Source organism: Vigna unguiculata, chromosome 11 (genome assembly GCF_037176805.1).
Source record: "Vigna unguiculata cultivar grain cowpea cultivar isolate G323 ecotype 2 chromosome 11, ASM3717680v1, whole genome shotgun sequence".
NCBI lineage: Eukaryota > Viridiplantae > Streptophyta > Magnoliopsida > Fabales > Fabaceae > Vigna > Vigna unguiculata.
In genome coordinates this window covers 1,157,277-1,218,224 of record NC_140802.1, presented here as the reverse complement: position 1 = coordinate 1,218,224, position 60,948 = coordinate 1,157,277, and the positions used below count along the sequence as shown (strand labels likewise).

Genomic DNA, 60,948 nt, shown 5'->3' with positions numbered 1-60,948 from the left:
TCGAGGTCTTCCATTATGCCTATTTTTCTTAGCTCTTACATTCTCCTCCTATTCAATGCTCATCAAATTTCCCTATTTAATTTCACGTCTCTTGCCAAGTCTTGGACAATTACTTGAGTTATCAACATTAAACTCCTTACTTACTACCTCATACTCCTATCTTAGTAATCCCACTAGTATTAGTCTAACAACTAGATCGACCTTGGACCTAGCAACTAGATCAGTCTTTTGGCATACCAGATTGACCTTTTGCAGTTAAAGACCAGATTGACATGTGGACAATTAAATACCAGATTGGCCTGTGGACAGATAAAGATCATATCGACCTTTGGACAGTTAAAGACCAGATCAGTCCTAACATTACAATCATATTTTATTTATAAAACACTCCGTTACAAGTCAACTTCCATTACTATCGATCTATGAGTATGGCATGATTATTGCATGATGATGAAGTATAGAATTTGGCTTTAAAGAAAATAGTTGCGGCCAATCTTAAATGGGTTACTCTTCAAGATAGAAAATACTTTGTTTGATCTTGAAGAAAGATAATGACGCAAACTATGTTACGGATAAAAAAATTACCTTTGAGAAATACATATTTCTTAAAGAAAGTTTGAACTTTAAAGTTTTTTGTTGTTGAGCAAGATGATACATCTCACATGGGTTAGAAAATGCCATCACAATTAATCTAATTCACAGATCCCATTTTCTTGTCATGGAAAGGAAAACATGATTCTTGTAACAATAGTCTACTGTGAACATAGAATTTATTATCTAAATATTATCTTATTTTGACCCATTATTAGATCAATTTTTACCATCCAGAATTCACCATCTATCGTAAAAGAAATTTTCATAACAGCTAAAGTTGCTAATCGAAGTTGATGTTTACTCGTATAAATCATTGATCAATTTATAAATAGGCAGGAATGTTTTTGCGGTTCAACATACTAATAAACATAAATATACTGATTTTGTAGCATAAAGAGCGTCTGACTCATAAATTGAATGCATTAACTACTAACGCAGGAGCTAAAACAGTTTATAATATGAAAACTTGGAATGTGAAGAAAAAGACCAAAATTAACTAGCCAAAGATGGTTCAAACCTTAACTGAGGACTTTGGTTCATAGTTGAAAACTTGGATAACACATATAGAATGCATGAATCTGAAGAGACATGATGCATCTATGGATTTATATATCGTAAATTGATTTGTTATTACTGAGGAGGTTGTGTTGGGACTCAAAGAGCAAATGAGCAGGGCGAGGATTGACCACTCTGCAATTGGTCCGAACTTCCCCAGGCCGACCAGACTGCAAGTCGCCCATTTTAAGCATTCCTTCCACAAAGGCTTTGAAAAATTGATCTTGATTTCTGCTGAAGAATCTCACAAACTCCCTTGTCTGTGGGAATGTGAAAAGTGTTTGATCAGAGTTGAGAAACCCCCTCCCAGAAACCAAGTCCTTGAAATACTGGTTATCAAACACAAGAGGCGTGGAGTCAAGGTTCCCTGTCACATTCTGATCAACATCCAGAGGACACAGCCTCTCAAGCTCTTCCCTGTACCCATAGTCAATGGCAGGATCTGGCCTTCCACTTCCAGATTGATTGTATAGCCTAAACATGATGGAGAAGCACCGACCTTGCCCAACGGAGTGAGACCCTGATAATGCAACAAGGTCTTTCACACTCAGGTTGTACTTCTGGAACAGATCTATAAGAGCAGAGGCGTTGGCTCTTGGGCTCGGCATGATTTCGTTTGAGTCTTCTTGACTCGCACTCAGGCTGTCCAATCTTCCCAACCTCACCTCCCAATCGGGTCCACCTGTCTGCAATCACAAGTAGAAATAAGGTTGGTTCGGTAGATTTGCAAAGACTAAGAGATAAAACCAGAGTCACGGCTTCTTCATCATCACACATCTGCATGCACCTGTTTCACTCATTAATTCTTTACTTAATCCTTCTTCAATGACATTAAATGACACAGGAACAGAAACGGAAGAATACTGGAAATATCTGATTTGAAATCTTCTAGTAATTAATTCTCAGATACAGTTTGAAAATACATTTAACTTTTTTTCCATTTAGATAAGAAACTGTAGCATGTATTAAACTTAATTTCAACGTCATAACATCAGTCTAAGATTAATAATTAATAATTAATAATTAAAAGAGAAGACAGAAAAATAAATGCGATAATGACAGACCTAAGATAAACAAAAGATCATCATGGAAATCTGTATAATTAGGTTAACTTTTCATCGATGGAAAGTAGGAAGAAGAGTGCATAAAAACGTGATAGGCAGAGGAAGTTGTATGTAAAAGAGAGATGGAAGGGTTTTGAGAAGAGAGAAAGGTGGGAACGAACCAGAGCGACAGCATCTCTGGATGCCATGATAATGATGTCAGCACAGGAGACAACAGCAGGGCATGCGTTCTCTAGGGCTTCCTTAACTTGATCGACAACTTCAAATGACCTGAGGGAGTTTATGTTGGAGAGAGCAAGTTTCTCCCCAACCATGGTGGGTGTATCATCAAGCAACATGGAGGCGTCACACCCCTGAACCAACAACCATCATGCACCACCAAAAATCACAAATCAAACAAACACTCACAAAATGACAATTCACAGAAGAAGAAAAAACACACGTACTTACATTCACAAAACAGTCATGGAACTGGAAGCGCATAACAGAGGCAACACTTCTGGGTTCCACCGCAAGGGCCCTTTTCATCACATCTCGGACTATCACTTCTGCGTTTGGACATGTTTCTGAGTAAAACCCAGGTCGGAGATCCGATGATGCCACCATCTGCACAAGGAACATCACAACAACCACGCCCACCACCATCATTCTCATCCCCATGCTCATCTATGTCTCAAAGATTCCAAAGATGGCCCCTTTTTGATTTTCAACTTTCTATTCACACTGTATACCAGACACGGACACAGACACTGATCGAATGATGCCTATATATGGTTTGTGTCAGCTCAGCTGCTACTCACTCACTTTTTTCAAAGATAAAGTAAATCTTTTTTAACCGCTAAATTATCTATTTTAAGTGCTGCTTAATCTTTAGCTTTAATGTATGTAAATACAAAATATAATTTTAAAAACTCATTTCAAACCACATTTTTTCATTTTTAAGCCATAGTAATAATGTTCACCAGTTCATTTCTATTTTTTTCTTTATTTTGTACTGGTCCATTCTGAATATCGGAGGGACTTTATTGGAATAAATTAAATATTTTTAGCAACTTGAAATGCGTTTCCTTGGACACCACTAAACCTTTCTTTCATTGGATGGAAATAAGGTGGCAATACTGAGACACCCCATCCTTTCCTGATCAAATATACCAAAACTATCAACTTTATATTCGCATTATTGTTCGTTTTTTCCAATCAAATATATTCTTCATTTTATTTCTTATCAATTTTTATTTATTTTTTCTTATTTCCTCTTTTTTCTCCTTTGTTTCTACAAATGGAGAAACTAGGAAGACAAATGTTTTTAAATAATGACAAAAATATCCTAGTAAAGGCTAAAAGTGTATAAAAATAAAGGTAAGTACTAAAAACAAAATTAAAACTATTCCTAATTATAGCTTTTTTTCTTACAAATTGAAAAATGTTATTTTTATTCTCTTTACAAATCTCCTTAGAGATAACGTAAGGCAAACGCACAATATCTTAAATTTTAAAAAGTATGGGCCGGGCCACGAATTTCAGCCCGTCAGCTCATGACAGCCCGGCCCGTCAAGCCCGCTGGCCCGACGGGCCAGTCCGCGGGCCAAAACGGGCCAGCCCGCGAGCCGTAAGACAAAAACAGGCGGAAGAAGTAAATTAATATTTTATTTTCTTTGGGTATTTTTAATTTTTATTTTCATGTTGGTGTTTGAAATGCAAAGATAAAACGGTAAAGGCATTGGGTTCTGCACACACACACACTCTCACTTGACAATTCACAATTTCAAATGTTTCCTTTTGTGTTGACTTTTCACTGTTGTAACTTGTATCTTTGGTTGTGTTACATAACAGACCACCCTGACTATTATTATAGTCACTGCGCAGGTTATTATTGTATTAATGCATATGTAGTACTATTACATTTATATACAAATTAATGTAGTCAACTAAATTTGAAATGAAAAGATTTAAAATCTGATTTTGGGCCACAAAATGAACATATCAGGAAAAGGATGGCGGGCCAGCCCGCCGACCCGCCACCCCACAGACCGGACCCAAAAAAATAACTCGTTTTGCCTTGTCGGGCCAGCCCGGCCTGGTCCATTTAAAACGGGCCAAAAACGGGCCGAGCCAACCGGGCTGCCCGTTTTGACACCCCTAGTCTAGATAATGATTATATTGAGAGTCAAACTAAAAGTGTGTTTGAAGGATTGAGGTGATTGAAGGAATGAGTGATGACCTTGCTTATTGTGAGGGAGCATGTTGCAAGTTGCATATGACATGGGGTGGCATGGGAACACATTGCTCCTGTTGGTTGGTGGATCACTGCTAACATGAGACAAAAATTAATTCTTTCAAATTCTCTTTGGAATCCATAAAACTATGATTTTTTTTTTTTTTCATCTATAATATGTCCAATTGCAATCTAAGATTTTGTCTTACCAGTTTAGAGCCACAATGTAAATTAATAATAATGTCATAAAAATAAGTAAGTGCCATCTATACGAATGATCATTTAAATTAATAATGTCATAAAAACAAGTAAGTGTCATCTATACAAATGTCTTCGAAATCTGTAGTTTAAGATTCTTTCTTACATATTAAGAAAATTGATAAATATACTACTATGTTACAAACAAAATATATGAAATGATTCTCTGTTACAAACAAAAGATACGAAAGGACTCAGTGTTACAGACAAAATAAATGCTGCTACTGCAAGATTCTTCTTTTATATCTTCTATAAAGAAGGGTGGAGATAAAGAAAGAGCATAGAGTAATATATCAAAGTGTTGCGTGCTGTTTATTCATTTAATAAAATATTTAAATAGATAAACAAGCTCCATTATTCTCATATTTGGAATTCTCACAAGATTAGAGTGTACTAGAAGTGACAATACAGGTTAAGTAGGATACGGTAATATTTGTTCATAACATTAATATATCTTGACTCTCAAATATATAAAAGAAAAAAAAATGAATATAATTTTTTTAAATTAATTACGTTAAATATTTTTGGCATGTTAAACATATTTTTCAATTAATATTGAAGTAAGATTATGTAAAATATTGTAAATAACTCAAATACTAGTATGAAATGTGTTTGACCATAAAAAAATTTAATATAATTAGATTAAAATTACTATATTAATTATTTTTTAAATTTGAGGACTAAAATGTATTAAAATTTTACACACAGACGAATTTCAATTTTGTATCAAAGTTAAAAAAATAAAAATATATTTACCCTTAGATACTTTTATACCCGTGATTTTTTTTTTATACCATAGGTACCCTGGATACCCAAATCTTTAAAATATAAAATTAAATAAAAATTTATTTTTAAAGTACAATTAGAATGAAATTACTTGCTAAATGTTAATGCAATGGAGATTGCAATGGAGATTTAAATGAGTTGTACCAAAATATAAATTAAAAAATAATAATATTTTTGAAAATAATTTCAATTTCATAGGACTAAACAAAAATACAAAATATATGAAATAAAATTTTAAACAATTCTTCAATAATTATCATTTTTTCATTTAAAAAAATACTAAATTAAAACTTCCGAATAATTTTATTTCAAAAAAAAATAAAAAAAGTAATTATGAGCATGTAGTGCATATCTAGGGTTGGATACAATAATAGTCATACTGTCCAATTAACAAACGTGAAACTAAATATACATTAAGGATATCCATTTAGTAGTTTTTATAATTTTTTTTCACAATTTGTCTGCAGGTGAAAATTTTGTTGTCATCCATAATTCTTATCAATTAAAAAAAAAATTTATATAATTTACCAACACGTATATAAAAACATCTGTCTTCAACAAGCATCAATTTCCAAAACACACAAAATAAAAATATTACTCATTACTATTATCAAATATACATTAGAAAAATAACAAAAGATGATAAGTCAAAAATAAATATTATTCGTTTATTTACCAAAATATCACCGTGTGTATTATTTTTATGTAAGAGGTAAATTTCAGTACTGCATATGACATTATTGTTTAATATTATTCTTAGTGTTTCAATTGTATCCTATAAAAGAAATTTATTTAATAAATTTGATAAATCTCCAAATTGCTAATTCAATGGTAAATTAAACAAAAGGATCCACGTAACAAAAATTGCATACAGAACCTGTTACGCACACGGTACACAATTTCAAGCTGGTGGTTCAAGTCCCCGACAGGATCGATCTAAGCACCAAGGAATTGCACTGCTTCACAGTGCTTCAGAAAATTATTCTTTGACGAACCAATCAATTCATGCACTGAAATTCAAGAATAATGTAAAATCTGCCAAAACAAATTATATTTGTAAAACTCTTATTTGGAAAACAAATAGCCCTCACTGTTATATTTTTCTTCAATATTTCACAATTTTTTTTACTGTGTTTCACTCTGCAACATTTGTGAATAACCGAATAACCGTTTTTCATTTCTCTGCAATGTTTTATATCGATACAGAAAACTTTAAAATAATATTTTGTAAATTATTTAAAAAAATTTAACATTCATAATTTTGATTAAGTACCGAAAATAATAAAGTATAAAATATAGCTATACACATATGTATCTTATTTTATGTTGCACCAATTATTTAAGATCCGAAAGAACATAAGTTATAAGTTATATAGGATATATTGGAGAGTGAGTTAACATTTAGACGATTCTGTCTTTTACAATATTATTGGGATAAATTAAGGAAATTTTTAATGTATGAGTTGATTGTCAAAAAGACATTACACACTTTTAATACACTAGAACATACTTATTTTATCTATTTATCTCAACACATTTTTCATGATCTAATTATAATAATAAAATATTTTGGTCTCCAAAAAGACATCGAGAGGCCCCACCTCAATGTTAAAATTTTGTTTATCACTTTTCAAGTAAAATTTTTCAATTTTTTTTATTATTAGTTTAAAAATATTATTTTGATCCTTATTTCTTTTATTTTAATTTAATTTGATTTTTTTTATTAAAGCTTAATTTTTATTAAGATAATTTGATTAGTTCATCTCCATTAAATTTGTATGAATGATATTATCGCTAATGTCAGAAATAAATTTGTAGTATTTTTATTTTTATTTAATTTATTTTTTATTTTGGTTCTCTTAAAGTTTTTTTTTCTATATATCAAAGTTGTATTGTGTGAAAACTTAGAAAATCACACTAAAGAGTGACTGTGTTTAAAATAATGAGGCTTTGGAAAGGGACCCGAGGCAAAAAAGTTTAAAAAATTTCAAAAATGCCATTGCGTCCTTATAGGCTTTGGTTCCGCAATAACCGAGGCCTATAAGGCGAGTTAAAAACGCGATTCTGCACTAGTGAATACTTGAGTCATAACTCTAATTGGCATTAGATTCCTCAATTAAAAACTAATTTGAAAAACCTAGCAACTTTGCAAAGGACATGCCAATTATAGTCATGAAAGCAGGTAATAAATTCCTCAAGAAAAACCAAATCTGTGTTGTTTTCTGGTGTGAGGTTAAGCCTTAGAATTCAAGACTGAGCGTTGAAAAATGCGAGAGGATCAACGCTGAGCGCCAGCCCGGTGGTGCCTAGCATTGAAAAATGCGAGAAGAATGGCGCTGAGCGCCAGCCGAGCGGTGCCCTAGCGTTGGGACCTTTGCAAGTCTGGAACGAAAATTAAATCTCAAGGCTTAGCGCTGGATCTGAGACTAAGCGGTGAATTTGCGAGACGAATGGCGCTTAGCGTTAGAGCTGGATGCTAAGCGCTGAACTACCCTGTTTCATGTTTTTGCTGCTTTGACATGTTTCATGCACTAAATGATTAAATATGACTTTTATGATTGTATTGATATATCTTGGATAAGATTTGATTAATGAGAGTCTTTTTTATGTGAATTATGGAAGAGTTTCGTGGAGAAATTCTAAGTGTGGATAAGGCAGTGTATACAAGGACATAAGGACTTAATTTTGGTTGGTATCCTGTCGCTCCAATAACCATTAAGGCTCATGTAGAGTATAATGAGTTATGTCATGAGGAGTAGCAGAAGGTGTTAGCCACTAGACTCGATCAAGTCTCTGGCACGAAGGAGACTTACCTGGTGTGATGATTGGGTGATAAAACCCCTTGAGGCCAAACTCTGTAGAGTTTGAGAATCATACATCGGTGCAAACCACCAAGAGGTCCGATGTTAATTGCATATATCCAGATAATTGAGTCTAGAGTCGACTGGCGTGTGAGTGTTGGAATGTTCTTGTGTGAATTTGTGATGATTGATTATTATTATGCTCTTACTCTAATGTAACCTTCTTTAAAATCATTATTAGCTTACCATATGTGTTCTATGTTTGTCTATCCTTATTTTATTCTTTGCAATGATCACTTAAATGTGTAGATAAATGTGTTTTGTAGTAAGTGGTTAGAACCTATCTCTTTTCCTATCCTAGTAATCTTGTACATATAGTATTTCCTTACTCAATTTTTGGATGATTGTATAAGACTTTACTTAATGTCTATGCTATCTGCCTTGAATTATCACTATATAATTCTTTATTTAGTAGTTTAAAAGTTATTAAATGAGATATTACATATTGTATCATGTAAAAATGTTAATTCATATGACATTATTAATATCATATGACAATATAAATATGAAGTATTATTATTATATATTAATTAAGTCTTTATATTTATTTTTTGTTAATGGAATCATTTAAAAATAATAATGCGAATTAACAAAAATACTAACATAACATTAAATATAAAAGTATAAAAAGACGGTAACGTCAGTCGTTTAAATGTAACGAAAAAATATAATTAAATCATTTTAACAAAAAATACTTAATTTAACAGAAAAAAATAAAAAACCAAATTAAAAAAACAATAAAAATAGAAACTATTATTATTATTATGATAGAAAATATTGATGTTTTAAAAAAATTAAGTCATTATTAAATACTATATTTAAAAATAATTATTTTGATTACTATTCATTGTGTAATGAATAAAATACTGAAAAATAAAAGTTTTTAGAAGTTGTCGCGGAAAATTATACCGATATAAGATATAAAATTTTAAGAAACAAAAATGAATAGAACAATAACACGAAAATTAACAGTTATGTTTTATATAATTATACTTAAAAGTAATTTTATAAGAAAATAATTGTGAAGAATAAGATAAGATATAAATTTTATTACATATTATAGATTACAGATATGTAATAATTGTGTGTAAATGAAAGGTAAAAATGGTCCAGAGGCTTGACTGTCCGAGACTTGCAGGGAGATGTCTCCATCATATTTGGTAAGCAGCTATTCTACAGAATGCAATTCATTGAACTTGACCGCCAAAGGAATAACGAATATTAAAATTAAAATAAATAATAATTTTACATTTAATTCAATTCCTCTCTTCTGCTTCATCTGTTTCATTCCATTTCATGTAAGTTTCATTTTCATCTCTGTTGCTGCTCTTGAATTCATGTAAGTTCACACCACCCCACTACACTTTTTTGTATGCTCTCTTCCTCCCGATTTCCCTTCAATCCATTCATGCACATGTCTTAGTTTTTGCAAATTACCTCTAATTTTCTTCAATTGAATCTAAATAATGCTTAATTGGGCCTGGGGTTCTTATGTTCTGGAATAACCAACCTTTTTCTTGCTTTTAATTGACCCTAGTATGTCTTTCCTCCCTGGAGCACTCTCCCTTCATATTTTTTTGTAAGGTTTCAGTTGGAATAAGGAGGGCATGTTTTTATGGCACTTCTCTGCTGTAATTGGTTGCACAGGAACACCATATTTCGAACGCTCTATCTCTGCCTTTACATCCATTGCGGAATAGGATAGCTTCGCCTTTCTTTCTAGTGCTCTAGTCATGATTTGTTTCAATGGAGTTTATATTACTCATAGTAGCTATGCATAGGATTACACTTCTCTCTTCTGTTTTTCATCCACTTGGCATGTTTGCAATACTTTTTGTATATACAAATACCTGGTTCATTGCTGCATTTATGCTCCATGTTCTTGTAAACAGACTAGCTCTGAGCTTTGTGAAATAAAAGGGTCCCGCTTTTTGCATTTGATCAGTTCTGCAATACATATTTGACTATTAAAAAAGATTTTCTTCTTTTATTGTCCTTCTAGAATCTGTGAACAACAAGTGAATTTGGATTTTTTATTGAATTTTTCTATGTTGGTGTCTGCCTTCAAAATGCACCGATGATTCAAAATACACCGATGGTAACCTATGGTCACCGATTTTGCTGAAGTTTTAAAATATATTAAAAAGTTTTAAAGTATCAACAAAGTATATTTTTAACGTTACAACACCAAATATCAGAGTAGAAAATCTGGACTTTGTTGCAAGTTTGTCCTTAATTTTTCATCAATTATTTCCTAATTTTTTGATTGATTTAATATTGTAAGACATATTTTCAGAATCAGATTTTAATAAAATCTGAATTATGATCAGATTATAGATGATAGACTATTTATTGCTTCCTGGCATTTCTCCTCGATTGGGGCAGATTTCGTATCCTTGTTGGCACTAATTCTGTCTCTAAATCTGTGGCTGTACATTGTTTAGTTTTTAATGTTTCGGAGGATATTTTATTCTCCGCTTGTTGTACTTTGTTTTCTCTCATAAAATAGTGCTTTCTGTATTAAAAGGAGTTGAAACATTTTATAGATAGTATTCTGTCATGAATCAACTATCTCAAAAGCTTAAGCTATATGTTACACTGCATCTATGAAATTCTCCCTCATGCAAGGGCCCTTTCGGGATTAAACTGGATAATGCGCAGGCCCATCTAATGCTGAAATTTAAATTTTCATTAGAATAATAAGGGTGGCAAAGATCAAATTTTCGATCACTTGGTCATGATGGTTCAATTACATTGTCAGCAACCAACTGTCCCAGCAGCTTAAGTTATTAGGTTAAGACATGACTGGTTTGTTATTACATCTCCAACTAACGTTGCTTTTTGCTGATTTTCCCATTTTATCTGTGGTTAAAAACATGCACCAAGGGGAATTGAGTGGCAGAAATAGTGAGCAGAACCTACTTGAACATAGTTCGAAACTGAATTCTACAGTTGACTCATTCAATTTAATCCATGAGTCCAATGAGTTCAGCGTGAGTTAAACATTGAGTTCTTCAAATAAACAAGCTGAACTTGAGTTTTGTACGTTTGACTGGAATGTTTATGAACCAACTTGTCTTATATATGTGTGTGTATATAAGTGTGTGTATGTGTGTGTATTAAATAATATATTTTATACTATCAAATTTATATAACAATTTTTTAATTAGTTTCATATTAATTTTATTTTGTATAATTAAATAAAAAATATGTCAAATTATTATAAGTTTAGATTGACTTGAGTTGATTTCAAGTTGAATCTAAAGGTTCATATTGAACTTGAGTTAAACTTCAAGCTGATTCCATTCGTATGGAACTAAGTCAAGTTTGGTTAAGTCTTACTTCACACTCATTTTCAGCACTGAATATCCTGATATTAATTTTCAGTTGATGGTAGTTTTTTTTTGTTTTTCTTCACTCAAGTGTTATTGTTGTTTTGATCTGTTCCATTCTATCTTATGCTTAACTTTTTCCATCTTTCAAATGTAGTTATGTGAAAGGGAAGAATTGGCTGAGGTGGTTCATTCACTATGGAATCCTGCAATTGTATTGACCCACAGATGCCAGTTGATGACTTATTGGTGAAATACCAATATATGTCTGATTTCTTCATTGCCCTTGCTTATTTCTCAATCCCTTTGGAGCTTATCTACTTTGTTAAGAAATCAGCAGTATTTCCATATAGATGGGTCCTTGTTCAGTTTGGTGCTTTCATAGTTCTATGTGGAGCAACACATCTAATTAATTTATGGACCTTTAGAATTCATTCAAGAACTGTGGCCATTGTAATGACCACTGCTAAGGTTTTAACTGCTGTGGTATCATGTGCAACTGCCCTCATGCTTGTACATATTATTCCTGATTTATTAAGTGTTAAAACGAGGGAGTTATTTTTGAAGAACAAGGCTGCAGAGCTTGATAGAGAAATGGGCCTGATTCGCACACAAGAAGAAACTGGTCGACATGTTAGGATGCTGACTCATGAGATTAGAAGCACTCTTGATCGACACACAATACTGAAAACGACTCTTGTTGAGCTGGGTAGAACTTTGGCACTTGAAGAATGTGCCTTATGGATGCCAACACGAACTGGGTTGGAGCTTCAGCTCTCTTACACATTGCGACAGCAGAACCCAGTTGGATACACAGTACCCATTCATCTTCCTGTGATCAATCAAGTGTTTAGTAGCAACAGGGCAGTAAAAATTTCGCATAATTGTCCAGTTGCTAGATTACGACCTTATGCTGGAAAATACATGCCTGGGGCAGTTGTAGCTGTTCGAGTTCCTCTCCTACATCTTTCTAATTTCCAAATATATGATTGGCCTGAGGTTTCATCTAGAAATTATGCTTTGATGGTTTTGATGCTTCCATCAGATAGTGCTAGACAATGGCATGTGCATGAGTTAGAATTGGTTGAGGTAGTTGCTGACCAGGTTAGCTATTTCCCCTTTTATTCAATTACGTTTCTAACACGGTTTATTTCCATCTTACATGCCTTTACATTTTAATTTCAACCGATTATTTTACACTGATATATTTTTCATTCATTACTTTGTAGCTAAGTTACTAAATTTTGGAATTGTGATAAAGTGATTTTTTTATATTTGTATGTTATTATTTCTAATAGATGAGCTTAAGTTATTTGATAGACTGTTTCATGTATAAATTTTCTTTAGTCCAATTTGTTATGTTCCGGTATTTTTATAAATGATAAAACTCTTTCTTTCTTTCAAACATAAAGTAATTTTAGATAAATTTATTAAAACTGACTTTTACTCTTTCGGTTCACAGTAAACAGCAAATAGTTGTGATTTATTTTTCCTAAATTTACATGAATGTGTGCCTGCTTTGCACAATAACTAGTTATGGTAAAGAAACAATCCGAAGATTAAGTGATGTACTATGGTTTCATGAAACATTTGCATTAAAAATATATGATGTGGGAACCGTCGGTTTCTTTTTCTGCATTAGTCTTTCGTTTGATTATACCTTCAATTGCCTATGATAATTGTCTACTACATTAGGTAGCTGTCGCTCTTTCACATGCTGCAATCCTGGAAGAGTCAATGAGGGCAAGGGATCAACTCATGGAGCAGAATGTTGCACTAGATCTGGCAAGAAGAGAAGCAGAAACTGCAATTCGTGCTCGGAATGACTTTTTAGCTGTTATGAACCACGAGATGAGAACTCCCATGCATGCAGTTATTGCACTCTCTTCATTACTACAGGAAACAGATTTGACAGCTGAGCAACGTCTGATGGTGGAGACAATATTGAAAAGCAGTAATTTGTTGGCTACCCTCATCAATGATGTTTTGGATCTTTCACGTCTTGAAGATGGCAGTCTTCAACTTGAAGAAGCAACATTTAACCTTCATTCTTTGTTCAGAGAGGTGAATTCTTCATGTTAAATTCTGAAATTCCATTTAATTTGCTGACTTCATGTTAAAAGCTGATGGTGTCGGAGCTGTTATTCTGCTTGCAGGTCCTTAACTTGATTAAGCCTGTTGCATCTGTTAAAAAGTTATCACTCACTTCACATTTAGCTTCAGATTTGCCAATGTATGCCATTGGGGATGAAAAACGTCTCATGCAAACTATTCTGAATGTTGTTGGTAATGCTGTTAAGTTCTCAAAAGAGGGCTGCATTTCCATCACCGCTTTCATTGCAAAGCCTGAATCGTTTAGGGACCCTAGAATTCCTGACTTTCTTCCAGTGCCAAGTGATAGCCACTTTTATTTGCGAGTACAGGTTTGTTTCTTCAAGCTTAGTTAATAATATTCTACCTTGGGGTATTGTGTCCTCTGTTATCCGACTCAAAATATGGAGTATAATTGTTACATAAATTATAGGTAAAAGATTCAGGATCAGGAATCAATCCACAGGACATCCCAAAGTTATTCACCAAGTTTGCACAAAACCAATCATTAGCAACAAGAAATCCTGCTGGAAGTGGACTTGGTCTGGCAATTTGTAGGAGGTACTATGTTCTTGTCTGTTTACCTCCTTAAACGAGGATGTGAGAAGCACTTGTTTTATTTACTATTCCTTAGAATATTGTCAAATTGGAATTAGGTTCATTTTAGAATTACTGAGTTTTTTCGGTTGATTATATTCTGTAACTTGATTATGAACAGGTTTGTAAATCTTATGGAAGGGCATATTTGGATTGATAGCGAAGGTATTGGTAAAGGATGTACAGCCACGTTTATTGTAAGACTTGGAATACCAGACCGATCAAATGAACTTAAGCTACCTTTTGTACCTAAAGTTCCGGGAAATCATGTTCATGGACGTACAAACTTTGCTGGGCTCAAGGTTCTTCTCATGGATGACAATGGGTCAGTCACAACTTTATTCTCGTACCTTTAGTTCTGAAATTTGTTTCTATCTCATTTACTTACTACTGAGGTTTTTTTTTTTTTTTTTTTATTTTTAAATAAAAAGGTTGGTGCTATTACAGCACTATGTTGTTTACCATCCCAACTTATTGCCGTCAGAAACATCAATCATTTGCAGCCACCCCTGAATATCATAAAAGAGAAACTAAACAAAGAAAGTGAGGGCAAGGTCAAAACCCACTATGAAACAAAACAAGGTAGAGCAAATTTATGTCTAGAAAACTTTGGATTAAGAAATTCAGGAACATTATCCCACCATGAGTGCCTAAGGTGCAGTACCATAATCAACAAGCTTATCAATATACGGATTACACTCCCTATATGCATAACAGCAGTTATTCTACAGAAGAGTTCGTACTTCCCGGGCAGCAAGAACCTGCTCTATTCACATCACATCTGTATATATAATATTCATTAGTCTATCGTATCCAATATTGCCATTCTTACAACAGATCAAGTTTCTCTTGGTACGAATAGCCTTGAAGATAATAAAATCCCTATTTGAATGACAACTTTTGTTTGCACACTTCAATTCCCTTTAAGCACATCCAATGCCGAACCAGAAAATCAGTATTTATTGAGCAATTAGTACAATTGCTGAGCCATGCTCATATTCCAACCGCAAACGAGCAATTAATGAAAATGTTCTCAGCAGACTCTGCAGCAGCTCCGCAATTGAAATTGGTAACCACTTGTCAAACCAAAAATTTATTTTTCTCCCATTACCAATTTTCCTGGTAAAGTTGTCCAGATCCAAACCTATATGACTTTTAATTCTAGACCATAATTATGACTGTATCTAAGAGCTAGAAAAGTAGTTGCCTTGCCGAACCCTACTTTCAAAAATCCAGGTCCATTCAGGGTCAGATGCAAGTAAATCCCGCCTTGCCTTAAGTATTGCGGCTTGATTCGATTTGGATAAGGATCATCCCCCAAACTCCCATCCTTTATAACAAACATAACTGCTGCCAAGCTATTGTGACATTTTTTTCTTATTCACATTGCTAGGCAATTTAAAATTCCTTGTCTACTACTCCAATTGTTTAATCAAACAGCTAGGCTATAAGTGCACCTTAAAACTTTGCCAAAGTATGCTATTGATAACTGAAGTGACAAGCACCACTCTCCCATATAAGATAAAAGAGATCCTTTCCATGTCTACAGCCTCGCTATTACCTTATCAGAAAAACATAGCAAATGCAGCTTAGAAGGTTTATCAATAAAAACAGGAACACCCAGATATGTAAAATGAAGTGACCTTCGAGAATCCAAGGGTATATGTGGCACTTCTTTTCCTTTGACAGACCAATCCATCACATAGAACTTCGATTTTCAGTTATAAACTTAATATCCAGCAGTTTCCTCACAAGCTGCAAATGTTTGATCTCTTTTCACTACAGAAAGTATTTACATCATCAGCATATAAAGCATGTGTTGGGAAAGATATACCATGCAAATTTTGTTGAACAAGATTAGAAAGAGGTATGCTAAAAACTTCCTCAGAAAGGCAAAATAAAATGGGACACAATGGATCACCTTGTCTGACCATTTAGAACAAGAAAAAAACCCAACAGCTTTACCATTTAGTGATACTGATAGATTGGTAGAGTTCAAGACAAGTGTGTTCCAGGAGCAAAATTTATTGTTAAAAAAGTGCTTTAAGACCTGAAATAGGAATTCCCAATCCCAGGTGTCAAAATCCTGGCTAATCTCCACTTTGAAAGCCATATTTCCATCCAAACAGTTCCTCTTTAATAGATTAATACTACCTTTAGAAACAACACCTATACAGTCAGATCAGATGTGTTTCTACCTTTCATAAAACCTGAGTAGCATGAATTAGTTTATAAGAAAATAACCAATTCTATCAGCCAATACTTCTGTAATGATCTTGACCTTTAGAATTTGATAAAGCAATAGGACTGAAGTATCTATTATTTCAACATTTCTGTTTTTGTAAACGAGGATTAATGAGCTTGGATTAAAATTGCAGCATAGGTTGTATGCATACATCTTGACATATGATGCTCCAAAAAGATTGAAATTTTTTTTTGGAATATCAGAGAATAGTAAACTTAAGTTGATTACTTCACGTTAAGCTCAGGCTCCAATTTCTCGGGACCCAATTATGTTTTTGAAAGCATGATGCTGAGGAATGATGGCATTGCCAGGTTCTAATCTAAAATATATTGGTCTTTCATGAAAGTTTATGTTATTAAAATTTATAATTCACAAGCTCTAAAATAAAAGTCTTCAGGACTTTAGAGCATCATATCAGGATAGAAAAGTTTAATTTGGAGATTACATATATTCAATTCAGGTAATATATTTTTGTTAACTTTTTAAAGTAATTTTTTAATCGGGCTTAGTTTGTTAGGGCATGGAGTTAAAATAATCATGAATCATGATTTCTTGGGGAAAATGTGAAGCTTAGTCAAATTTCTAAAACCCACCTTAGGCTGGTCTTCAAAGTATTTTGTCCTTTACAATAGCTAAATCTGACACATCCGTAGCAATTGCCTACTTCCATATTTTTATATACATTTCTTATTTGAACGTTTCGTTCAAGATTTGTGTGTGTGTGTATATATATATATATATATATATATATATATATATATATATATATATATATATATATATATATATATATATATATATATATATATTCTAAAACATCTTTTTGCCGAAGCCACTTGGACTTTGAGCATGTGCAATGCAGAGACTCACAGTAGGTGAATACACCAGAATGGTTTAGTGTCTCTAACAATTTAAGTTGCCGTTTTCTTTCATTGTGCATGGTTTCCTGATTACCTATGGCTCCTTTGGTTTTGTTAAGGAGTGGACTTTAAGCTTAATTCAACTCTACCAAAACTAGCTTTAATATTATGTTAAGAAGTGAACTTTAAGCCTAACTTAACCAAATAAAACTGGTTATAAGGTGAGTTTCCATCCACTTATATACTCTAAATTAGTCTTATTTGTAATCGATGTGGGACTTCTAACAGATTTCATGCTTTGAATTTCAATTGTTGCCATCATGGTACATTCTAAAATTTGAGTTTACTAAAACTATTAAATTCTAAGCAAAAAATGTGTCATTTTCTACTATATGTAATATGATTTTATCAATGTGCAGTCTTGTTCTTGTTATTCGCCTTCTACTTTCAATAAAGTTAAAATTGCTTAGTGGTGGCTGGTGGAATTGCCGTGTGTGAAATTGGAAGCAATGCAAGCCGTTGAAGTTTATTGTTTTGTTTGATTCTTATGACTGATGGTGAAACTTGTGTACAGGGTTAGCAGGACAGTGACAAAGGGACTTCTTATGCATTTAGGATGCGATGTTACCACTGCAAGCTCAAGTGAAGAATGTCTTCGTGTTGTTTCTCTGGAACATGAAGTGGTCTTCATGGATGTTTGTACAGGGTTAGATGGTTATGAACTAGCAGTACGTATACATGAGAAGTTTACGAAACATCAAGATAGACCACTGATAGTTGCTCTTACTGGAAACACCAAAAGGGTAACAAAAGAGAACTGTATGAGGGTTGGAATGGATGGCCTTATATTAAAACCTATTTCTGTTGACAAAATGAGGGGTGTTTTATCAGAACTCTTGGAACGCCGAGTTCTATTTGAAACTGTTTAACCTGCCAAATTGGCTTAATATTATGAATTATTTTGTTGTACAGAGCTAAATCAAATTTGGAGAACACAAACTTATGAAGCAATGGGGCAATTGACATTAAATGTCATCCTTATTGCTGTTGAGATCCCGGCAAATACAACAATGGTTGAGTCTGCCTTTTTAAATCATTTTTGTGAAGATACAGTCGTATAATGCTGTGTATATTCTGCTTTTTATTTTATTTTTAACAGAATCTCGGGCTTTCGATGTTTTTGCAGTGACAATACAATTGCTTTCTCACTGCCCTCGGTTGTTTTGATTTGTTAATCCATGGGAATTGTTTGGTACATATTTTTCGGTGGCACTCTTGAATTACTTGAAATTTATTGTAATTCATGAATTACTTAATTTTCAATCCACAAAAGAGAATATGTTCAAAATAGTGTTTCATGAGTATATTGTTAACATTTTGTTTTATTTGTTAAATCTTCGAGTAAGACATCCAGGTATATAATCTCCAAAAATGTAGGATCAGTAACCACTTAATTTCAACTTGAAGTGCTTCTCCTAACTTATGTGTAAGAATAATCTTATATATAAGATCATAATATCTCGATGACTACCTTTATATTCGATTACTACCCTTATATGAAAAATATAAATTCATCAAACATATCCAATACTGAAATTGACACAGCCATTCAAACTGAAGAGAAATGGTATTGGCAATTGCCATGTTGAAGTCTCGGACTTTTACAAGTCCATTGTTTCTCACATCTTCATAATTTGTTCTTGGCCGTTTTATAAAATGGTAGAAACTATAACCTTTTTAAAATTCTTAAATTTAAAAAGAAAAAATGTGTTTGGCTCTAAATAATGTGTAACACACAATTTGTTGACGAGGTCCGTTAGACAATTAGTGCCTTTGATAGATGAGACTAGAAAACCATCCATTAGAAATCGTGTAGTAGTGTTAAAGACTAATTAGACCATCCAGTGCGTTTTATTATAATTGTCTTAATATTTTATATTATTTTCTTAGGTATAGGTGCTATATTATTTCTTACATTGAACGACTCTTTGTATATAAAATCTTCTAAGGTGAATAAAAGTGTTTTCTTACTATCTTGTTCTTGTGTTTCTTTCTTTATTATTTGTGAGAACACAAAAAATGATTCGCTTGTGTAAACAAGGAAAAGAGTCAAGAAGACATGGTCACCAAGTTTTACATCTAGAATGACTTGGGATTGTGGAGAATCAAGATGAAAAACATCTTGATACAATGTTGATGACTACCACATGACACCGTAATGATTTGACATATGACAATTAAAAAAACCAAAAAAATAAAGAAAAAAATTGAAAATATTATGAACTGTGACATATATAAACATAATGTTAATAACATTCTACCAAAAATCACCTAATTGAACCAAATAAAAATTACAGTTTTTTTTTTATTTTTCAAATAAGTTAAAGGATAAAAATTTTAATTAAGTCAAAAAAATAAAGATGGATGAGCATAAGCCTTTAAACCTAGCAATTGGCTTGTGGGTTCAAGTTTCCTTGTATACCTTCAAATTTCAAATTCTGACCACAATCGAATGCATATGGAATCATTTACCAATAATCATTGCAAGAGCATTTCCCATTCTTGACATGATGAAACCGGTATGCATCTCTGACTACTATCTCTCTTCCAGTAACTATTGATATATACTTCATTGCCGTATGGCAGTCCCCACAAACTCGAAGATTTTTAAATATTCTAATAGGTTTGGGTTTCGGGGTACTTATAAGAGCAAATGCCACTGCAATTTTTTCACTGTGTTGAAACAGATAGTGATCCTTCTGTTCATCCTCCACATCGTGAAGAACAAAATCTGTATTAGGGATATAACCCAAGTTCTTTATTTTTAAAGCCAATTCATCAAGTTCATCATATATCATTCTAGCCTGGGGGTGTGAAGTATCCCCTACGTGGAATTTGTGTATCTGGTTGTCGACTTCAATCCAGCTATAACCTGTTTCTTTTATCAATTTTTTCTGTTTCATGCATTTTCTTATGGCTGCTACATCATCCCACCTCCCTTCTGACGCATACAAGTTTGACAATAATATATAGGTAGCTGGATCATGAGGTTCCCGCTCAAGAATCATTTTTGCAGCATGCTCTCCAAGTTTGGTGTTACGATGAACCCGACAAGAACCAAGAAATGTACGCCATACCAATGCATCAGCATCAAAAGGCATTGAAGTAATAAATTCAATGGCTTCTACAAGCAATCCAGATCGACCAAGCAAATCAACCATACATGCATAATGTTCCATCCTTGGACTGATACCATAATTATAATGCATAGAATTGAAGTGTTTCCAAGCCTCATCAATCAAACCAACGTGACTACAGGCTGATAAAACCGCAATATAAGTGACCTCATTAGGCTTTGCACCTATTTCAAGCATTTCATAGAACAATTCTAAGGCTTTTGTAGCAAATCCATGTTTTGCCAAAGCGCTTATGATAGAGGTCCAAGTTATTACATTGCGATGCCCCATGTCATTAAAGACCTGCAAAGCAGCTTCTTTATTTCCGCACTTGGAATACATAGAGATTAAAGCATTATTAATGCATAAATCGGTTCCGAACCCTGACTTCACTATGAGGGCATGAATTTGTTCACCCTTACCGACTGTACCTAAACAAGCTGCGGCACTTAAGAGGCATGCATATGTAAAAGAACTAGTTCCAACAGCAGTGTGCTCAATATCATGGTTAAAAGACTCTTCAGAATCGAATGCTTTTGCATGTGCATCAATAGCTGTACGGAACGAAAATAAATTCTTTTCAAATAAGACATTGAAAGCTTTTCGAGCACAATCTGTTCTTCCAGACCTTGCGTACATGTTAACAAGAGAATTCCCCACACAATTAATTGCGGAAAGACCTAGTTTAATTGTTTGGCCATGCAGCTGTTTGCCGAAGCTAAAATCAGGAAGATTTGCGCAAGCCTTGAGGACGCTGGAGAAGGTGAAGCAATTTGGTGCAACATGACCATGAAGCATGTTACAAAACAGTTTCATGGCTTCATGCTCTTTTCTGGCCTGTACATATCCAGAGATGAGAGCAGTCCAAGACATAACATTATGAAGTGGCATCCTATTAAATACTTTCCTAGAATTTTCTACTGAACCAGCTGCTGCACATTTTGCATACATGTCCACAAGAGTACAACCCACACAGACATCTGAAGCCAGTCCAGAGCGGATAACCCAAGAATGCAATTGCTTCCCAAGGGAGAAGAATCCCATATCCACGCTGGCCGATAAGAGACTGGTTAGAGTAAAGGAATCAGGTGTATGGTCACTTACTAACAGAATGCAGAATAAATCAATTGCATCGCTAAGAAAACCATGTTGAGCATATCTAGTAATCATCAAAGTCCAAGTGACAAGGTTTTTGTCCCGCATTTTGTCAAACACCATGCGTGCTGAGTGGATATCAGCACTGCCTTTGGCAAACATATCTATTAAGGCACAACCAACAGAGACATGAGAATGAAAGTATCCGGTCTTGAATAAAAAGCCAAAGATTACAAAGCCAATAGAAAAATATTGAGCATTAGAAGAAGATCGAATTGAGGCCGTAAAGCAATATTCGTTGGGATAAATCCCGAATTGAAGCATGTGAAGAAAAGTAAGAAGGGCTTGGGAGTGCATGGAGTTATTAGAAAAACAGGAGATGAGAGAACTCCAGGAGACCAAGTCTCTGTTATGGTCGTCCATGGCTTGGAATATTGAAAGCGCGGTTTGCCAGTCACCGCATTTAGAGTAGAGGCTAATTAGTGAGTTGAGAAGAACAGAGTCGAGGGGAAGTCCAGAGTGAATCAACTTGTGGTGAAGGAGTTTACCAAGCTCCAAGTTACCAGACCTGATACACGCTTTCAGGAGAAGGGAGGAGTTGATAAGTTTGTGACGGTTACCAACCTCTTCCGGGTGTAGCGTCAGGTCAAGCGTCGAGATGGCTTTGCGGAGTTCTGAACTTCCGGGGCTATGCCCATGAATTGCCCACGGAACACGCACGGAGCTTAAGCTCGCCATCATTGTTTCTTTATTATTTCTCTTCTACTTCACATTCACACTCACCACACCCAATCATTGTTTATTCTTCTCTCCCACCACTTCTTTCTAATATCTATCGTGTTTACAAATCACGATAACAACTATTCATTACAGCTATCAAATGGATATTCCATCACTTTTTTTTTTCTTTTTATATTTTCTTATTCTAAATTCTGTTATTACGAGCATATTTGCTGATTTTGAGTTGATTGGGGTCATCAGATAAGTTATTGTTGTATCATGGGTAGTTTGAGTAAGATAATGCGGATAAGTCAACCATTCACGATTTAGGAAATTGATCCTGTTTGTCTTCTTAGTCATATTTTACGACTTATGACTGACGACATGGATATCGATACCAATTCTACTCCGGAGAAGTCAAACGGTGTTGCTGTAATACAAATCATTTTGGTGAAACTGTTTCTGAACATTTCAAAGATTGAGATTAATTATTACAAGCTACTTGATATTAAAGTAAAGTATATAATCATAACTAAATGAATTTATTTAAAAACTTATGAGAAAAAACATTTGCAGTTTTAGACTTATAACTAACAACAATTGAAGCACAAACAGATGATTGTTATTACCATATCTTATCACTCGTGTCATCATCCAACATATCAACAAAAATGAATATGCTACAACAAAGGCTAAAGTAAATACGGTAGAAGACAAACAACCTCCAAAAGGTATAAGAGAAAACTTGATCACAAAAATAAAATAAATTTAAATTTTCTTGTCCCAATGAATCTAACTCCACCTTAAAGAAGAAAGGTTTTGTTTGTGGAAGGCCATAACATCATGCCCCTTAGTGCAAACATAGTGTCAAGAAAGACAATTCTCTAAAGGCAAAATATAGCTTAAGGATAGATATAATTGTTGTTATCGTGAGTGAAGCTTATATCAATGTGAGCAAATGGATAGTTGACTTTTGGGATAGATAGCACATTTGTACAAACAAAAAAGTGTTTTTCTCTTATTCTAGTGTGGAGATGGAGAAAAACAAGTTTATCTGACAACTCGTCCTAGAAAAAGGAAAACTATTCTTCTAAAGCTCAGATATAGGAAGACTGTGGCTTTAAGATATGTGTTTCATTTTTAGTCTATTAGAGTTAACTTAATTTATTGTTAGGAAAGGTTAGTATGCAACCTAAATCCTAACAAGACAACGAACCAAAAAAGGAAGTTTAAAAATAAAGACTTTAGAGTCGCCACGTAGTATATTATGGAAAACTATGAAAATTATTGAAAAGATATAGCAAGGACTACGAAACTAGATTCTAGGTTAGAAAGTCGATTATGTATAGGAAAGGTGTTAGTGCCCTACAACGTTTGTCCTACCTTTAGTTAAATTAAATGTGCAAAAAGACATGTGATTCCTAAAATATTTAGTTTTTCCCAAAATACAAGAAAACACGGTTTGAAAAGAAACAAAAATATTTTTATTTTTATTTTTGGGTTCCGACAAGGATGTACCTCACTTCTACGTATTTTCATTCAAAATGGAAAATAAAGAATTACGTAGTTCTTAAAAAAACTATTTGAAAAAGTGATTTGATTTTTTATTTGGTGAACTTGACAAAGGTTGACCTCACTCCTACGTATATTTTTATTCATGTTGGACAATAATTGATGACATAGTTCTTAAAAAAACTAGATATCATGTTATGCGAGTAATCAAACATACACAATAATGAATGAGGAAAAATATTTTGTTATGATTTTTAGGAAAAGACATTTGTTTTTTTAACATTAAAAGAATTAGTGCTAAGAATTAAGAAATAGTACAAGTATAAAAATATATTTTGCATATGACCACAAAATTATAAAAATGAAATAACAAATAATGGAAATGACTAATAGCATAAATAATAGACCTAAAAGAAAAGCCCTAAATTAAGTGTAAAAAAACACATATAATATTAAAATAAAAATATAATGAAAAATTAAGAATGTATAAATAAATAAATAAATTAGCATTTTCACATATAAGAAATGAAAAACAAAATACTCCTATTACAAAATGACAAGGAATGAATTTCAATGGGTTTAGTAATAAAGAAAGCCATAATAATAAATGAGTTTTTATAATGAGAAGAGGTTTAGGGTTTTGGATAGGACTCCAACCTCATGTTGCATAAAGAAATTGGTTCAAATGCTTAGAGGAAATTACTTAGATGCTCTATTTTTTCCATTTGGTCTTTCTTTTTTTATTTTATTTTTTTATTGCTTTTACTTTATTATTACTATTATTATTTTTTTATTGCTTTTACCTTTTACTTTATTCATATCAGTTGTCTCCCACCCCCCTTTCTAATCAACCTTATAGCTCTAAAATGTTAGTGGGCGGAGTTGAATCCACAACCTCTCACATCCTCCCTTCTAACTTTTGCCACTAAGCCAACCTTGTAAATTCGGGTATTGACATATTTGAACTTGACAAGATTGTTATGACAAAACGAATGTGTTTATGGGGCAAGGATATTGTGAAGGTCCTTTTGTACTTAACATTTATGAAGTTGTTAATCAAATTAAATTTTATGCTTATATTGTTGATTCTTTTGATGTGTTTCATGCTAGATTAGGACATGTAAACTCTTTGTATGTTATTAAATTGTCATAACTAGGATTAATTAAGATTAGAGCGATGAAACATATTTGATTTCTTAATGATTTGCGCCGAATGATTCAAGGAGAAATTGAGATTGAATCATCATACAACCATGTAAACACAAGATTAGAGCTGTCAAAATGGGTCGCTCGGCCCGGCCTGACCTGGCCCACCACGGGTTGGCCACTTAGTGAGCCAACCCAACCTGACTCACTTATAAGCGAGTCGTAAAACTTTGAACCCAGCTCGGCCCACCATGGGTTGGTAAGTTAAATGGGTTAGCTCACTAGCCCACTTAATTAAAATAATTTTTTTTCTTAAGTCATAAATTATAATTCAGATTAAAATTTAAATAAACTTCAATACAATCTAAATACAATCCAAAATGATATTAAACTCCAATACAAACCAAAATAAAAAAGAAAAACAAATTACTATATAAGATCAAAGCATTCTTGTCACTTATCCAACTATAATATTAGAGTCTTGAATGGATAAATCCACAACATTTTCACCTATTGAAGTATCTTTTTTATCCCCATCTATTTGGAGTTGAAGCTAGGTTTCCATTTGTCAACTCACTAATGTGTTTAGTTGAAAAAACAACCTACCATTGCAAAGTCCAACATAATGTGTGTGACCATACGGGTTGGTGGCCAAACCGGCTCATCACGGGTTCAACCTGAGTGAGCCAGATTCTTGGTGAGTCGGATAAAAAATTAACCCATACTTACATTTGTAAAAAAAGTTTAGCCCAACCCGGCCCAAACCCGTGGTGGACCAGGTTGACCCATGGGTTCTGACCCACTTTGACGGCTCTACACAAGATACTTGACAAAAACAAGCAAGATAATAAAAAAACAAGTAGAAACAACACAAAAATAGAGAAAGGACCAAGAACTTAGCTTAAACCGAGAGGTTGTGGCTTGAGTTGGCTCTAAATACCACTTGGTGACCCTCCTTTCATGCGTTGGTTGGAACAAGGAGGCTCCATGGCTTGGATGCAGCGGAAGAGGATGCAGAAATGTGTTTCGATGGTGGTGATTGAGTGGTAATGAAGGAACTCTAAAAAGGTTGGGTCAATATTAGAGGAGGAAGGCTATAGGAGATTCTAGAATAATGCTCTAGCTAGGTGACTCTCAAAGAATAATTGTGGAGTAATCTCAACATCATAACATTGCACATTCAAGAGTGAAAATTACAAGGTGTGGAGACCTTCATTTATAGTAGAAGGTAGTCTCCAAATGCAATATAAATCAACACCTAAGTGAAATGCAAATGTAGCACATGCTAATTAGGAAATGGTGTTTAGATCTAGATCTAACTTCCTAGATTCACTTTTCAAGGATCACTTGTCATGTGGCATGTCATGCTTCCCACATTTGCATCATGTGCTAAATGTGCAATGCATGGAACAACCTAGCAAATGTCTCGGCCTTGGCATTTGGAATTGGGCTTTAATGGACTCAATTTCAAAAGTTAGGTGCATTATGAACCAATCTACTTTCTAGAATTTGTGCAAATTATTGAAAGTTTGGCCTAATACATGACTAAATTTAAAACTACACTAATGAACTTTTAGGAAGCTTGATGTCCTCCCTGACCCATGAGAGAAGCATCTGGAGTCTTTTAGATCCATGAGAGGGCATAATGATTGGCCTTTGATTGAGTCTATGGCTAGACCAAAGTCAACAAAAAACATGTCATTTTGTAAAATATTAAACTGAAATTTTAGGTTTAACTCATACTTATATTTAAAAACTTAATTTTACCACTAGTTTTCGTTGAAGCTTTTGTAAAACCAATTGGGTAAATACAAGTTAAAACAATGATTTTAGTCTCAGATACACTGCAAGAAAGCTAATATTAGATATACTAAATGTGAGTAAACAAGTATTCATCATATACCCTCATACTTGCTCTTTTGCATTTTTTGGAAAGCTCTCATGGAATTCAAGAATGGTCAACATTATAAAAAAACAAAAACAAAATAATGATAAGAGTAGGCAAAATACAACTTTCAACAAATCAATAAATCATGAAAAATGTGAGTGAAATTCCCTATATTAGTCGATAAGAAAGTAACTTGAATCAAAAGGTAAATCAAATATGATAGAGTTTACTTAAGATAAACTCTCCAACTCTGGTATTTAGCTTTGTATATACGCTAAGAGCACTTATGCAAACAAATATTACCATAACTTAGCAAAACTCCAACATCCACAACCATTGAATAACATGCAATCAAAGATCAAGAAGTCTTTATATGAGTTGTAATAGGATAGAGGTGAAGGTAGGTAAATTTAGAGACTAAAATTTTCAAAATCCAAAAAAATTAAATAAAGGGACAATCGGGAACACATTAAAAAACAACTGCGAGTTTATGCAACTTTAAAATTACAATTGGACTCTTTTTTGTATCTTTGATTTCTTTACTTCTTGCACAAGTCACTCTCTCTTTCTCTCTCTCTCTCTCTCTCTCTCTCTCTCTATATATATATATATATATATATATTTCTTTAAAAGAAAAGGTTAAAAAAGAGAAAATTTTAAATAAACAAGAATTAAATGTTGTAACAAACACTATCAAACTCTATATTAGATGATATGTAAAGCCGCTACATGAAATAATGTATGGAATAAGATATCATGTTAGACACTTACATAAAATGAGTTTGAAATAATGTTATACATTAGATCCTTTCTAAGTGAACACAAAAAAAAAAAGTTAAGAATTTTATGTACCAGTAATAAAACAACAAAATAGAAAAAATGAAATTAACAAAAACAAACTAGAAAAGAAAAATATGTAGACAAAAGAAAGAAAACTAGATAATGAATTTACGATGAATTTCCTGACAATAGGTCAAATTTGGTCTTTATCATTTCCACAATCAAATTAGAGAGTAAACGTCTAATTCATTGATGGTCGTCAATTGAAGGAATACATGTTTAATGCAGAAGTCTATTGATGATGGGTTTAGAGACTTGGCCCATCCAAAAGGGTTGCGGTGATTGGAGCCGAAGGCTGGTTTATCCAAATGGTTAGCTGTGTGCATTATTGGAAGTCACGTTAAGCTTGCTTGAAATGTGTTAAGTGAAGCGATGGAGGCAGCTGACTTTATCTTTAGCGGTACGTTAGTGTAACAGCAGCTGAACCCGCTTTTGTTAGAGCTAAGAGAAAAAGAGGAGAAAGAGCAACGAGAGAAAGAAGAAAAAAAAAATGTTAAAGACTTCCAAACAAGAGGAGGATTCTCGCCTAACACCCCTTACATGGTTGAGACAGAATCTTTGAAGAGGGATTGCAATAATTTGAATTGTTGTTTCCATTTACATCATAATTATGCTTTTTCATAAGGAAAATTTACTGACTCGTATCTTCCCATTCTTTTCCCTTTTGTCCGATTCATCTATTGGTTCATCTGGGGTTTACCCCCTTTCTGTCCGAGACACAAATCCGCACCCACAATCTGAAACGAGGCATTCATCACTATCCAATGAGATATATACGTTGTCTAACATGGATGAGTATGATATTATGATGTTTATGACAACTTAAGATGAAATGGTTGAATGAGACTACGTTTTCACATTGTAATCACTTGTGTAAAAGGTGGCGCAGGACATATACTTAGAGATATACTTGATGACATATCTATATACTCTGGACGAGGAGGCACATATCAAGTTGATTTACACGCACTATCATAACTACATACATATATAGGTCATATCATATGATACTCTTTTCTATGTAAGATGAGTAATGTTGGCATAATTAATTACAAAAGTAATAATCAAAAACACATTCTGCAATCAAATAATTTGTATCTAATGACAGCCAATCAAACCAGTTTACACTACAAAAATTGATTTCCTTATGTATATAATATTTAGTTCATGTTTCATAGGTATATCAAATCTAAGCTAAAACCCAGTCAGATATACATAAACTCATGGGACCTCAAACACAAACAGCTTCCGTTTCCTGATGCACACGCCTGCTCTCAATGAATGTCATTCGAAATTTCTTAAATCTTCCATCCTTTATTGCTTCCCTTATTACACGAAAGAACATCAGGTAGTGGTGTGTATTATGGCTGCAAAATTCAGTATAGATTAATGCTTGCATATTTAAAGTATTAATTATTGTTTGATACTATAATTTGAAGTAAAGGAACTCATACATTTCTAGCAGAGTCTGTGCCAGCATTTCATGAACATTAAATAAGTGATTGATGTATGCTTTAGTATGATTCTGGCATGTATAGCAGGTGCAGTTTCCTAAAATGGGGGACATATCTTTCCTGCATGAAAACACAAGCAGAAAGATGAGTAAAAAAGGTGATTTTAAATTTATTTCATTTTTAATCAATATTTTCTTTGCTGGAATATCAGTTCTCAAAACGGTAACAGAATGGTATCATCCTAACCTGACTTGTTTTCACTAATCTTTCCAATACCCCCAGTTTGGTTAATTGAAGAGGAAAGGATGGAGAAGGAGAGCATTTGATATGGTGTGTCTGATGGGAAGGAAAAGAGATTTTTTTTTTTTTAAAAGTGTTGGTACTCACTATTATTTATATTCATTTCTTCTATATCTCTTGAACTAAACACCTCCAATGCTCATCTATTTCCACTTTAACAACTTATTTCTATCACATGTATTTCTTTCCTCTCAACTAAAACAGGGCATGAAAACTAGATTAATTAAAAACTATAACTAAATCAAGTTTCATAAAGTTCAGGCTAATAAATAGTATCAAAATCAGAAAGCAGTTAAAGTGATCCTGACCTATAAACTTTTGCTCTCAAATTTATTTTAGTCAAGTCCCTTTCAACCTGGCATCTCTGAAAATCATATTGATTTCCACCCTTGTCCAGCGAAAACGTGAGTGCAAATCCTCCAAGTGTAAGGGAATATATGTACCTATGAAACATAAGAGAAACCATCAAAATTCCATAACACAATAGATCATGAAATTAGGGATATTGAGCAAATGAAAATTGGAATAAGCTACTAACGTTGAATCAAAAAGATCAATCCCAGCATCAATTCCTTCCAAGATTTCCTCTGTAAAGTTGAAATCAGTTTTAAGCACACAATAAATTTGTATTCCAACTCAATAAATAGACCATTTTAAGAAGCATGAGTTCTATAGAGTAGCTGAACACGTGTAAATAGAACAATCATGATGGGTTCTTATCAACTTCACACTTGGTCAAAAGGATCAACATTTACAATTTCACCATCTTAATGACTGTGTTCAAGATTATGTAGCAGTTCTCAACATAATCAATTAATGATCAGCCAATTAAGTAAAATGATTGAGTCAATGAACTTTATTGATTAAAATAAGAGAAAAAAGGTAGAAGAGAAAAAGAAAAAATAACCAAATAACAAGAAACAGAAGTAAAAACATGCACTGAGCAATGCAGGAGGCTAATGAGCATTAGATATTAAACCGGGTGTACCTGGAAGCCCAAGCCCACTGATCATGCGTGGCTTTTCATCTGGCAAGACATCCTGAGAACAAGGTCAGTTTATGATCTCAAACGATATATAAATTTCACCAAGAACCAACTCTCCCCAAAGCTTAAACTATTTAATGACATGAATGAATTTGTATCTTATGATTATGTGACTCGTGTTCATCTATTATAACTTCTCTATTTCCTAATTTCCACATCTAGGAGATTTCTCAATCAAAGGAAAGTTGCATCATATTAACAATAGAAACATCCAAGAGTGTGTAGTAAAAATGAAATGGAAATGTACAGCTAACAACTACAATTCCTAAAAATGAACTCTTAAGAACTTATGGCTGCAACTAAGGCAGGATATAGTATCTGCAATTAAGGCAAGACACGTTTCAAATAGTGGAGTACTTTATCATTAACAAAAGGTATTTTGAATAAAATCATGAATAAATAATTATCATTAACAGAAGAAAGTAGAACACATCTCAGATTTCATGCACATTACTCTGCTCTGTAATCAGACTTCGTAATAACAGAGAGGCATGAGGTATCTACTTCACTCGTACACTACAATACTGATATATTGTCTTATATTAGGATAAAAAAGGGAGAATAAGTACCCACGTACTTTTCTTAGACACATAAATAGTAATATTTATGGAATATCCACAAACAGATACAAATAGTAATATGAAAATCACGTTATAATAGTATTCATTGTAATACACTTGTCAAGATTAATTAAAGTATTTTTACTTATTAAATAAAAGGTCAAATCTGTAACTGTTGTTTGTGTTGTTCTTCAATTATAATGCAAAATCCTTTAAGATAAACCTGTATTTCATATATTACAAGGTATAACCCTAATTACAATAAGAGAACAGCATAAATAGTACTTCTAGAATAGTATTTAAGTTTCCTAAATAAATCCAATTACAATGACAACTTACTGAAGTAACTAAACTACTACTGCAGTCGCACTTACTATAATGGCACTTAGAAGAGCAGGTCGCTCTTCAATCCTCTCTCCTAGACCAAATCCTCCAATCCAATAACCTACATCAGTAATTATAGATAAGCAATCATATGTATCAAAACAATAGACGCATTTGAAGAACTCACATGAATTACATAGTATGAAAGAAAAATATACAAAAATATTAACTATTTTATATTGCACCTCTGGTTATGCAAATTGTGACCATTGTGACATGGAATTATTATATGGTTCAAGTATAAAAGGGTGGTATTGGTTGATAGATATGGGGAAGCATTTGTAAGGTATACAAGTGAAACAATGGAGCCACTTGAATTTGATGGCAGAGCATCATGCAGAAACAATGGAGGAGTCACAAATTGTTGATCCATTGTTCATAATGTTTAGTGTTATGTGTCTTTAATGATTTGTATGTTTTAGAATTTCTTGCAATGTTTTATTTCAAAAAAAAGAATGTAGTATTGCTTTGTTTAATTTGTCAAAGTTTAGTGTTATCGATTTGACTAGTTATGTAATGAAAAGTCATTTCTTTTTTATCGCTTGTGTTCTATTATTTGATGGTGTAAGTTGATTTTATTTGCTTGTATTAGCGCAATTAACCGTGCAGGCTTATCGTGACGGTGACTATGTGGCCTAACGTGGGTGAATGTAATGATTTAAATAGTTTGCAAACAACAAATTTTATAGTTTTGATGTCCCTGAATACAATGGAACCATATACCAATTTGCTAATGTAGTTCCCTCTATTGCAAGTGCAGTCTCAGCTGGCTCTGCATTTGCTATTTTAGTTTCCTCTGCTGCAGGTGTAGTGTCGGCTGGCTCTGCATTTTGGATGGATTCGGCTAGCTCAAATCTAAAAAGTGGGGATTCTACTACTATAATTGGATAGGTGTTCTCCCCGCCAATGACAGCTTTGGGGTAAAAAGGCTGATTCTCAAAATAGGGGACATCCATGGTGTGGCAAAATTTCCTGGTTTGAGGTGAATAGCATTTGTACCCCTTTTAGTATGGGAAGTAGCCGAGGAAAATGCGTTTGATGGATTTCTCTTTTTCTTTCTTCTTCATTTGTCAAAGTCTTGTGTCAATTATATTATATGCAAGCGGATAATACAATGAGGTATATATTTCATGGGGATTTGGATCAATGCAAGATGAGATTGGTTGGAAAGGGATACTGTTAGGTTTTTTATTAGTAGAAACCTGATTAAGTGTCTCACTCACACACAAAGATCATTCACAATCTGCAATGTACTAAATATACCTCGTGTATTGTATAGTATTCGAAAAGAAACAACGCAACATGTACAACCTTCCAGGACAATGCTCCCGGCCTAGACAGGATTGTCATAATCCTGCCCACTCTCCTAACAGACAAAAACAAAAACATTCCCTGACACAAGCCTACCTCTCAACTATATATAGAATTTCAACACCGAAAGTCTCTACCCTTAAAACCTCCTAACCAACTCCATATTTTTTAACGAACTTCCTCCTAACATATACATTCAATACCCTATCAGATACCCACATACCAATAAAATAGATTATGACGAGACATGTGCCCTAATAGTAAAAGTGAATAAATTGAGATTGTATTCTATCCTCAATTACCCACTTTGGTTAGGACGTGCAATAGTTTGATGTTAAAAATGTATGACTTCTCTTAGTATCACTTAAGTAGGTTAGCATCCAATACATTTTGTTGTGTTCAACATGAGGAACTCCTGTATTGTTATTAGTTGAGGACCCTTCCTAATGAATGCAACTCTTCACATTGTTAAACATAATCCAAAGCTCTCTTAGATAAGTCGTTAGCTGATCCATGGGGACTTGCAGCTCAGTATTACAAGACCTGATATCTCTTATATTGTGGGAGTTGTTAGTCAATTCATACATAATTCTCACATTGATCACTAAAATGCTAAAATTTGCATTCTTAGATATATCAAAAGGGCTAAGACAAGGATTGTTGAGTAAGGACAAAGGAAATACTCAAATTATAGGATATTGTATTGGGCTAGTTGTCCCATTGACAGAAGATCCAACATGGGGATATTGTGTATTTGAAGGGATTATTGTCTCTTGGAAGAGAAAGAAACAAAATGTTATTGTCCTATCCTTTACAGATGTTAAATATAGACCCATGGCTTTGGCCATTTGTGAACTTGTGTGGATTAAATAACTCCTATAAGAGGTGGAATTTTGTGAAGGAGAGCAAATGAAGTTGATATTCCATCTTTGGTAAAAGGAGTTATTTCCCATTTGACTTGATTCACTCTGATGTTTTGAGACCTGTCTTAGAATCTATTTATAGTTAAAATGGTTCATTAGTTTTGATGATGAGACCTGTTTTATAATCTATTTATGGATAAAGTGGTTCGTTACTTTTGTTGATGATTGTATTCGTGTCATATGAAAATACATTATGGAAAGAAATTGAGGTCTCAACATTTTTTGTTAATTTTTCCTTTATGTCCAAAATCAATTTCAAAAAAATATAAAACGAATTAGTTTTGATAATGGTACTAAATATGGGTCAAAAGTTCTCCAAATTCGTTTTATAATGATATTTTTCATGAACTAGCACGTGTTAACACTCCACAACAAAACAAAGTAGCAAAAAGGAAGCATTGTCATTTTTAGAGGTAGCTAAAACCTTCCTTTTCCATATGTATATTCCATAACCTAATCCCTTTGGATGTCTACCTCGGAGTTCCTATTTAAGAAAATCATATAATTGGAAGTGAAGAGAGCTCTCCTATAGATAAAATCAAATACTAGATATTGGTAGGAAAACTTACTTATCACACATGTGATGTGACCACATATTGTTTATGCAGTTAGTGTGGTAAGTCAGTTTATGCATGATCTGAGAGAAAGACACATGTAAGCAATTGAGAAAATTCTTCAATACTTGAAGCCAGGCCTAGGAAAGGAACTATTTTTCAAGAACGAAGACACTTTGACCCTGCAAATATATATAGATGCAAACCATGAAAGTTTTGTTATTGACAAAAATTTACATATGGATATTGTTTGTTTCTTGGAGAAAGTCTAGTGAGTTGGAAAAGTTAAAAATAGGATATGTTCTAGTGCAGAAGTTGAACTTGGAGTCTTACTTAAGGTGTGTGAAGGACTTTGGATGAAGATCATACTTGATGACCTTAAAATAAAGATTGACATCCCTATGCAATATCCATAATTCAACCATGAGCATTGTGATAACTAGTCAACCATGAGCATTATCCATAATACATTCCAACATGATAGGACCAAACATATTAAAATTGATAAGCATTTCATCAAAGATAATCTTCATAGGGCCCAAGTGGTTACAACTCATACACCTACAGGATTTCACATAGCCGAAATTTTCACTAGAGTTTCCTCAAGGCAAATTTCAGGATCTTGTAGGTAAGTTTGGAATGATGTAAATAGAAAATTATTAGGACGAAAAGTATTCTTAGTATCTCCATCATAGTACTTAGGAAAAAATATCTTAAGAAAATTTCTATTCGTTTTCAACATATTTCTTTTTTAAAGTTTTTTATTATGACAAATAGAGATGGTGACAATGTAAGTGGTGTGATTCCTATCAATAAAATAATTCTTTATGATTCAAGCCATACACACACACACACACATAAGCTAACTACAACAATTCATTGATTTTTATCATTCAAATTCAAGTGACAAAAAGAAAAATAACAGGTAATTATTAAAATCAAACAACAAATTGAAAGGAAAATTTTACAACATTGTAATTGTTGTAACATTTCTATTCCACAAACTCAAATCTTGTTTAATTTCTTTTAACTGAATTTCTTTAAATTTGTAACTGTATATTGGGATTCTATTGAAGAATCAATCAAAGCCCAATTTAGCTTTGCATTCTCGGCAATGGATAGAAGAAGGCAAGGAAGGCACGTGCTCATTGGTGACTTGGAGAGCAAGTTACACAAGAAGGAAAGCATGAACAAGAAAGCTTATTCTCGACATCTAGGATAGATCTTACAAGACCATCTATTTGAAATTTGAATTTTTCCTCTCAGTTCATTTCAATTTTGAAAAATATTTTCTAGAGCATTGTCTCTTGAAATACTGATCCTCTTTCTTTTAAGTGTTATCTTGAAATTCTTTGGACTTCAAGTGGTAATTCTACACCTCACTTATCTTGAGCTAGTCCCAGGTGGCGTTTTCTCCATTTGTCATCCGCATCTTTTTTATTTCTTAGTTTGGCCATATTCGAGCACACTACCCGTTCTTAATATGTTCTATTCACGTCATTGTTTCCAATCTTATTCTTATATTGTTCTTAGTTTCATGTTATGTTCTTGTCGTGTTTGAATCTGTGAATCAAAGCTCATCCATGATTTATTTAATGTTTTAATCAAATATGAGATTCATTCCAAGGTTGCAATCTTGCAAGGAAATTGAAACTTATGAAAGCTTACAATGCATATTTGTCCTCTATCATAGCATCTCCAACCTTAGAATAGATTGCTTTATAGTCTTCCTATATCTCCTTAGCTATCTTCATAAACAGGTAAGCACAACTAACTTTTGGTTTCGTGGCATTCCACAACAATGACATTACAACCTCATCTCCCCATGTTGCAGATTTAGGATTTGAAAAATTAGGAGCATGGTCAATGAAGATGACTTTATTAAATTTATTCCCCTTCCCTTTTAGAAAGGTTTGGAAAAAATGAGACCATTATAGGTAATTTTTCCCATTGAATGACAGGCTAGGTTAGATGTTTTACAGTTTTACATTACCAAAATTGTCTTATTGGTTAAGGGATTTCTTTGCATCAGGCATCTTGGAGGTTTGAAGTATTGCAATGCAGGCCTAGAGAGAATACAGCAGAAGGAAAAGGGATTGCAGCAATGTAGGCTATGCAGATGATTAGACAAGCTCCCAAGGATTTTGTTTGGAGATCTGATATCATGTCAGAAAAATTGGTTTTGATGATTTTCATAGAAGAGCAATTGCTCGTAAAGAGAATACAAAAAAATCTAATTATGGAAAATCCTAATTTACTGGAATATAATAGGCACAATATATCCTATAATTCAGAATCATTGATTCTGTAATATAAATACAAAATCTCCTAATGATGCAATAAAATCTGTACAAGGAAGTATCCTGTGTGGGGGAATATTATCTTCAACATATTTTTAGAGATTCTAACACCAAAAGAAGTGTAAACACATTAACACCAATATATATATAAAAAAAACCTGATACATTTCGCTTGGCTACCTCCACAGCACACCGCTTCCTTTCATCCAAATTTGGGCCTCCAACAATCGCACCAAAGACTGACCCAGCTGCCTAATTTTCAGACATTAATATAATTAAACTAGTTAATTTTATTGATTACAAAATGAGATGATGATTCATAGACTTCAAAATAGTTAACCATACGGGAGGAAAAGATTTTCATTAGATGCAAACCTCACCATACAAGCCAATTTTGCAAGGTTGAGATAGATTTAAAGTCTATTCTCTAAGATTATTGTTCTAATATAAGATTTCATATCTAATAAAAATAAGAGCTAGAATTAGATTTATGATTTGTCAATAACTATACATGCCCCAGGTTTTCACATATTTGGGCATAATTATAACACTGAAATTCTTTTCTCCAAGAAAACATTGAAAATCTTAGCCTGAGTATGTCAGTCGCCAGAATAAGTCACATTCTGAAGGCTAAACGATATTACTGAAAAATTAAGGTAAAGTGAACCATTGTGCTGATAAATTGGACTGGGATTTGGTAAATAGGGATCAGTTTAAATGGTATTCTTTTATGCCTCATAGCATTGGTTTGGATTTTCTTTATAATAAATAACAACTTTCTATGTATAGGGGTGTTTAGCTTCTTTTGAAGCTTGTCTTATATTTTTTAATCATGGGTTTGGTCTAGTCCCCCCATGATTCATTATTCTTCTTTTTTCCTTTTAATAATATTTTCTCAAGTGATGACAAATGATAGATGTTCTTTGAGATGTCAGCATAACGGAGATATTAAAGTGCATAGCGATGACTAACATGAGTTTTTTACTAAAAAAAAGTGAAACAAAGTATTCAAAGTTGGAGATCAGAACTTTTACAAGGTCAGCAGCAGAATAGTGAAGTGAGAAGTCACAAAAATGCCTTTTGTAGTGTTTGAATAAAAAGTAAAGACAAATAAAAAGAAACCAAAAATTCACATTTCCTTAGAAAAACTGCGTCAGCCAAGTGGAAGCAAAGATCATTTCATGGTAAAAGTTCTAGGGTCTTTCTAGATCCCATTATATGCTGTTAATGACAAGTAAAAGAAACCCCGCCTGTGATGACAATGTTTTCACATTCATCATTCGCTATTACTTAATTTGGAACTCATTTTCGTCTTCCCAACTAATAGACTCAAATTACGACAAAACATTATTGAACCCACATTCATTATGGTTATTAAGTTTATGAGAATTCATGAACTTCAGGAAGCAATTCATATCACTGGTAGAATAAAAGAAGAAAACACAAATTGTCCTTTACCGGATTTAATGCAAGGCAATCGTCGAGCCATCGCACGGTTCTATCTACTGAGGTTTTGTTCCTTTTTTCAGACACCCAAGCAGGTACCTCATCAGCCAAAGTGGCCCATATATTTGGCCTCATGCATGAAATCATTTCAACATAATCTTTGGGTTTAACCTGGCCATGCCAATGTACGATTGGAAGATACATTAGATTCATCCTAATTTAAAATGCAAAACTACAGCAGAGAGTATAGAGCATTTTAAGGTAAGGCAGACAGCAATTGACAGTATATTTACCGATAAACGACCACAAGGAGTCTCAAAAGATGGTCCGAGTTTGGTAGCTCCCTTAGACTCAGGAAGGCATTGGATGGAATCCCTGGCTACTGCCGCAATTCCATATTGGTGCAAACTAAGCATCTGGTGAAGGCCTCCTATTTTTGATATTGTGGTTGAAGCAAGACCTTCCAAACTAGAAAATTGGACGAGAGGACAATCAGAACAATATGAACTACATTATGAAAATTGGACGCGTTAATACTTACAAGTGGAGTGGGGAAATTTGAAGGAGATGGGAATCCGGAAAAGGAAGAGAAGGGAGTAGGTCAGGGGCGATAAAATGTGGAAGCCCTTTACGAGTGGATAGGAGAAGAGCGGGCGTCTCTATGGGTTTTGGGCAGTTGCCCAACTCCAGTGCTCCTGCCCGTCCCCCACTGCAACATGCCTTCTTTACCATAAACTTCATCTGCATGTTGCAGTCGAGTCGAAGCCGCAGCGTTGTTTCTGATGCAAAATGGTACCTTTACTGGTTTCTTCACCCCGGTCTTTTCACCGGATTATAAAAAGAAAATATACTAATATGAAAATTTAATTTACAAAAATAAAATAAAGGTTAAATCAATCATTAGATATCAAGTTTGTATTTTTTTTTCAAGATTTTATTTTGAAAATTTTGTTATTAGTTTTTTTTCTTTGTAATGCATTAATAATATTAATTATGTGTAATGTGTTAGCACATTTATTATTGGGAAAGGTTAATTGGTGAGTACCGGTTAAGAATGGTTTTTTTATTTTTACATTGAAAGTTTAAATAATTAAATATATTAATTAAGATATTATAAATGTATATAAAAATTTTATAAAAATAAAAATATCTTTTTAAATTTGTAGACAATAACATACACAAGAATGACTTTGGAATTTTGAAGTCTTTACTAAAAAGAAAAAAAATCTTTGATGAGAGTCTCTCAAGGTGAAAGTTTCAAATGTCAATATGGTAAACCTTTGAAAGGTATGTCTTTAAGTTTTACAAAAATTTTAATACTTTAATTATGTTTAATTATATTTAATTTTTAACTCTGGTGGCACTTCCTTATGTTTAATTATATTTAATTTTTAACAACATTAAAATATGGTTTAATTATGCCTTTGGTCCGTATTTTGGAGTCAAAATCTCAAATTGGTACCCGAATTTTTAAAAGTCTCAAATTGGTCCCCTTTTTAGTTTAAAAGTCTCAAGTTTGCCCTTTCCGTTAAGTCTGGTTAAACGCTGTTTGTGGTTGCTTAGGTGAATTTTTCTTACTGAAACGTGTCAATTACAGGTGGAATGACGTGCAAACATTTATTTATTTAAGCCAACAGCAATGTTGGATTTGAAATCCCTAATTTTATTTTCATCTTCTCCTATCTTCTCTCATGAATCCAGCCAATTGTGGGTCTTGTGGGTCCTGTTCAAGTTCAAATCTTGGAGGAAAGCAGAAGAGTAGCGTCAATTTTTGTAGTGCAGGTGGGTGTAGAAGCGTCAATGTCACGCCCAGTTGCTATTGTGGTGATAAGGTTGTGTTGAGAACTGCGAAAAGGAAAAAGATTTTGGGGTTGTCCAAACTTCAAGGTAATGTTATTTGTAATTTCTGTATTGTTTTTGTGTAAATTTTTTGTGTTTTTTGATAAAAACAGGTGTAACCCGAAACCCGTAACCTGAAACCTGAAACCCAAAACATCAAACCCGAAACTTGAAACCCCAAATTCGAAACCCAAACCCCAAACCCGATACTCGAAATTCCAAACCCGATACCCGAAACCCAAAATCCGTAACCTGAAACACGAAACCCGAAACCCTAAACCCGAAACCCGAAACCCGAAACCCGAAACCCCAAACCCGAAACACAAAACCCACAACCCGAAACTCGAAACCCGAAACTCGAAACCCCATACCCCATACCTCAAACCCCAAACCGGACACCCGAAATTCTAAACCCTAAATCCGTAACCTGAAACCCAAAACCCCAATCCTGAAACCCTAAACCCGAAACTCGAAACCCGAAACTGAAAAACCGTACTTCGAAACCCGTAACTCGAAGCCCCAAACCCGAAACCCATAACCCGAAACTTCAAACTCCAAACCCGAAACACGAATCCCGAAACCGAAAACTTGTAACTCGAAACCCTAAACCAGAAACCTGTAACCCGAAACCTGTAACCTGTAACCCGAAACCGAACACTCGTAACCCGAAACTGGAAACATTTAACCCGAAACCCTAAACCGGAAAGCTGTAACCCGAAACCCGAAACCCCAAACATCAAACCCGAAACCCGAAACTCGAAACCCAAAACCCCAAATTCGAAACCCCAAACCCAATACCCGAAATTCCAAACACTAAACCCGAAACCCAAAACCCGTCACCTGAAACCCGAAACCCGAAACCTAAAACCTGAAACCTGAAACCCGAAATCTGAAACCCGAAACCCGAAACACAAATCCTGAAAAACAAAACTGGAAACATTTAACCCGAAACCCTAAACCGGAAAGTCGTAACCTAAAACCCCAAACTCGAAACTCGAAACCCAAAACTGGAAAACTAGGGTTTAGGGTTTCAGGTTACGGGTTTCGGGTTACGGCTTTCTGGTTTAGGGTTTCGGGTTCAATGTTTCGGGTTTCAGGATTTGTGTTTCGGGTTTCCGGTTTCGGGCTTAGAGTTTCGAGTTTCGGGTTTCGGGTTTAGGGTTTGGGGTTTCGGATTTCGGGTTACGGGTTTCAGGTTTCAGGTTATAGGTTTCCGGTGTCGGGATTCGTGTTTCGAGTTTGGGGTTTCAAGTTTCGGGTAACGAGTTTCGGGGTATGAGTTACGGGTTTCGAGTTTCAGGTTATGGGTTACGGGTTTCGGGTTACAGGTTTCGGGTTTAGGGTTTCGGGTTTCGGGTTTGAGGTTTCGGGTTTCGGGTTTAGGGTTTCCAGTTTGGGGTATTTTGTTTAGGGTTTGGGGTTTCAGATTTCGGGTTACGGGTTTCAGGTTTCGCGTTACAGGTTTCCGGTGTTGGGATTCATGTTTCGGGTTTGGGATTTGAAGTTTTGAGTTACGGGTTTCCAGTTACGGGTATCGGGTTTCGGGTTACAGATTTCGGGTTTTAGGTTTCCGGTTTCGGGTATCGGGTTTCGGGTTACAGATTTCGGGTTTTAGGTTTCTGATTTCGGGTTTGATGTTTGGGGTTTCGGGTTTAGGGTTTCAGGTTACGGGTTATGGGTTTCAGGTTTGGAGTTTGGAGTATGGGGTTCTAGTTAGGGGTTTGGGGTTTAGGGTTTGGGGTTTCGGATTTCGGGTTACGGGTTTCGGGATACAGGTTTAAGGTTTCGGGTTACAAGTTTCCGGTGTTGGGATTTATTTTTCGGGTTTGGGGTTTGAGGTTTAGGGTTACGGGTTTCGTGTTTCGGGTTACGGGTTACGGGTTTTGGGTTACATGTTTCCGGTTTAGGGTTTCAGTTTACGGGTTTCGGGTTACGGCTTTCTGGTTTAGGGTTTTTGGTTAAATGTTTCGGGTTTCGGGATTTGTGTTTCGGGTTTCGGGTTTCAGGTTACGATACTCCTGTTTCAGGTTTGGAGTTTCGAGTTTCGGGTTTCCAGTTTGGGGTTTCGGGTTTAGGGTTTGGAGTTTCGGATTTCGGGGTACGAGTTTCGGGTTACGGGTTTCAGGTTTTGGGTTACAGGTTTTCGGTGTCGGGATTCATGTTTCGGGTTTGAGGTTTGAAGTGTTAGGTTACGGGTTTCGGGTTACGGCTTTCCGATTTAGAGTTTCGGGTTTAAGATTTCGGGTTTCGGGATTTGTGTTTCAAGTTTTGGGTTTCGGGTGACGAGTCTCCGGTTTCGGGTTTGGAGTTTCAAGTTTCGGGTTTCTAGTTTGGGGTTTGGAGTTTTGGATTACGGGTTTTGGGTTTCGAGTTACGAATTACGGGTTTTGGGTTATAGGTTTCCGATTTAGGGTTTCGGGTTTCGGGTTTGTTGTTTGGGGTTTCAGGTTTAGGGTTTCAGGTTACAAGTTTCGTTTTGCGGCTTTCCTTTTAAGGGTTTCGGGTTAAATGTTTCGGGTTTCGGGATTTGTGTTTCATGTTTTGGGTTTCGGGTTAGGAGTCTCCGGTTTCGGGTTTGGAGATTTGAGTTTCGGGTTTCCAGTTTCGGGATTCTTGTTTCGGGTTTGGGGTTTGAGGTTTCGGGTTACGGGTTTCCAGTTATGGGTTTCGGGTTTCGGGGTACCGGTTACGGGTTTCGGGTTACAGGTTTCCGGTTTAGGGTTTCGGGTTATGGGTTTCGGGTTACGGCTTTCCAGTTTAGGGTTTCGGGTTCAATGTTTCGGGTTTCAGGATTTGTGTTTCGGATTTCGGGTTACGAGTCTCCGGTTTTGGGTTTGGAGTTTTGAGTTTCGGGTTGAGGGTTTGGGGTTTCGGATTTCGGGTTACGGGTGTCGGGTTACGGGTTTCAGGTTTTGGCTTACAGGTTTTCGGTGTCGGTATTCGTGTTTCGGGTTTGGGGTTTCATGTTTCGGGTAACGGGTTTCGGGTTACAAGTTTCCGGTTTAGGGTTTGGGGTTTCGGGTTTGAGGTTTCGGGTTTCCAGTTTGGGGTTTTTTGTTTAGGTTTTGGGGTTTCAGATTTCGGGTTACAGGTTTCGGGTTACGGGTTTCAGGTTTCGCGTTACAGGTTTCCGGTGTCGGGATTCGTGTTTCGGGTTTGGGATTTGAAGTTTCGGGTTACGGGTTTCCAGTTACGGGTATCAGGTTTCAGGTTATAGATTTTGGGTTTTAAGTTTCCGGTTTCGGGTTTGATGTTTGGGGTTTCAGATTTAGGGTTTCAGGTTACGGGTTAAGGGTTTAAGGTTTGGAGTTTGGAGTATGGGGTTCTAGTTAGGGGTTTGGGGTTTAGGGTTTGGGGTTTCGGATTTCGGGTTACGGGTTTCGGGTTACAGGTTTCCGGGTTAGGGTTTTGGGTTTCCGGTTTGATGTTTGGGGTTTCGGGTTTAGAGTTTCAGGTTACGGGTTTCGGGTTACGACTTTCCGATTTAGAGTTTCGGGTTTAAGATTTCTGGTTTTGGGATTTGTGTTTCAGGTTTTGGGTTTCAGGTGACGAGTCTCCGGTTTTGAGTTTGGAGTTTTGAGTTCGGGTTTCTTGTTTGGGGTTTGGAGTTTCGGGTTACGGGTTTTGGGTTTCGAGTTACGAATTACGGGTTTTGGGGTACAGGTTACGGGTTTCGGGTTACAAGTTTCTGGTTTAGGGTTTCGGGTTCGGGTTTGATGTTTGGGGTTTCGGGTTTAGGGTTTCAGGTTACGGGTTTCGGGTTACGGCTTTGCGGTTTAGGGTTTCAGGTTCAATGTTTCGGGTTTCAGGATTTGTGTTTCGGGTTTCGGGTTACGAGTCTCCGGTTTCGGGTTTGGAGTTTTGAGTTTCGGGTAACGGGTTTCGGGTTACGGGTTACGGGTTTCGGGTTACAGGTTTCCGGTTTAGGGTTTGGCGTTTCGGGTTTGAGGTTTCGGGTTTCGGGTTTAGGGTTTCCAGTTTGGGGTTTTTTGTTTAGGGTTTGGGGTTTTAGATTTCGGGTTACGGGTTTCGGGTTACGGGTTTCAGGTTTCGCGTTACAGGTTTCCGGTGTCGGGTTACGGGTTTCGGGTTACGGGTTTTGAATTACAGGTTTCCGATTTAGGGTTTCGGGTTTGACGTTTGGGGTTTTGGGTTTAGGGTTTCAGGTTACGTATTTCGGGTTACGCTTTCCGGTTTAGGGTTTGGGATTTGAAGTTTCTGGTTACAAGTTTTGAGTTACGGGTTTCGGGTTACGGGTTTCGGGTTACAGGTTTCCGGTTTAGGGTTTTGGGTTTCGGGTTTGATGTTTGGGGTTTCGGGTTTAGAGTTTCAGGTTACGGGTTTCGGGTTACGGCTTTTCAATTTAGAGTTTCGGGTTTAAGATTTCGGGTTTCGGGATTTGTGTTTCAGGTTTTGGGTTTCAGGTGACGAGTCTTCGGTTTCGGGTTACGGGTTTTGGGTTTCGAGTTACTAATTACGGGTTTTGGGTTACAGGTTAGGAGTCTCTGGTTTTGGGTTGGGAGATTCGAGTTTCGGGTTTCCAGTTTCGGGATTCATGTTTCGGGTTTGGGGTTTGAGGTTTCGGGTTACGGGTTTCCGGTTATGGGTTTCGGGTTTCGGGGTATCGGTTACGGGTTTTGGGTTACATGTTTCCGGTTTAGGGTTTCAGGTTACGGGTTTCGGGTTACGGCTTTCCGGTTTAGGGTTTCTGGTTAAATGTTTCGGGTTTCGGGATTTGTGTTTCAGGTTTCGGGTTTCGGGTTACGATACTCCTGTTTCAGGTTTGGAGTTTCGAGTTTCGGGTTTCCGATTTAGAGTTTCGGGTTTAAGATTTCGGGTTTCGGGATTTGTGTTTCAGGTTTTGGGTTTCAGGTGACGAGTCTCCGATTTCGGGTTTGGAGTTTCGAGTTTCGGGTTTCTAGTTTGGAGTTTGGAGTTTCGGGTTACGGGTTTTGGGTTTCGAGTTACGAATTACGGGTTTTGGGTTATAGGTTTCCGGTTACGGGTTTCGGGTTACAGGTTTCCGGTTTAGGGTTTCAGGTTCAATGTTTCGGGTTTCAGGATTTGTGTTTCGGGTTTCGGGTTACGAGTCTCCGGTTTCGGGTTTGGAGTTTCGAGTTTCGGGTTTCCAGTTTGGGGTTTCGTGTTTAGGGTTTGGGGTTTCGGATTTCGGGTTACGGGTTTCGGGTTACGGGTTTCAGGTTTCGGGTTACAGGTTTTGAGTGTCGGGATTCGTGTTTCGGGTTTGGGGTTTCAAGTTTCGGGTAATGGGTTTCGGGTTACTGGTTACGGGTTTCGAGTTTCGGGTTATGGGTTATGGGTTTCGGGTTACAGGTTTCTGGTTTAGGGTTTGGGGTTTGGGGTTTTGGGTTTCCAGTTTGGGGTTTTTTGTTTAGGGTTTGGGGTTTCAGATTTCGGGTTACGGGTTTCAGGTTTCGCGTTACAGGTTTCTGGTGTCGTGATTCGTGTTTCGGGTTTGGGATTTGGAGTTTCGGGTTACAGATTTCGGGTTTTAAGTTTCCGGTTTCGGGTTTGATGTTTGGGGTTTCGGGTTTAGGGTTTCAGGTTACGGGTTTCGGGTTACGGCTTTCCGGTTTAGGGTTTCTGGTTAAATGTTTCGGGTTTCGGGATTTGTGTTTCGTGTTTCGGGTTTCGGGTTACGATACTCCTGTTTCAGGTTTGGAGTTTCGAGTTTCGGGTTTCCAGTTTGGGGTTTCGGGTTTAGGGTTTGGGGTTTCGGATTTTGGGGTACGAGTTTCGGGTTACGGGTTTTAGGTTTTGGGTTACAAGTTTCCGGTGTCGGCATTAATATTTCGGGTTTGAGGTTTGAAGTGTCGGGTTACGGGTTTCGGGTTACGGGTTACGAGTTTCGAATTACAGGTTTCCGATTTAGGGTTTCGGATTTGACGTTTGGTGTTTTGGGTTTAGGGTTTCAGGTTACGAGTTTCGGGTTACGCTTTTCGGTTTAGGGTTTGGGATTTGAAGTTTCGGGTTACGGGTTTTGAGTTACGGGTTTCGGGTTACGAGTTTCGGGTTACAGGTTTCCGGGTTAGGGTTTTGGGTTTCGGGTTTGATGTTTGGGGTTTCGGGTTTAGAGTTTCAGGTTACGGGTTTCGGGTTACGGCTTTCCGATTTAGAGTTTCGGGTTTAGGATTTTGGGTTTCGGGATTTGTGTTTCAGGTTTTGGGTTTCGGGTGACGAGTCTCCGGTTTCGGGTTTGGAGTTTTGAGTTCGGGTTTCTTATTTGGGGTTTGGAGTTTTGGGTTACGGGTTTTGGGTTTCGAGTTACGAATTACGGGTTTTGGGTTACAGGTTAGGAGTCTCCGGTTTCGGGTTTCCAGTTTCGGGATTAGTGTTTCGGGTTTGGGGTTTAAGGTTTCGGGTTACGAGTTTCGTGTTTCGGGGTACCAGTTACGGGTTTCGGGTTACAGGTTTCTGGTTTAGGGTTTCGGGTTCGGGTATGATGTTTGGGGTTTCGGGTTACGACTTTGCGGTTTAGGGTTTTGGGTTCAATGTTTCGGGTTTCAGGATTTGTGTTTCGGGTTTCGGGTTTCGGGTTACGAGTCTCCGGTTTCGGGTTTGGAGTTTTGAGTTTCGGGTAACGGGTTTCGGGTTACGGGTTACGGGTTTCGGGTTATGGGTTACGGGTTTCGGGTTACAAGTTTCCGGTTTAAGGTTTGGGGTTTCGGGTTTGAGGTTTCGGGTTTCAGGTTTAGGGTTTCCAGTTTGGGGTTTTTTGTTTAGGGTTTGGGGTTTATGGTTTAGGGTTTGGGGTTTAGGGTTTAGGGTTTAACCCGAAACCCGAAACTGGAAACATTTAACCCGAAACCCTAAATCGGAAAGCTGTAACCCGAAACCCGAAACCCCAAACATCAAACCCGAAACTCGAAACCCAAAACCCCAAATTCGAAACCCCAAACCCAATACCCGAAATTCCAAACCCTAAACCCGAAACCCAAAACCCGTCACCTGAAACCCGAAACCCGAAACCCGAAACCCGAAACCCGAAACCCCAAACCTGAAACTCGAAACCCATAACCCGTAACCCGAAACCCGTAACCCGAAGTCCCAAACCCGAAACCCGAAACCCGAAACCTGAAACCTTAAACCTGAAACCCGAAATCTGAAACACAAATCCCGAAAAACGAAACTGGAAACATTTAACCTGAAACCCTAAACCGGAAAGTTGTAACCCAAAACTCGTAACCGGAAAGTCGTAACCCAAAACTCGTAACCGGAAAGTCGTAACCCAAAACTCGTAATCGGAAAGTCGTAACCCAAAACCCCAAACTCGAAACTCGAAACCTAAAACTGGAAAACTAGGGTTTAGGGTTTCAGGTTACGGGTTTCGGGTTACGGCTTTCCGGTTTAGGGTTTCGGGTTCAATGTTTCGGGTTTCAGGATTTGTGTTTCGGGTTTTCGGTTTCGGGCTTAGAGTTTCGAGTTTCGGGTTTCGGGTTTAGGGTTTGGGGTTTCAGATTTCGGGTTACGAGTTTCGGGTTACGGGTTTCAGGTTTCAGGTTATAGGTTTCCGGTGTCGGGATTCGTGTTTCGGGTTTGGGGTTTCAAGTTTCGGGTAATGAGTTTCGGGGTATGAGTTACGGGTTTCGAGTTTCGGGTTATGGGTTACGGGTTTCGGGTTACAGGTTTCGGGTTTAGGGTTTCGGGTTTCGGGTTTGAGGTTTCGGGTTTCGGGTTTAGGGTTTCCAGTTTGGGGTATTTTGTTTAGGGTTTGGGGTTTCAGATTTCGGGTTACGGGTTTCAGGTTTCGCGTTATAGGTTTCCGGTGTTGGGATTCATGTTTCGGGTTTGGGATTTGAAGTTTTGAGTTACGGGTTTCCAGTTACGAGTATCGGGTTTCGGGTTATAGATTTCGGGTTTTAGGTTTCCGGTTTCGGGTATCAGGTTTCGGGTTACAGATTTCAGGTTTTAGGTTTCCGATTTCGGGTTTGATGTTTGGGGTTTCGGGTTTAGGGTTTCAGGTTACGTGTTATGGGTTTCAGGTTTGGAGTTTGGAGTATGGGGTTCTAGTTAGGGGTTTGGGGTTTAGGGTTTGGGGTTTCGGATTTTGGGTTACGGGTTTCGGGATACAGGTTTAAGGTTTCGGGTTACAATTTTCCGGTGTTGGGATTTATTTTTCGGGTTTGGGGTTTGAGGTTTAGGGTTACGGGTTTCGGGTTTCGGGTTACGGGTTACGGGTTTTGGGTTACATGTTTCCGGTTTAGGGTTTCAGTTTACGGGTTTCGGGTTACGGCTTTCTGGTTTAGGGTTTCTGGTTAAATGTTTCGGGTTTCGGGATTTGTGTTTCGGGTTTCGGGTTTCAGGTTACGATACTCCTGTTTCAGGTTTGGAGTTTCGAGTTTCGGGTTTCCAGTTTGGGGTTTCGGGTTTAGGGTTTGGGGTTTCGGATTTCGGGGTACGAGTTTCGGGTTACGGGTTTCAGGTTTTGGGTTACAGGTTTTCAGTGTCGGGATTCATGTTTCGGGTTTGAGGTTTGAAGTGTTAGGTTACGGGTTTCGGGTTACGGCTTTCCGATTTAGAGTTTCGGGTTTAAGATTTCGGGTTTCGGGATTTGTGTTTCAAGTTTTGGGTTTCGGGTGACGAGTCTCCGGTTTCGGGTTTGGAGTTTCGAGTTTCGGGTTCCTAGTTTGGGGTTCGGAGTTTCGGGTTATGGGTTTTGGGTTTCGAGTTACGAATTACGGGTTTTGGGTTATAGGTTTCCGGTTACGGGTTTCGGGTTACAGGTTTCCGGTTTAGGGTTTCAGGTTCAATGTTTCGGGTTTCAGGATTTGTGTTTCGGGTTTCGGGTTACGAGTCTCCGGTTTCGCGTTTGGAGTTTCGAGTTTCGGGTTTCGGGTTTCCAGTTTGGGGTTTCGTGTTTAGGGTTTGGGGTTTCGGATTTCGGGTTACGGGTTTCGGGTTACGGGTTTCAGGTTTCGGGTTACAGGTTTTGAGTGTTGGGATTCGTGTTTCGGGTTTGGGGTTTCAAGTTTTGGGTAACGGGTTTCGGGTTACTGGTTACGGGTTTCGAGTTTCGGGTTATGGGTTACGGGTTTCGGGTTACAGGTTTCTGGTTTAGGGTTTGGGGTTTGGGGTTTTTTGTTTAGGGTTTGGGGTTTCAGATTTCGGGTTACGGGTTTCAGGTTTCGCGTTACAGGTTTCTGGTGTCGGGATTCGTGTTTCGGGTTTGGGATTTGGAGTTTCGGGTTACAGATTTCGGGTATTAAGTTTCCGGTTTCGGGTTTGATGTTTGGGGTTTTGGGTTTAGGGTTTCAGGTTACGGGTTTCGGGTTACGGCTTTCCGGTTTAGGGTTTCTGGTTAAATGTTTCGGGTTTCGGGATTTGTGTTTCGTGTTTCGGGTTTCGGGTTACGATACTCCTGTTTCAGGTTTGGAGTTTCGAGTTTCGGGTTTCCAGTTTGGGGTTTCGGGTTTAGGGTTTGGGGTTTCGGATTTTGGGGTACGAGTTTCGGATTACGGGTTTTAGGTTTTGGGTTACAAGTTTCCGGTGTCGGCATTAATATTTCGGGTTTGAGGTTTGAAGTGTCGGGTTACGGGTTACGGGTTTCGAATTACAGGTTTTCGATTTAGGGTTTCAGATTTGACGTTTGGTGTTTTGGGTTTAGGGTTTCAGGTTACGTGTTTCGGGTTACGCTTTTCGGTTTAGGGTTTAGGATTTGAAGTTTCGGGTTACGGGTTTTGAGTTACGGGTTTCGGGTTACGAGTTTTGGGTTACAGGTTTCCGGGTTAGGGTTTTGGGTTTCGGGTTTGATGTTTGGGGTTTCGGGTTTAAAGTTTCAGGTTACGGGTTTCGGGTTACGGCTTTCCGATTTAGAGTTTCGGGTTTAAGATTTTGGGTTTCGGGATTTGTGTTTCAGGTTTTGGGTTTCGGGTGACGAGTCTCCGGTTTCGGGTTTGGAGTTTTGAGTTCGGGTTTCTTGTTTGGGGTTTGGAGTTTTGGGTTACGGGTTTTGGGTTTCGAGTTACGAATTACGGGTTTTGGGTTACAGGTTAGGAGTCTCCGGTTTAGGGTTTAGGGTTTAGCCCGTCCATTCATGCTGCAGCACAACTGGTAGCATCTGCTGGTGAGCCAGAGGTGTTAAAGGTCAGGTTGGGGGTTCGATTCCCAGTGGCAACAACCCACCCAGTATGAATGGACGGAGAAGGGTGAGGGGTTGGGGTGCATTGGGCTGTAGTAACCTGACAGCCTCTGGGGCCGGAGGAGGGGTAGCCAGGGATGTTACATTAGGAGTCTCCGGTTTCGGGTTTCCAGTTTCGGGATTAGTGTTTCGGGTTTGGGGTTTAAGGTTTCGGGTTACGAGTTTCGTGTTTCGGGGTACCAGTTACGGGTTTCGGGTTACAGGTTTCTGGTTTAGGGTTTCGGGTTCGGGTATGATGTTTGGGGTTTCGGGTTACGGCTTTGCGGTTTAGGGTTTTGGGTTCAATGTTTCGGGTTTCAGGATTTGTGTTTCGGGTTTCGGGTTTCGGGTTACGAGTCTCCGGTTTCGGGTTTGGAGTTTTGAGTTTCGGGTAACGGGTTTCGGGTTACGGGTTACGGGTTTCGGGTTATGGGTTACGGGTTTCGGGTTACAGGTTTCCGGTTTAGGGTTTGGGGTTTCAGGTTTGAGGTTTCGGGTTTCAGGTTTAGGGTTTCCAGTTTGGGGTTTTTTGTTTAGGGTTTGGGGTTTATGGTTTAGGGTTTGGGGTTTAGGGTTTAGGGTTTAGGGTTTAAACCGAAACCCGAAACTGGAAACATTTAACCCGAAACCCTAAATCGGAAAGCTGTAACCCGAAACCCGAAACCCCAAACATCAAACCCGAAACTCGAAACCCAAAACCTCAAATTCGAAACCCCAAACCCAATACCCAAAATTCCAAACCCTAAACCCGAAACCCAAAACCCGTCACCTGAAATCCAAAACCCGAAACCCGAAACCCGAAACCCCAAACCCCAAACCTGAAACTCGAAACCCGTAACCCGAAACCCGTAACCCGAAGTCCCAAACCCGAAACCCGAAACCCGAAACCTGAAACCTTAAACCTGAAACCCGAAATCCGAAACCCGAAATCCGAAACACAAATCCCGAAAAACGAAACTGGAAACATTTAACCCGAAACCCTAAACCGGAAAGTCGTAACCCAAAACTCGTAACCGGAAAGTCGTAACCCAAAACTCGTAACCGGAAAGTCGTAACCCAAAACTCGTAATCGGAAAGTCGTAACCCAAAACCCCAAACTCGAAACTCGAAACCCAAAACTGGAAAACTAGGGTTTAGGGTTTCAGGTTACGGGTTTCGGGTTACGGCTTTCCGGTTTAGGGTTTCGGGTTCAATGTTTCGGGTTTCAGGATTTGTGTTTCGGGTTTTCGGTTTCGGGCTTAGAGTTTCGAGTTTCGGGTTTCGGGTTTAGGGTTTGGGGTTTCGAATTTCGGGTTACGGGTTTCGGGTTACGGGTTTCAGGTTTCAGGTTATAGGTTTCCGGTGTCGGGATTCATGTTTCGGGTTTGGGGTTTCAAGTTTCGGGTAATGAGTTTCGGGGTATGAGTTACGGGTTTCGAGTTTCGGGTTATGGGTTACGGGTTTCGGGTTACAGGTTTCGGGTTTAGGATTTTGGGTTTCGGGTTTCGGGTTTAGGGTTTCCAGTTTGGGGTATTTTGTTTAGGGTTTGGGGTTTCAGATTTCGGGTTACGGGTTTCAGGTTTCGCGTTATAGGTTTCCGGTGTTGGGATTCATGTTTCGGGTTTGGGATTTGAAGTTTTGAGTTACGGGTTTCCAGTTACGGGTATCGGGTTTCGGGTTTTAGGTTTCCGGTTTCGGGTATCAGGTTTCGGGTTACAGATTTCAGGTTTTAGGTTTCCGATTTCGGGTTTGATGTTTGGGGTTTCGGGTTTAGGGTTTCAGGTTACGGGTTATGGGTTTCAGGTTTGGAGTTTGGAGTATGGGGTTCTAGTTAGGGGTTTGGGGTTTAGGGTTTGGGGTTTCGGATTTCGGGTTACGGGTTTCGGGATACAGGTTTAAGGTTTCGGGTTACAAGTTTCCGGTGTTGGGATTTATTTTTCGGGTTTGGGGTTTGAGGTTTAGGGTTACGGGTTTCGGGTTTCGGGTTACGGGTTACGGGTTTTGGGTTACATGTTTCCGGTTTAGGGTTTCAGTTTACGGGTTTCGGGTTACGGCTTACTGGTTTAGGGTTTCTGGTTAAATGTTTCGGGTTTCGGGATTTGTGTTTCGGGTTTCGGGTTTCAGGTTACGATACTCCTGTTTCAGGTTTGGAGTTTCGAGTTTCGGGTTTCCAGTTTGGGGTTTCGGGTTTAGGGTTTGGGGTTTCGGATTTCGGGGTACGAGTTTCGGGTTACGGGTTTCAGGTTTTGGGTTACAGGTTTTCAGTGTCGGGATTCATGTTTCGGGTTTGAGGTTTGAAGTGTTAGGTTACGGGTTTCGGGTTACGGCTTTCCGATTTAGAGTTTCGGGTTTAAGATTTCGGGTTTCGTGATTTGTGTTTCAAGTTTTGGGTTTCAGGTGACGAGTCTTCGGTTTCGGGTTTGGAGTTTCGAGTTTCGAATTACGGGTTTTGGGTTACAGGTTTCCGATTTAGGGTTTCGGGTTTCGGGTTTTATGTTTGGGGTTTTAGGTTTAGGGTTTCAGGTTACGAGTTTCGTTTTGCGGCTTTCCGGTTTAGGTTTTCGGGTTAAATGTTTCGGGTTTCGGGTTAGAAGTCTCCGGTTTCGGGTTTGGAGATTCGAGTTTCGGGTTTCCAGTTTCGGGATTCGTGTTTCGGGTTTGGGTTTGAGGTTTCGGGTTACGGGTTTCCGGTTATAGGTTTCGGGTTTCGGGGTACTGGTTACGGGTTTCGGGTTACAGGTTTCCGGTTTAGGGTTTCGGGTTTCGGGTATGATGTTTGGGGTTTCGGGTTTAGGGTTTCAGGTTACGGCTTTCCGGTTTAGGGTTTCAAGTTCAATGTTTCGGGTTTCAGGATTTCTGTTTCGGATTTCGGGTTTCGGGTTACGAGTCTCCTGTTTCGGGTTTGGAGTTTTGAGTTTCGGGTTTCCAGTTTGGGGTTTCAGGTTTAGGGTTTGGGGTTCCGGATTTTGGGTTACTGGTTTCGGGTTACGGGTTTCAGGTTTTGGGTTACAGGTTTTCGGTGTCGGGGGTTAGGGGTTTCAAGTTTCGGGTAACGGGTTTCGGGTTACGGGTTACGGGTTTCGAGTTTCGGGTTATGGGTTACGGGTTTCGGGTTACAGGTTTCCGGTTTAGGGTTTGGGGTTTCGGGTTTAGGGTTTCCAGTTTGGGGTTTTTTGTTTAGGGTTTGGGGTTTCAGATTTTGGGTTACGGGTTTCAGGTTTTGCGTTACAGGTTTCCGTTGTCGGGATTCGTGTTTCGGGTTTGGGATTTGAAGTTTCGGGTTACAGATTTCGGGTTTTAGGTTTCCGGTTTCGGGTTTGATGTTTGGGGTTTCGGGTTTAGGGTTTCAGGTTACGGGTTTCTGGTTTAGGGTTTCGGGTGCGGGTATGATGTTTGGGGTTTTGGGTTTAGGGTTTCAGGTTACGGGTTTCGGGTTACGGCTTTGCGGTTTAGGGTCTCATGTTCAATGTTTCGGGTTTCAAGATTTTGTGTTTCGGGTTTCGGGTTTCGGGTTACGAGTCTCTGGTTTCGGTGTTTAGGGTTTAGGGTTTAGGGTTTAGGGTTTAGGGTTTAGGGTTACATGTTTCTGGTTTAGGGTTTCAGGTTACGGGTTTCGGGTTATGGCTTTCCGGTTTAGGGTTTCTGGTTAAATGTTTCGGGTTTCGAGTTTCGGGTTACGATACTCTTGTTTCAGGTTTGGAGTTTGGAGTTTCGGGTTTCCAGTTTGGGGTTTCGGGTTTAGGGTTTGGGGTTTCAGATATCGGGGTACGAGTTTCGGGTTACGGGTTTCAGGTTTTGGGTTTCGAATTACAGGTTTCCGATTTAGGGTTTTGGGTTTGACGTTTGCGGTTTTGGGTTTAGGGTTTCAGGTTACGTGTTTCGGGTTACGCTTTCCGGTTTAGGGTTTGGGATTTGAAGTTTCGGGTTACGGGTTTTGAGTTACGGGTTTCGGGTTACAGGTTTCCAATTTAGGGTTTTGGGTTTCGGGTTTGATGTTTGGGGTTTCGGGTTTAGAGTTTCAGGTTACGGGTTTTGGGTTACGGCTTTCCGATTTAGAGTTTCGGGTTTAAGATTTCGGGTTTCGGGATTTGTGTTTCAGGTTTTGGGTTTCGGGTGACGAGTCTCCGGTTTCGCGTTTGGAGTTTCGAGTTTCGGGTTTCTAGATTGGGGTTTGGAGTTTCGGGTTACGGGTTTTGGGTTTCGAGTTACGAATTACGGGTTTTGGGTTACAGGTTAGGAGTCTCCAGTTTCAGGTTTGGAGTTTCGAGTTTCGGGTTTCTAGTTTCGGGATTAGTGTTTCGGGTTTGGGGTTTGAGGTTTCGGGTTACGAGTTACGAGTTTCGGGTTTCGGGGTACCGGTTACGGGTTTCGGGTTACAGGTTTCTGGTTTAGGGTTTCGGGTTCGGGTATGATGTTTGGGGTTTCGGGTTTAGGGTTTCAGGTTACGGGTTTCGGGATACGGCTTTGCGGTTTAGGGTTTCGGGTTCAATGTTTCGGGTTTCAGGATTTGTGTTTTGGGTTTCGGGTTTCGGGTTACGAGTCTCCAGTTTTGGGTTTGGAGTTTTGAGTTTCGGGTAACGGGTTTCGGGTTACGGGTTATGGGTTACGGGTTTCGGGTTACAGGTTTCTGGTTTAGGGTTTGGGGTTTCGGGTCTGAGGTTTCGGGTTTCGGGTTTAGGGTTTCCAGTTTGGGGTTTTTTTTAGGGTTTGGGGTTTCAGATTTTGGGGTACGAGTTTCGGGTTACGGGTTTTAGGTGTCGCGTTACAAGTTTCAGGTGTCGGGTTACGGGTTACGGGTTTCGAATTACAAGTTTCCGATTTAGGGTTGCGGGTTTGACGTTTGGGGTTTTGTGTTTAGGGTTTCAGGTTACGTGTTTCGGGTTACGCTTTCTGGTTTAGGGTTTGAGATTTGAAGTTTCGGGTTACGGGTTTTGAGTTACAGGTTTCGGGTTACAGGTTTCTAGTTTAGGGTTTTGGGTTTCGGGTTTGATGTTTGGGGTTTCGGGTTTAGAGTTTCAGGTTACGGGTTTTGGGTTACGGCTTTCCGATTTAGAGTTTCGGGTTTAAGATTTAGGGTTTCGGGATTTGTGTTTCAGGTTTTGGGTTTCGGGTGACGAGTCTCCGGTTTCGCGTTTGGAGTTTCGAGTTTCGGGTTTCTAGATTGGGGTTTGGAGTTTCGGGTTACGGGTTTTGGGTTTCGAGTTACATATTACGGGTTTTGGGTTACAGGTTTCCGATTTAGGGTTTCAGGTTTCGGGTTTTATGTTTGGGGTTTTAGGTTTAGGGTTTCAGGTTACGAGTTTCGTTTTGCGGCTTTCCGGTTTAGGGTTTCGGGTTAAATGTTTCGGGTTTCGGGATTTGTGTTTCATGTTTTGGGTTTCGGGTTAGAAGTCTCCGGTTTCGGGTTTGGAGATTCGAGTTTCGGGTTTCCAGTTTCGGGATTCGTGTTTCGGGTTTGGGTTTGAGGTTTCGGGTTACGGGTTTCCGGTTATAGGTTTCGGGTTTCGGGGTACCGGTTACGGGTTTCGGGTTACAGGTTTCCGGTTTAGGGTTTCGGGTTTCGGGTTTCGGGTATGATGTGTGGGGTTTCGGGTTTAGGGTTTCAGGTTACGGCTTTCCGGTTTAGGGTTTCAAGTTCAATGTTTCGGGTTTCAGGATTTCTGTTTCGGATTTCGGGTTTCGGGTTACGAGTCTCCTGTTTCGGGTTTGGAGTTTTGAGTTTCGGGTTTCCAGTTTGGGGTTTCGGGTTTAGGGTTTGGGGTTTCGGATTTTGGGTTACTGGTTTCGGGTTACGGGTTTCAGGTTTTGGGTTACAGGTTTTCGGTGTCGGGGGTTGGGGGTTTCAAGTTTCGGGTAACGGGTTTCGGGTTACGGGTTACGTGTTTCGAGTTTCGGGTTATGGGTTACGGGTTTCGGGTTTCAGGTTTCCGGTTTAGGGTTTGGGGTTTCGGGTTTAGGGTTTCCAGTTTGGGGTTTTTTGTTTAGGGTTTGGGGTTTCAGATTTTGGGTTACGGGTTTCAGGTTTCGCGTTACAGGTTTCCGGTGTCGGGATTCGTGTTTCGGGTTTGGGATTTGAAGTTTCGGGTTACAGATTTCGGGTTTTAGGTTTCCGGTTTCGGGTTTGATGTTTGGGGTTTCGGGTTTAGGGTTTCAGGTTACGTGTTTCTGGTTTAGGGTTTCGGGTGCGGGTATGATGTTTGGGGTTTCGGGTTTAGGGTTTCAGGTTACGGGTTTCGGGTTACGGCTTTGCGGTTTAGGGTTTCGGGTTCAATGTTTCGGGTTTCAAGATTTGTGTTTCGGGTTTCGGGTTTCGGGTTACGAGTCTCTGGTTTCGGTGTTGGGATTTATTTTTTGGGTTTGGGGTTTGAGGTTTAGGGTTACGAGTTTCGGGTTTCGGGTTACGGGTTACGGGTTTTGGGTTACATGTTTCTGGTTTAGGGTTTCAGGTTACGGGTTTCGGGTTTAAATGTTTCGGGTTTCGGGTTTCGGGTTACGATACTCTTGTTTCAGGTTTGGAGTTTGGAGTTTCGGGTTTCCAGTTTGGGGTTTCGGGTTTAGGGTTTGGGGTTTCAGATATCGGGGTACGAGTTTCGGGTTACGGGTTTCAGGTTTTGGATTTCGAATTACAGGTTTCCGATTTAGGGTTTTGGGTTTGACGTTTGGGGTTTTGGGTTTAGGGTTTCAGGTTACGTGTTTCGGGTTACGCTTTCCGGTTTAGGGTTTATGATTTGAAGTTTCGGGTTACGGGGTTTGAGTTACGGGTTTCGGGTTACAGGTTTCCAGTTTAGGGTTTTGGGTTTCGGGTTTGATGTTTGGGGTTTCGGGTTTAGAGTTTCAGGTTACGGGTTTTGGGTTACGGCTTTCCGATTTAGAGTTTCGGGTTTAAGATTTCGGGTTTCGGGATTTGTGTTTCAGGTTTTGGGTTTCGGGTGACGAGTCTCCGGTTTCGCGTTTGGAGTTTCGAGTTTCGGGTTTCTACATTGGGGTTTGAAGTTTCGGGTTACGAGTTTTGGGTTTCGAGTTACGAATTACGGGTTTTGGGTTACAGGTTAGGAGTCTCCAGTTTCGGGTTTGGAGATTCGAGTTTCGGGTTTCCAGTTTCGGGATTAGTGTTTCGGGTTTGGGGTTTGAGGTTTCGGGTTACGAGTTTCGGGTTTCGGGGTACCGGTTACGGGTTTCGGGTTACAGGTTTCTGGTTTAGGGTTTCGGGTTCGGGTATGATGTTTGGGGTTTCGGGTTTAGGGTTTCAGGTTACGGGTTTCGGGATACGGCTTTGCGGTTTAGGGTTTCGGGTTCAATGTTTCGGGTTTCAGGATTTGTGTTTCGGGTTTCGGGTTTCGGGTTACGAGTCTCCGGTTTCGGGTTTGGAGTTTTGAGTTTCGGGTAACGGGTTTCGGGTTACGGGTTATGGGTTACGGGTTTCGGGTTACAGGTTTCTGGTTTAGGGTTTGGGGTTTCGGGTCTGAGGTTTCGGGTTTCGGGTTTAGGGTTTCCAGTTTGGGGTTTTTTGTTTAGGGTTTGGGGTTTCAGATTTCGGGTTTAGGGTTTCGGGTTACGGGTTTCAGGTGTCGCGTTACAAGTTTCCGGTGTCGGGTTACGGGTTACGGGTTTCGAATTACAGGTTTCCGATTTAGGGTTGCGGGTTTGACGTTTGGGGTTTTGGGTTTAGGGTTTCAGGTTACGTGTTTCGGGTTACGCTTTCTGGTTTAGGGTTTGGGTTTTGATGTTTCGGGTTACGGGTTTTGAGTTACGGGTTTCGGGTTACGGGTTTCGGGTTACAGGTTTCCGGTTTAGGGTTTTGGGTTTCGGGTTTGATGTTTGGGGTTTCGGGTTTAGAGTTTCAGGTTACGGGTTTCGGGTTATAGCTTTTCGATTTAGAGTTTCGGGTTTAAGATTTCGGGTTTCGGGATTTGTGTTTCAGGTTTTGGGTTTCGGGTGACAAGTCTCCGGTGTCGGGTTACGGGTTTTGGGTTTCGAGTTACGAATTACGGGTTTTGGGTTACAAGTTAGGAGTCTCTGGTTTCGGGTTTGGAGATTCGAGTTTTGGGTTTCCAGTTTCGGGATTCATGTTTCGGGTTTGGGGTTTGAGGTTTCGGGTTACGGGTTTCCGGTTACGGGTTTCGGGTTTCGGGGTATCGGTTACGGGTTTTGGGTTACATGTTTCCGGTTTAGGGTTTCAGGTTACGGGTTTCGGGTTACGGCTTTCCGGTTTAGAGTTTCTGGTTAAATGTTTCGGGTTTCAGGATTTGTGTTTCAGGTTTCGGGTTTCGGGTTTCCGATTTAGAGTTTCGGGTTTAAGATTTCGGGTTTCGGGATTTGTGTTTCAGGTTTTGGGTTTCGGGTGACGAGTCTCCGGTTTCAGGTTTGGAGTTTCGAGTTTCGGGTTTCTAATTTGGGGTTTGGAGTTTCGGGTTACGGGTATTGGGTTTTGAGTTACGAATTATGGGTTTTGGGTTACAGGTTTCCGGTTACGGGTTTCGGGTTACAGGTTTCCGGTTTAGGGATTCAGGTTCAATGTTTCGGGTTTCAGGATTTGTGTTTCGGGTTTCGGGTTTCGGGTTACGAGTCTCCGGTTTCGGGTTTGGAGTTTCGAGTTTCGGGTTTCCAGTTTGGGGTTTCGGGTTTAGGGTTTGGGGTTTCGGGTTTCGGGTTACGGGTTTCGGGTTACGGGTTTCAGGTTTCGGGTTACAGGTTTTGAGTGTCGGGATTCGTGTTTCGGGTTTGGGGTTTCAAGTTTCGGGTAACGGGTTTCGGGTTACTGGTTACGGGTTTCGAGTTTCGGGTTATGTGTTACGGGTTTCAGGTTACAGGTTTCCGGTTTAGGTTGGGGTTTCAGGTTTAGGGTTTCTAGTTTGGGGTTTTTTGTTTAGGGTTTGGGGTTTCAGATTTCGGGTTACGGGTTTCAGGTTTCGCGTTACAGGTTTCCGGTGTCGGGATTCGTGTTTCGGGTTTGGGATTTGGAGTTTCGGGTTACAGATTTCGGGTTTTAGGTTTCCGGTTTCGGGTTTGATGTTTGGGGGGTTTCGGGTTTAGGGTTTCAGGTTACGGGTTTCGGGTTACGACTTTCCGGTTTATGGTTTCTGGTTAAATGTTTCCGGTTTCGGGATTTGTGTTTCGTGTTTCGGGTTTCGGGTTACGATACTCCTGTTTCAGGTTTGGAGTTTCGAGTTTCGGGTTTCCAGTTTGGGGTTTCGGGTTTAGGGTTTGGGGTTTCGGATTTTGGGGTACGAGTTTCGGATTACGGGTTTTAGGTTTTGGGTTACAAGTTTCCGGTGTCGGGATTAATATTTCGGGCTTGAGGTTTGAAGTGTCGGGTTACGGGTTACGGGTTTCGAATTACAGGTTTCCGATTTAGAGTTTCGGATTCGACGTTTGGGGTTTTGGGTTTAGGGTTTCAGGTTACGTGTTTCGGGTTACGCTTTTCGGTTTAGGGTTTGGGATTTGAAGTTTCGGGTTACGGGTTTTGAGTTACGGGTTTCGGGTTACGACTTTCCGATTTAGAGTTTCGGGTTTAAGATTTCGGGTTTCGGGATTTGTGTTTAAGGTTTTGGGTTTCGGGTGACGAGTCTCCGGTTTCGGGTTTGGAGTTTTGAGTTCGGGTTTCTTGTTTGGGGTTTGGAGTTTCGGGTTACTGGTTTTGGGTTTCGAGTTACGAATTACGGCTTTCGGGGTAGAGGTTACGAGTTTCGGGTTACAGGTTTCTGGTTTAGGGTTTCGGGTTCGGGTATGATGTTTGGGGTTTCGGTTTTAGGGTTTCAGGTTACAAGTTTCGGGTTACGGCTTTGCGGTTTAGGGTTTCGGGTTCAATGTTTCGGGTTTCAGGATTTGTGTTTCGGGTTTCGGGTTACGAGTCTCCGGTTTCGGGTTTGGAGTTTTGAGTTTCGGGTAACGGGTAACGGGTTTCGGGTTTCGAGTTATGATACTCCTGTTTCAGGTTTGGAGTTTCGAGTTTCGGGTTTCCAGTTTGGGGTTTCGGGGTTTAGGGTTTGGGTTTCGGATTTTGGGGTACGAGTTTCGGGTTACGGGTTTTAGGTTTTGGGTTACAAGTTTCCGGTGTCGGGATTAATATTTCGGGTTTGAGGTTTGAAGTGTCGGGTTACGGGTTTCGAATTACAGGTTTCCGATTTAGGGTTTTGGGTTTGACGTTTGGGGTTTTGGGTTTAGGGTTTCAGGTTACGTGTTTCGGGTTACGCTTTCCGGTTTAGGGTTTGGGATTTGAAGTTTCGGGTTACGGGTTTTGAGTTACGGGTTTCGGGTTACAGGTTTCCAGTTTAGGGTTTTGGGTTTGATGTTTGGGGTTTCGGGTTTAGAGTTTCAGGTTACGGGTTTTGGGTTACGGCTTTCCGATTTAGAGTTTCGGGTTTAAGATTTCGGGTTTCGGGATTTGTGTTTCAGGTTTTGGGTTTCGGGTGACGAGTCTCCGGTTTCGCGTTTGGAGTTTCGAGTTTCGGGTTTCTAGATTGGGGTTTGGAGTTTCGGGTTACGGGTTTTGGGTTTCGAGTTACGAATTACGGGTTTTGGGTTACAGGTTAGGAGTCTCCAGTTTCGGGTTTGGAGATTCGAGTTTCGGATTTCCAGTTTCGGGATTAGTGTTTCGGGTTTGGGGTTTGAGGTTTCGGGTTACGAGTTTCGGGTTTCGGGGTACCGGTTACGGGTTTCGGGTTACAGGTTTCTGGTTTAGGGTTTCGGGTTCGGGTATGATGTTTGGGGTTACGGGTTTAGGGTTTCAGGTTACGGGTTTCGGGATACGGCTTTGCGGTTTAGGGTTTCGGGTTCAATGTTTCGGGTTTCAGGAGTTGTGTTTCGGGTTTCGGGTTTCGGGTTACGAGTCTCCGGTTTCGGGTTTGGAGTTTTGAGTGTCGGGTAACGGGTTTCGGGTT

General features: G+C 38.2%; 4 protein-coding genes across 7 annotated transcripts; 1 reads left to right on the top strand and 3 right to left on the bottom strand.

The window, feature by feature from the left end:
- Window positions 1-1,068: 1,068 nt before the first annotated feature.
- LOC114168198 (Peroxidase superfamily protein) lies at window positions 1,069-2,969 on the bottom strand. Its single transcript, XM_028052936.2, has 3 exons — window positions 2,664-2,969; window positions 2,375-2,566; window positions 1,069-1,835 (listed from the first exon to the last, which is right to left on the bottom strand). The coding sequence occupies exons 1-3, from the start codon at window positions 2,877-2,879 to the stop codon at window positions 1,200-1,202; spliced, it is 1,044 nt and encodes a 347-aa protein (XP_027908737.1). The 5' UTR covers window positions 2,880-2,969; the 3' UTR covers window positions 1,069-1,199.
- A 6,427-nt stretch (window positions 2,970-9,396) lies between these two features.
- ETR1 (Signal transduction histidine kinase, hybrid-type, ethylene sensor) lies at window positions 9,397-18,579 on the top strand. 4 transcript variants are annotated; one of them, XM_028054710.2, is made up of 7 exons: window positions 9,397-9,493; window positions 11,823-12,769; window positions 13,361-13,729; window positions 13,822-14,088; window positions 14,190-14,317; window positions 14,475-14,678; window positions 18,033-18,579. In XM_028054710.2, exons 2-7 carry the CDS (start codon window positions 11,864-11,866, stop codon window positions 18,385-18,387), a joined length of 2,229 nt encoding a protein of 742 aa, XP_027910511.1. In that variant the 5' UTR covers window positions 9,397-9,493; window positions 11,823-11,863; the 3' UTR covers window positions 18,388-18,579. The 4 variants fall into 4 exon arrangements, with proteins under 4 accessions (XP_027910511.1, XP_027910510.1, XP_027910509.1 ...); XM_028054709.2 differs by lacking the exon at window positions 9,397-9,493 and adding an exon at window positions 9,500-9,631; XM_028054708.2 differs by lacking the exon at window positions 9,397-9,493 and adding an exon at window positions 9,523-9,672.
- Window positions 18,580-19,725: 1,146 nt separating this feature from the next.
- On the bottom strand, window positions 19,726-24,206 carry EMB2261 (Tetratricopeptide repeat (TPR)-like superfamily protein). The gene has a single exon (XM_028053691.2). The coding sequence runs from the start codon at window positions 22,468-22,470 to the stop codon at window positions 19,987-19,989; it is 2,484 nt and encodes an 827-aa protein (XP_027909492.1). The 5' UTR covers window positions 22,471-24,206; the 3' UTR covers window positions 19,726-19,986.
- A 4,624-nt stretch (window positions 24,207-28,830) lies between these two features.
- Window positions 28,831-38,930, bottom strand: LOC114168182 (uncharacterized). Its single transcript, XM_028052921.2, has 10 exons — window positions 38,654-38,930; window positions 38,406-38,580; window positions 38,125-38,283; window positions 36,825-36,918; window positions 31,569-31,639; window positions 30,578-30,629; window positions 30,128-30,176; window positions 29,898-30,032; window positions 29,290-29,409; window positions 28,831-29,202 (listed from the first exon to the last, which is right to left on the bottom strand). The coding sequence occupies exons 1-10, from the start codon at window positions 38,857-38,859 to the stop codon at window positions 29,067-29,069; spliced, it is 1,197 nt and encodes a 398-aa protein (XP_027908722.1). The 5' UTR covers window positions 38,860-38,930; the 3' UTR covers window positions 28,831-29,066.
- Window positions 38,931-60,948: the final 22,018 nt, after the last annotated feature.

Bases quoted from the DNA above. Each gene is read 5' to 3' on its own strand.
- ETR1 (XM_028054710.2), top strand. From the start codon at position 11,864: ATGGAATCCTGCAATTGTATTGACCCACAGATGCCAGTTGATGACTTA. The intron at 13,730-13,821 runs GTGAATTCTTCA...TTCTGCTTGCAG, and splicing joins TTCATTCTTTGTTCAGAGAG to GTCCTTAACTTGATTAAGCC. The intron at 14,318-14,474 runs GTACTATGTTCT...GATTATGAACAG, and splicing joins GGTCTGGCAATTTGTAGGAG to GTTTGTAAATCTTATGGAAG.
- LOC114168182 (XM_028052921.2), bottom strand. From the start codon at position 38,859: ATGCAGATGAAGTTTATGGTAAAGAAGGCATGTTGCAGTGGGGGACGG. The intron at 38,284-38,405 runs GTAAATATACTG...TGGCATGGCCAG, and splicing joins CTCCTTGTGGTCGTTTATCG to GTTAAACCCAAAGATTATGT. The intron at 30,033-30,127 runs GTTAGTAGCTTA...TATGTTTCATAG, and splicing joins ATTGATCTTTTTGATTCAAC to GTACATATATTCCCTTACAC.
- EMB2261 (XM_028053691.2), bottom strand. From the start codon at position 22,470: ATGATGGCGAGCTTAAGCTCCGTGCGTGTTCCGTGGGCAATTCATGGG.
- LOC114168198 (XM_028052936.2), bottom strand. From the start codon at position 2,879: ATGAGCATGGGGATGAGAATGATGGTGGTGGGCGTGGTTGTTGTGATG. The intron at 2,567-2,663 runs GTAAGTACGTGT...TTGTTGGTTCAG, and splicing joins TCCATGACTGTTTTGTGAAT to GGGTGTGACGCCTCCATGTT. The intron at 1,836-2,374 runs GTTCGTTCCCAC...TTGTGATTGCAG, and splicing joins CCAGAGATGCTGTCGCTCTG to ACAGGTGGACCCGATTGGGA.